The sequence below is a fragment of the Oncorhynchus keta genome, chromosome 23, assembly GCF_023373465.1.
Source record: "Oncorhynchus keta strain PuntledgeMale-10-30-2019 chromosome 23, Oket_V2, whole genome shotgun sequence".
Taxonomy (NCBI): domain Eukaryota; kingdom Metazoa; phylum Chordata; class Actinopteri; order Salmoniformes; family Salmonidae; genus Oncorhynchus; species Oncorhynchus keta.
Window position 1 is genome coordinate 4,623,410 of NC_068443.1, and position 70,995 is coordinate 4,694,404.

The following is a 70,995-nucleotide window of genomic DNA, read 5'->3' on the forward strand; positions in this document are numbered from 1 at the left end:
GGGATGGGGGCGCTGGAGATGTGGATGGGGAGCTGGAGATGTGGATGGGGGCTGGAGATGTGGATGGGGGAGCTGGAGATGGATGGGGGAGCTGGAGATGTGGATGGGGAGCTGGAGATGTGGATGGGGGAGCTGGAGATGTGGATGGGGGAGCTGGAGATGTGGATGGGGGCGCTGGAGATGTGGATGGGGGAGCTGGAGATGTGGATGGGGGAGCTGGAGATGTGGATGGGGGAGCTGGAGATGTGGATGGGGCGCTGGAGATGTGGATGGGGGAGCTGGAGATGTGGATGGGGGAGCTGGAGATGTGGATGGGGGAGCTGGAGATGGGGAGCTGGAGATGTGGATGGGGAGCTGGAGAAGTGGATGGGGGCACTGGAGACGTGGATGGGGAGCTGGAGATGTGGATGGAGGGGCTGGAGATGGGATGGGGGAACTGGAGACGCGATGGGGAGCTGAGATGTGGATGGGGAGCTGGAGATGTGGATGGGGCGCTGGAGATGTGGATGGGGCGATGGAGATGGGATGGGGGAACTGGAGATGGGATGGGGAGCTGGAGATGTGGATGGGGGGCTGGAGATGGGATGGGGAACTGGAGATGTGGATGGGGAGCTGGAGATGTGGATGGGGCGATGGAGATGGGATGGGGGAACTGGAGATGGGATGGGGGAGCTGGAGATGTGGATGGGGGGCTGGAGATGGGATGGGGAACTGGAGACGTGGATGGGGGAGCTGGAGATGTGGATGGGGAGCTGAGATGTGGATGGGGCGCTGGAGATGTGGATGGGGGCGCTGGAGATGTGGATGGGGGCGCTGGAGATGTGGATGGGGGAGCTGGAGATGTGGATGGGGGAGCTGGAGATGTGGATGAGGTAGATGGAGATGATGGATGGGGGAGCTGGAGATGGGGCGCTGGAGATGTGGATGGGGAAACTGGAGACGTGGATGGGGAGCTGGAGATGTGGATGGGGAGCTGGAGATGGGATGGGGAGCTGGAGATGTGGATGGGGGAACTGGAGACGTGATGGGGGAGCTGGAGATGTGGATGGGGGAGCTGGAGATGGGGCGCTGGAGATGTGGATGGGGAAACTGGAGACGCGATGGGGAGCTGGAGATGTGGATGGGGAGCTGGAGATGGGATGGGGAGCTGGAGATGTGGATGGGGAACTGGAGACGTGGATGGGGAGCTGGAGATGTGATGGGGGAGCTGGAGATGTGGATGGAGGAGCTGGAGACGTGATGGAGGAGCTGGAGATGTGGATGGGGGAGCTGGAGATGTGGATGGGGGAGCTGGAGATGTGGATGGGGGAGCTGGAGACGTGGATGGAGGAGCTGGAGATGTGGATGGGGGAGCTGGAGATGTGGATGGGGGAGCTGGAGATGTGGATGGGGGAGCTGGAGATGTGGATGGGGGAGCTGGTGATGTGGATGGGGGAGCTGGTGATGTGTAAGTTGTTTAGGATTGTTCTATGACCCTCCGTCATGGAGATGGTATCAAACCACAGCTGCTGAGCTGTTCTTCAAACTCCATTTTGATCCATACAGTCGATGGCAGAGATACAGGAAGTACACCAAAGCAGCGGATCGTTTAATCTGTAACCTTTGAAGTTAGTCTTGTAGGATGTAGGCTGTTTAGGGCTGAAGATGTATGGAAATTACATGGAGGAGATTCTTGTGATGCTGAAAACTAAAATAAATATATTGTGTTGTTGCATTCGGGACTCCCGGGTGGCGCAGCAGAGTAAGGCACTGCATCTCAGTGTTTGAGGTGTCACTACTGACCCTGGTTCAATTCCTGGTTGTATCACAACTTGCTGTGATTGGGAGTCCCATAGGGCGGCTCACAATTGGCCCAGCGTCGTTCGGGGTAGGCCGTTGTTGTAAATAATAATTTGTTCTTATCTGACTTGCCTGGTTAAATAAATAAAACATTGCTGATATTGTTTTTATTCCCATGCACCACTTTTAAGGAACCTGTATGTTTTAGTTCAGTCCCAAGGACCTCACCTACAGGAGAGTTTATTTATTGTTAATTCCCCTGCGTTTACAAATAGCCTTGACCTCTACAGCAGCTGTTACATCTGGGATGACTGAAGACCTGATGAAAATAGCCTCTACTTAATAATTTAGCTATTTATCCCATGAACCGGTCCATGTGGTAAGGGAATTGCATTTAACTTTAACTACACAATCATCTCAATATTTTACTCAATTTGTTTGATCGGAATCGGGTTTATGTTCATTAGGTACATCCCAGTAAAACATGAAATAAAAAAGACGAGTAAGTGTTATTAAGGGAACAGGGTTGACCGTAACATTTGAGGTTTTAATCTTAAAACGTCCGTAAATCCCCTTCTGACAGGGGGAATGGAAGCTTGTTGTGTACAGCAGGGAATTGAATGCAGTGGCTTGTATTCATGGATGCTAAAAAAAATGTACAATTCGAAAAACATTCAAAATAATGTATTTTTCATCTCTGTGTTTCATAAATTTCCTTCAATTCGCAAGGGGCTGAATGTATCTCACCGGAGAAGGCATTTCGAGCTAAGAAAAAAATGCCCCTCTGTCTCAGTATGTGTAGCCTAACTATCTGATGTGGTCTGGTCAAAAAGAGTATGACATTGTTGCCGCTGTTGCACTGAACGCAAGGGAAGCCAGCGAGCATTTGGCCTCCTTTGATATAAAATAATAGCCAATCAACGTTGAGCTAAACTGAGTGAGCTCAGCTATGAATGGTCCTGGCACACCCAAAAAGCAATTGTCAAGAGAAGCCGGTTTGGATTTGACTTCAAACCAATCACATTACCAGCATCCAGAAATGTAATTGACAGAAAAACATTTAATTGTTACATCTCGTTGTGTTGTTGTCCTCTGGTGGCTAAAATTGTCACTTTCCTAAATTAGCCATGGTTGGAGATGGGGATTTGGACTTGTGGTTTTACTTAATTCTCCGTGCTGGCCAATGATTATAATGGCAATTCTGATCCAAACATTAATTCATACATTGTGCTCCTCCTTGTGAAATTGTTAGGTAAGATTACTCGTTGGTTATTACTGCATTGTCGGAACTAGAAGCACAAGCATTTCGCTACCCTCGCATTAACATCTGCTAACCATGTGTATGTGACAAATCAAATTTGATTTGATTTGACCTAAGAGGATGGATGTTCAAAATTTAGCTAAATGTAGAAGGCTAATGTTAACTAGCTAATGTTGCCCATGAAGGAATGTTAGCCTAGTGAGCAAGCTTTTTAGCCAGGTAGCCTAGGACAACAAAAACTAGAAGTGTGTACTGTATGACAGAGTCATAGACTGTTTAGGCAACATGAAAGAGGAGGATGTCTGTGTGTTGCTGGCGTTTCTCTACAAGAAGGGTGAGTTCAGGTTTTTTTCTACTTGCAAGCACACACATGCACGCACGCACACACACAGACACACACACACACACACACAGAAATATTCACGAAGGACAGTCACATCATATTTAGTTCACGTTGATAGGACTAAATAGTTTTCGGTATATTTTAGTCGTCACTGTATTAGACGAAGCATTAGGTGATTAGATGTTGAAATGGTGCTGGAATAGTGGAGGCAGCTACTGTTTTCTTTGCAGCTTGCGGTAAATCTCTGTGGTTCTAAATCAATAGTTTCATTATCCAAAAATGACGTAAACATTAACTTGCTTGACCATAGTGTAGATCACGTAACTGTTTGTTACATGTAAAATGATTTGTGGATTTCACCTGACAGATGATGCTCTCCGGTTTTGTGATGAAACAAAGGTATTGTAGGTGCCAGGCACACTGGTTTGGGTCTTTGAGCGGGGTATGGTAGTAGGTGCCAGGCACACTGGTTTGGGTCTTTGAGCGGGGTATGGTAGTAGGTGCCAGGCACACTGGTTTGGGTCTTTGAGCGGGGTATGGTAGTAGGTGCCAGGCACACTGGTTTGGGTCTTTGAACGGGGTATGGTAGTAGGTGCTAGGCACACTGGTTTGGGTCTTTGAACGGGGTTTGGTAGTAGGTGCTAGGCACACTGGTTTGGGTGTACATGGACACCTTGTAGAGTCCATGCCCTGAAGAATTGAGGGTTAAAGAGGGTGCAATGCAATAATAGGAAGGTGTTCCTAATGTTTTGTACACTCAAGAGTTCTTGAGTTCAAATCAAATTTTATTTGTCACATGCGCTGAATACAACAGGTGTAGACCTAAAAGTGAAATGCTTACTTACTACAGGCCCTTAACCAACAATGCAGTTTCAAGAAAATAGCTTTAAAAAAAGTAAGAGATAAGAATAACAAATAATTAGAGAGCAGTAGTAAATAACAATAGGGACCACGGGGACTATGGTGGTCTGCTTGAAACATGTTGGTATTACAGACTCAAACAGGGCGAGGTTGAAAATCAAGTGAAGACACCTGCCATTTGGTCAACGCGTGCTCAGAGTACACGTCCTGGTAATCCGTCTGGCCCTGCGGCCTTGTGAATGTTGACCTGTTTAAAGGTCTTACTCACATCGGCTGCGGAGAGAATGATCACACAGTCATCCGGAACAGCTGATGCTCTCATGCATGTTTCAGTGTTACTTGCGTCAAAGCGAGGATAGAAATGATTTAGCTCATCTAGTAGGCTCGTGTCACTGGGCAGCTCTTGGCTGTGCTTCCCTTTGTAGTCTGTAATGGTTTGCAAGCCCTGCCACATCCGACGAGCGGTGGAGCCGGTGTAGTACGATGTAGTACGATGTAGTACGATGTGGTACGATCTTAGCCCTGTATTGATGCTTTGACTGTTTGATGGTTCGTCGGAGGGCATAGCGGGATTTCTTATTAGCTTCCGGGTTAGAGTCCCTCTCCTTGAAAGCGGCAGATCTACCCTTTAGCTCAGTGCGAATGTTGCCAGTAATCCATGGCTTCTGGTTGGAGTATGTACTGAACATACAGTCCTGTAGTTTAGCATCTGCTTCATCTGACCACTTTTTTATAGACGGAGTCACTTGTGCTTCCTGCTTTAATTTTTGCTTGTAAGCAGGAATCAGGAGGGTAGAATTATGGTCACCAAATGGAGGGCGAGGGAGAGCTTTGTACCCGTCTCTGTGTGTGGAGTAAATGTGGTCTAGAATGTTTTCTCCCCTCTGTTTGCACATTTAACATGCTGATAGAAATGAGGTAAAACTGATTTATGTTTCCCTGCATTAAAGTCCCCTGTCACTAGGAGCGTCGCCTCTGGATGAGCATTTTCCTGTTTGCATATGGCGGAATACAGCTCATTGAGTACGGTTTTAGTGCCAGTATCAGTCTGCTGTGGTCTGTAGACAGCTACGAAAAATACAGGCGAAAAATCTCTAGGTAGATAGTTTGGTCTACAGCTTATCATGAGATACTCTACCTCAGGCGAGCAAAGCCTAGAGACTTCCTTAGATATCTTGCACCAGATGTTGTTTACATATATGCATAGGCGCCCGCCCGTGTCTTTCCAGAGGCTGCTGTTCTCTCCTGCCGATAGCGCTGTATAACAGCTGTATGTTCTTTATGTCGTTGTTCTGCCACAACTCAAATTCTTATTCACAATGACTGCCTAGGAACAGTGGGTTAACTGCCTAGGAACAGTGGGTTAACTGCCTTGTTCAAAACAACATATTTCTACCAGCTCAGGGATTTGATCTTGCAAGTTTTCAGTAACTGGCCCAATGCTCTAACCACTAGGCTACCTGCCACCCCAAGACCCAGGAGAAGGGAGGAAAGTGTAATCACAAGGCTGATACTCGGACTAACGAGGCTCAACAGCACTTTGAATATACAGTAGTAGGAAAAACATCAAAATGGGAAGTGTGCATTAATGTAGTCATAAAAAACCCCACAAAAAAACAGAAGATAAGGGGGTTAAAAAAAAATGTTTTAAATGGGGTCGTGGTGAAAAAAGTAACGCTTCCTATACTTTCATTCTTTGAAATCGCACAAGTTTGGTAAACTGTTGGGCACTGTTTTAAAACATGCATATTGAGTATTAAACATTTTCTCTACTCTACATTTTCTCTACTGGAAGTGTGATCACTGCCAGGACGAGATACAAACTGTGGAACACATCCTATTTCAGTGTCAGCAGTATGGGAGGTTTAAGAAAGAATGGTATTGAGGAGCCAAGTTTAACTGAGTTGTTAATAAGTAAACCTTCAGGCGATTTAGTTTAAAACCGGTTTAATAAGGGTCTGGAGGAAGAACTGAGTTATCAATCTCATGGCCAGGAGGTGGCGGTATTGCACCATTAACGTTGGATGCCAACCGCGAATAAATCCCACAAAATAGGATGACCTGTACCAACGCAGACGCCGTAGTTGTACCAAAGATTTTTATAATTAATAAGATAGACCACAATAATATAAGATAGACCACAACCTTAATCATAGTGGGCAGAACAAGCAAGAAGTTGGGCAGAGCCAAGCACGATCTAGCGAGATCTTATTTGCGCGTTCTAGCATGTATTTGCATATTTCCCTTAGGGAACATATAGATTTTAGGTGGGGGAAGAGGTTTTAGATTTCAGTTTGGGGCTGGTAGCCTCGTGGTTAGAGAGTTGGAACAGTAACCAAAAGGTTGCTGGATCAAACCCCCAAAGTAGAAATCTGTTCTTCCCCAGAATAAGGCAGTTAACTCACTGTTCCCCGGTAGGCTGTCATTGTAAATAAGAATTTGTTCTTAACTGACTTGCCTGGTTAAAATAAAAACAAGAACTGTATTAAGATCAAATGTTTCATTAAATTAGAAAATGAGCAGAATGTCGTTCGGCCACTGGGATTCCTCTCGTCACCATATTTGGTGGTGAGTGAAAATGCCAACCGGATGCTTCAGATTTATACATCCGGTGCAACATCTGACTCATTGTTCTATCTGTGGTCGTTACTAACTGACGAAAGGTTGTTGAAATTTTGCTAGTAACGTTAACTAGCTACCTAGTTATCAGACAAACACAATGTCTAGCAGAGGAGGAAAACAGAAGAAAGGTCATGTCACCAGTGAACAGGAGGAAGAGGAGCAGCCGCTTCAAGCTGTGCTAGTCGCCGATAGCTTCAACCGGAGGTTTTTCCCCATCTCCAAAGACCAACCCAGGGTATGCGATGGTGCCATGGCTTAATAGTGCATGCTAGCGCTCGAAAACTCTAGGTGGCAGATGGAACTGAGAGTCGTGATCTAGGGCTAAGTACATGCATGCTATTGTCAATGGATGACAGCGCTAGCATAGCATAGCTAGCTACAGTTCTTGCATGTAACCAACCTCGTGTTCTTGAAATGCAACATTTCATAACAGCTATGGTCAATATGTTTTCCTCCTAACTAGTTAGTAATATTCGTGGTATAAAATCTGTAGGAGCCACATGTCAACAGATCTCGTCTGTAGTTTAGCCAGGTAGCGAACCAGCAATTGTATCACTGTTCCAGATGGCATGATATATAATCATCTCTTTTAAGTGGGACACCATCAGATCCATGTAGCTAGGCTAATCGTGACAAAAGCACAATAACAACAACAATGTTAATTTATTAATCCTGCTAGTAAACGGACATTGGTAATAAAACATGTTTTTTTAATTAACTTGTCCAACAAGCGTTCTCTACCATTAACCTTGTTCTGAACACCCCCAAAACAAAGGTAATGTGGTTTGGTAAGAAGAATGCCCCTCTTCCCACAGGTGTTATTACTACCTCTGAGGGTTTAGAGCTTGAGGTAGTCACCTCACACAAGTGCGGTGTACTGTCCTTCTCTCAGCACATATTAAATCTAGACTTGGGCTCCTCTTTCACCCCAGCTGCCAAACTAACCCTGATTCAGATGACCATCCATGCTAGATTACGGAGACATAGTTTATTGATTGGCAGGTAAGGGTGCTCTCGAGCGGCTAGATGTTCTTTACCATTCGGCCATCAGATTTGCCTCCAATGCTCCTGATAGGACACATCACTGCACTCTATACTCTTATGTAAACTGGTGATCTCTGTATAATCGTCGCAAGACCCACTGGTTGATGCTTATTTATAAAACCCTCGTAGACCTCACTCCCCCCTATCTGAGAGATCTACTGCAGCCCTCCTCCTCCACATACAACACCCGTTCTGCAAGTCACATTCTGTTAAAGGTCCCCAAAGCACACACATTCCTGAGTCGCTCATCTTTTCAGTTCGCTGCAGCTAGCGACTGGAACGAGCTGCAACAAATCCTCAAACTGGACAGTTTTATCTCAATCTCTTCATTCAAAGACTCAATCATGGACACTCTTACTGACAGTTGTGGCTACTTTGCGTGATGTATTGTTGTCTCTACCTTCTTGCCCTTTGTGCTGTTGACTGTGCCCAATAATGTTTGTACCATGTTTTGTGCTGCTACCATGTTGTTATGTTGTGTTGCTACCACGCTATGTTGTCATGTGTTGCTGCCTTGCTATGTTGTTTTTAGGTCTCTCTTTATGTAGTGTTGTCTCTCTTGTTATGATGTGTGTTTTGTCCTATATTTATATTGTATTCATTGTTTATTTTTAATCCCAGGCCCCCGTCCCCACAGGAGGCCTTTTGGTAGGCCGTCATTGTAAATAAGAATTTGTTTTTAACTGAATTTGTTCTTAGCCTAGTTACATAAAATAAAGTTGCCATCATTCTGGTCATCAGTCTAATCCAAAACCAAATATCACGTGAGTGCTAGCCAGAGTGCTAGCCAGAGTGCTAGCCAGAGTGCTAGCCAGAGTGCTAGCCAGAGTGCTTAGCCAGAGTGCTTAGCCAGAGTGCTTAGCCAGAGTGCTAGCCAGAGTGCTTAGCCAGAGTGCTTAGCCAGAGTGCTAGCCAGAGTGCTTAGCCAGAGTGCTTAGCCAGAGTGCTTAGCCAGAGTGCTAGCCAGAGTGCTTAGCCAGAGTGCCAGAGTGCTTAGCCAGAGTGCTAGCCAGAGTGCTAGCCAGAGTGCTAGCCAGAGTGCTAGCCAGAGTGCTTAGCCAGAGTGCTAGCCAGAGTGCTTAGCCAGAGTGCTAGCCAGAGTGCTTAGCCAGAGTGCTAGCCAGAGTGCTAGCCAGAGTGCTAGCCAGAGTGCTTAGCCAGAGTGCTTAGCCAGAGTGCTTGCCAGAGTGCTTAGCCAGAGTGCTTAGCCAGAGTGCTAGCCAGAGTGCTAGCCAGAGTGCTAGCCAGAGTGCTAGCCAGAGTGCTTAGCCAGAGTGCTTAGCCAGAGTGCTTAGCCAGAGTGCTTAGCCAGAGTGCTTAGCCAGAGTGCTAGCCAGAGTGCTAGCCAGAGTGCTAGCCAGAGTGCTTAGCCAGAGTGCTTAGCCAGAGTGCTTAGCCAGAGTGCTTAGCCAGAGTGCTTAGCCAGAGTGCTTAGCCAGAGTGCTTAGCCAGAGTGCTAGCCAGCGTCACTCAGAACTTCAGATTTCCAGACAACATCCTATGCTTTTATAAGTGAGACTCCAAACCTGATGGTCATTGTTGCACTCATCTCTGCACTCATCACATCATCTCTCTGCACTTATCACATAATCTCTGCACTCCTCACATCATCTCTGCACTCATCACATCATCTCTGCACTCATCACATCATCTCTCTGCACTTATCACATAATCTCTGCACTCCTCACATCATCTCTGCGCTCATCACACCATCTCTGCTGTGTTTTGTGCCATCCAGGCTCTCCTACCGTTGGGCAATGTGGCCATGATAGACTACACCCTGGAGTTCCTAACATCCACTGGTGTTCAGGAGACATTTGTCTTCTGCTGCTGGATGTCCAACAAGATCAAGGACCACCTGCTGTAAGAACACACACACACACTCTGACCAAGAAAAAGTAGTCATTGACACTATTTAGGGCCCAAACACAAACACAGGGTTTTCTCAATATAAATGTTCCCTCAATTCTTCCAACAGTAAGTCCAAGTGGTGTCGTCCCACCTCTCCAAACGTGGTTCACATCATCACCTCTGATCTGTACCGTTCCCTCGGCGACGTGCTGCGGGATGTGGACGCCAAGAATCTGGTGAGGAACGACTTCATCCTGGTCTACGGAGACGTGGTATCCAACATCGATGTCAGCCAGGCCCTACAGGAGCACCGGTCAGTCACCTTTGACCCTTGACCTTAGTAGACAACAGGGCTGGAGGAAAAGCCAGCATACCCAGCATCTCTCCAGGAGGAGGGTTTGGGTGGCCAAACCTCATCCTGAAGAGCTTCAGATACCTATGGAACACCGCTTGGGTCTTTAAATGTCAAAAAAGATACATGTGAAATAACACTATTTGACATGTCAAATGTGCTTGTTGACCAATCAGGACCTGAATATGACTGCACTTCACATAATAATTTAACGTGTTCCTACGTAGTTATTACACATTGATGACACCATCACTCGTATTTTAATATGTCACAACGATTCATTGATACGTATGCTATGATGCTGGTAAAGTTGTCTCACGCACCTACCTCCTTAAAAACATAACAAAACGACAATCTGTTTCAGTCGCTATAGTAGCTAACTATCTGGCTAGCTGTCATCATCTAAAATAACCCTGATTTATAGGACAGTTCTTATTTGATTTAATTGATCCCCAATCCTTAGGTAAAGCTGTACAGTGCAATATGAATGTCATAATATGAATGTCAATACACACTGGGGAGGTGATTTCACTCAGTCACAACGCTAATATTTGCGTAAACTCTTCAGTTGTGTTTTGTGGGTGTCACCGACTAGACTGATACCCCATTTCCATTGCTTCACATTCCAACCTTATCTAGTCTAAATATGGCATGTTTCCACCAATTGTAACCCTCTGCATCACTTTCAAAAGAGGGACTTTTATTTTGAAGGCAAACCTAAACCTAATCCTTATTGTGGCTAACTTCACAACCCGGTCCGGTCGAGACTCACTATCCAGATGAAGCTATCTTATAACATTAGCTTTGGGCAACAGACGGGGTAGCTGGCTAGCTTTTTATTTTAATGAACTGAATTTAAATTGGCGAACAACAAGTCAAATCCAATGTTATTTGTCACATACACACGGTTAGCAGATGTTAATGCGAGTGTAGCGAAATGCTTGTGCTTCTAGTTCCCACAATGCAGTAATAACCAACAAGTAATCTAGCTAACAATTCCAAAACTACTACCTTATAGACACAAGTGTAAGGGGATAAGAATATGTACATAAAGATAAATGAGTGAGTGATGGTACAGAGCGGCATAGGCAAGATACAGTAGATGGTATCGAGTACAGTATATAGATATGAGATGAGTATGTAAACAAAGTGGCATAGTTAAAGTGGCTAGTGATACATGTATTACATAAAGATGCAGTAGATGATATAGAGTACAGTATATACGTATACATATGAGATGAATAATGTAGGGTATGTAAACATTATATTAGGTAGCATTGTTTAAAGTGGCTAGTGATATATTTTACATAATTTCCCATCAATTCCCATTATTAAAGTGGCAACCTAGCTCATACTTACTCACAAGGATTCCTAAATCATTGCTGAGAATAATGAATGAATGAATAATGAAAATGACTGCAGTTTCTACTGGTCATAGTTTTCAGGCTGGTTGTATTGGTGCAAGCTAAGTACCAAGCTAAAGCTAGCTAGCTGCCCCAGCAGTGGCGTCGATCAAATGATGCTTTATTACCAATGCGGTATTGTAAACACATCGTTCGTGGACGGTGTTTGTTTGTTTGCCGACTTTTTTTGTGTGTGTGCAGCTTTGACAGCTTTCTCCTGATAATGGTGGCGCACGGATTGCACCTGCAAATTCAGAACACACAACCTACTATGATAAAACTGTGTTATTTGACGTCTCAAATTTAAAGCTAATTTAACGCGTGAAATAACATATTTTTCGACACGCAAAGACCCAAACGGCGTTCCATAGATACCGGGTTTTGCGCCAGCCCTGCTTTAATGTATCACATTTAATCCAGCTATTCAAGATTGTGATGAGCACTTGACTGGGAATCAGCTGTAGACTTAAGCAATAAGGACTGAGGGGGGGATGTGGTATATGGCCAATATACCACAGCTAAGGTTACCAATGTAATTAGAGCAGTAAAAATAAATGTTTTATCATACCCGTGGTATACAATCTGATATACTGCAGCTGTCAGCCAATCAGCATTCAGGGCTCTCAGTTTATAAAATGTAATACACCAATGGGGCAGCTCGGCCTATTTGTATACCTTTTTCATATTGTTCACGTATTAAACACTAGGATTTATGTTGTTCATGAAGGCACCGGCGTAAGGTGGACAAGAACATCTCTGTGATGACCATGGTGTTCAAAGAGTCATCTCCGGGCCACAAGTCTCGCTGCGAGGAGGATGACGTGATCGTTGCCATGGACAGCAAGAGCAAGCGGGTCCTCCACTACCAGAAGACACAGGGCCTTAAGAAGCTACAGTTCCCCATGGTAACGTAACAGTTCATCATGGGAACGTAACAGTTCTCCATGGTAACGTAACAGTTCATCATGGCAACGTAACAGTTCATCATGGGAACGTAACAGTTCTCTATGGGAACGTAACAGTTCTCTATGGGAACGTAACAGTTCTCCATGGGAACGTAACAGTTCATCATGGGAACGTAACAGTTCTCTATGGGAACGTAACAGTTCTCTATGGGAACGTAACAGTTCTCCATGGGAACGTAACAGTTCATCATGGGAACGTAACAGTTCATCATGGGAACGTAACAGTTCATCATGGGAACGTAACAGTTCATCATGGGAACGTAACAGTTCATCATGGGAACGTAACAGTTCATCATGGGAACGTAACAGTTCATCATGGGAACGTAACAGTTCTCCATGGGAACGTAACAGTTCTCCATGGGAACGTAACAGTTCTCTATGGGAACGTAACAGTTCTCCATGGGAACGTAACAGTTCTCCATGGTAACGTAACAGTTCTCCATGGTAACGTAACAGTTCATCATGGGAACGTAACAGTTCATCATGGGAACGTAACAGTTCTCTATGGGAACGTAACAGTTCTCTATGGGAACGTAACAGTTCTCCATGGGAACGTAACAGTTCATCATGGGAACGTAACAGTTCATCATGGGAACGTAACAGTTCATCATGGGAACGTAACAGTTCATCATGGGAACGTAACAGTTCATCATGGGAACGTAACAGTTCTCCATGGGAACGTAACAGTTCTCCATGGGAACGTAACAGTTCTCCATGGGAACGTAACAGTTCATCATGGGAACGTAACAGTTCTCCATGGGAACGTAACAGTTCTCCATGGGAACGTAACAGTTCTCCATGGGAACGTAACAGTTCTCCATGGTAACGTAACAGTTCTCCATGGGAACGTAACAGTTCATCATGGGAACGTAACAGTTCATCATGGGAACGTAACAGTTCATCATGGGAACGTAACAGTTCTCCATGGGAACGTAACAGTTCTCCATGGGAACGTAACAGTTCTCCATGGGAACGTAACAGTTCTCCATGGGAACGTAACAGTTCTCCATGGGAACGTAACAGTTCTCCATGGGAACGTAACAGTTCTCCATGGGAACGTAACAGTTCTCCGTGGTAACGTAACAGTTCTCCATGGGATCCCCCAAAAGGTAAATTTACTGCAAAGCAAGTAGTAGCGATAAAACACAAAGTTTATAAGCAAAGATAAACATTTAGATATTAAGTCCCAAATCTCTTTTCAGAATGTGTGGATGTTCAGGAGTGGTGGACTGACTATTGTATTTTGTCTTGCAGAACATTTTCCAACATGGAAGTGATGAGTTTGAAATCAGACATGATCTGCTGGACTGCCACATCAGTATCTGTTCCCCACAGGTAATCATCTACTGTCTGGGCAATTCCACGGTAAAGGATTTACGCAGAGACTCAGGCTTTTCACTTTAAAATGTATACCAAACAAAATCCATTGATCTCAAAGAGTAACAAACAATATTTCCACAAAGTTAGCATCTGCACAGTTTTTCCAGGACATGTGTATATATATATATATATATATATATTGTTTTGCTTCACTGTATAAATTGTTCAAAGTAATCATTGTGCATAGAGTTTTATTATATGTTCAACTTTTGAATTCAATGTTTTTTGTTTGGAATACATTCTAAAGTGAAACAAATCTGATTCTCGGCGTAATTCCTTTACTGTGGAATTGCCCGTCTTTAACCAGGAGGGGGACTGAGTGAGCTGCATGTCTGTTGTATGGAAGATTTTGTTTGGAATACATTCTAAAGTGAAACAAATCTGATTCTCGGCGTAATTCCTTTACTGTGGAATTGCCCGTCTTTAACCAGGAGGGGGACTGAGTGAGCTGCATGTCTGTTGTATGGAAGATTTTGTTTGGAATACATTCTAAAGTGAAACAAATCTGATTCTCGGCGTAATTCCTTTACTGTGGAATTGCCCGTCTTTAACCAGGAGGGGGACTGAGTGAGCTGCATGTCTGTTGTATGGAAGATTTTGTTTGGAATACATTCTAAAGTGAAACAAATCTGATTCTCGGCGTAATTCCTTTACTGTGGAATTGCCCGTCTTTAACCAGGAGGGGGACTGAGTGAGCTGCATGTCTGTTGTATGGAAGATTTTGTTTGGAATACATTCTAAAGTGAAAAAAATCTGATTCTCGGCGTAATTCCTTTACTGTGGAATTGCCCGTCTTTAACCAGGAGGGGGACTGAGTGAGCTGCATGTCTGTTGTATGGAAGATTTTGTTTGGAATACATTCTAAAGTGAAAAAAATCTGATTCTCGGCGTAATTCCTTTACTGTGGAATTGCCCGTCTTTAACCAGGAGGGGGACTGAGTGAGCTGCAAGTCTGTTGTATGGAAGACATGACTCAGGCTTTTTATTACAGGTTGCTGAACTCTTCACAGACAACTTTGACTACCAGACCAGGAATGACTTTGTCAGAGGGATTCTGGTCAATGAAGAGGTATGAGAAAACAAATTCAGTGATTATGGTCCTTCTGTAGCTCAGTTGGTAGAGCATGGCGCTTGTAACGCCAGGGTAGTGGGTTCGATTCCCGGGACCACCCATACGTAGAATGTATGCACACATGACTGTAAGTCGCTTTGGATAAAAGCGTCTGCTAAATGGCATATATTATTATTATATATTATGATACTGTATATAAAAATAAACTGTATGTTGTATTAAAACCAGAACATCCCAAGCAATAACCCCGACCAAAGCTTAAACACGTCCTTACCGAGAAAACAAGTCTACTATGTCCTCCCGCTCTAGATTCTGGGCAACCAGATCCACCTGTATGTAACACAGGATGGCTATGGAGCACGCGTGTCCAACCTGCAGATGTACGACTCCGTCTCCTCAGACATGGTACGTCGCTGGGTCTATCCCCTCACCCCCGAGGCGAACTTCACAGACCAGCAGGGGCAGGGGTGTACCCACTCTCGCCATAACGTCTATCGGGGCGCCGAGGTCAGCCTGGGGCACGGCAGCCAGATGGAGGAGAACGTTCTGATTGGTCGAGACACCAGCATCGGGGCCAACTGTCACATATCAAACAGTGTCATCGGCAACAACTGCACCATAGGTATTATACTGTTACTGTTTCTACAGGGTTCGTAAGGTCGTGGAAATCCTGGATAAGTAATGGCATTTTGAAATGGAGTTTTCCTGGCCTGGAAATGTTTTTGGGAAAATGTTAGTCTGAAAAGTCATAGTAGATATGATAGAGAAGACTGACCTCGATAGTCAATTCAAAACATATCTTGTACCCTCTAGTTAATTGTTGAGCTATTATTAGTGTGTATGAATGTTTTGGTCATGTCCCCAAAAAACCTTTCCACCGACACTCGCTAATAAGGCGATACAAAGTTGATTTACTTTTTTAAACAATTGATATGATTAATAAAAAAAAAAAATGGTTGTTGTTGACAAAACTAACGATTCACTTCGATATTGTATTAGGTTCAACAACGGTCAATCAAATCATGTGAATGAAAATAATAATTTGAAAACTGTAAACATGATTTTTAGGAAACAATATTACATGAAGCCTTTGGGATTATGTGGCTTGAACTTGTTTTGTAGATGCGGTACTGCCAGTTGATTTGATAGAATGTAGATACGGTACTGCCAGTTGATTTGATAGAATGTAGATACGGTACTGCCAGTTGATTTGATAGAATGTAGATACGGTACTGCCAGTTGATTTGATAGAATGTAGATAGGGTACTGCCAGTTGATTTGATAGAATGTAGATACGGTACTGCCAGTTGATTTGATAGAATGTAGATACGGTACTGCCAGTTGATTTGATAGAATGTAGATACGGTACTGCCAGTTGATTTGATAGAATGTAGATACGGTACTGCCAGTTGATTTGATAGAATGTAGATACGGTACTGCCAGTTGATTTGATAGAATGTAGATACGGTACTGCCAGTTGATTTGATAGAATGTAGATACGGTACTGCCAGTTGATTTGATAGAATGTAGATACCGTACTGCCAGTTGATTTGATAGAATGTAGATACGGTACTGCCAGTTGATTTGATAGAATGTAGATACGGTACTGCCAGTTGATTTGATAGAATGTAGATACGGTACTGCCAGTTGATTTGATAGAATGTAGATACCGTACTGCCAGTTGATTTGATAGAATGTAGATACGGTACTGCCAGTTGATTTGATAGAATGTAGATACCGTACTGCCAGTTGATTTGATAGAATGTAGATACGGTACTGCCAGTTGATTTGATAGAATGTAGATACGGTACTGCCAGTTGATTTGATAGAATGTAGATACGGTACTGCCAGTTGATTTGATAGAATGTAGATACGGTACTGCCAGTTGATTTGATAGAATGTAGATACGGTACTGCCAGTTGATTTGATAGAATGTAGATACGGTACTGCCAGTTGATTTGATAGAATGTAGATACGGTACTGCCAGTTGATTTGATAGAATGTAGATACGGTACTGCCAGTTGATTTGATAGAATGTAGATACGGTACTGCCAGTTGATTTGATAGAATGTAGATACGGTACTGCCAGTTGATTTGATAGAATGTAGATACGGTACTGCCAGTTGATTTGATAGAATGTAGATACGGTACTGCCAGTTGATTTGATATAATGTAGATACGGTACTGCCAGTTGATTTGATAGAATGTAGATACGGTACTGCCAGTTGATTTGATATAATGTAGATACGGTACTGCCAGTTGATTTGATAGAATGTAGATACGGTACTGCCAGTTGATTTGATAGAATGTAGATTATTATATTATTATTATTATTATTATACGGTACTGCCAGTTGATTTGATAGAATGTAGATACGGTACTGCCAGTTGATTTGATAGAATGTAGATACGGTACTGCCAGTTGATTTGATATAATGTAGATACGGTACTGCCAGTTGATTTGATATAATGTAGATACGGTACTGCCAGTTGATTTGATAGAATGTAGATACGGTACTGCCAGTTGATTTGATAGAATGTAGATACGGTACTGCCAGTTGATTTGATAGAATGTAGATACCGTACTGCCAGTTGATTTGATAGAATGTAGATACCGTACTGCCAGTTGATTTGATAGAATGTAGATACCGTACTGCCAGTTGATTTGATAGAATGTAGATACCGTACTGCCAGTTGATTTGATAGAATGTAGATACGGTACTGCCAGTTGATTTGATAGAATGTAGATACGGTACTGCCAGTTGATTTGATAGAATGTAGATACGGTACTGCCAGTTGATTTGATAGAATGTAGATACCGTACTGCCAGTTGATTTGATAGAATGTAGATACCGTACTGCCAGTTGATTTGATAGAATGTAGATACGGTACTGCCAGTTGATTTGATAGAATGTAGATACCGTACTGCCAGTTGATTTGATAGAATGTAGATACGGTACTGCCAGTTGATTTGATAGAATGTAGATACGGTACTGCCAGTTGATTTGATAGAATGTAGATACGGTACTGCCAGTTGATTTGATAGAATGTAGATACGGTACTGCCAGTTGATTTGATAGAATGTAGATACGGTACTGCCAGTTGATTTGATAGAATGTAGATACGGTACTGCCAGTTGATTTGATAGAATGTAGATACGGTACTGCCAGTTGATTTGATAGAATGTAGATACGGTACTGCCAGTTGATTTGATAGAATGTAGATACGGTACTGCCAGTTGATTTGATATAATGTAGATACGGTACTGCCAGTTGATTTGATAGAATGTAGATACGGTACTGCCAGTTGATTTGATAGAATGTAGATACGGTACTGCCAGTTGATTTGATAGAATGTAGATACGGTACTGCCAGTTGATTTGATAGAATGTAGATACCGTACTGCCAGTTGATTTGATAGAATGTAGATATGGTACTGCCAGTTGATTTGATAGAATGTAGATACCGTACTGCCAGTTGATTTGATAGAATGTAGATACGGTACTGCCAGTTGATTTGATAGAATGTAGATACGGTACTGCCAGTTGATTTGATAGAATGTAGATACGGTACTGCCAGTTGATTTGATAGAATGTAGATAAATAAACATTGAGTGAATCCAAGGTGCAGTTTTCCTTCAATCTGCTCTGCATTTACTAGCCTGCCAGGTTCTCCAAGATGCCAGTGATCCTGGAGAAGCTTGGCAGTCTGACGCCTCTCTCTGATCTCTCTCTGTAGGGGACAACGTGGTGTTAGACCGGGCCCACATGTGGAACAACGTACACATCTCCAGCAACGTAGAGATTCACCAGTCAGTGGTGTGTGATGGGGCTGTGGTCAAAGAGGCTGTACACCTCAACAAACAGTGTGTCCTCGCGTACAACGTAAGGCAACAAAGTGTTTACAACCAAATAACACTGTTTTAATGGAAACATGTTACCCTCTTCAATATGCATAATGGACTGTGTTTCTATAGTGCTTTTCAGTACCTCTCTAAGTACTTTACAATGTAGCTGCTAATGGAAATATTTATGTAAACATTAGCTACATATTGTAAATGTCAGCATGAAACATGTTACCCTCTTCAATATGCATAATGGACTGTGTTTCTATCGTGCTTTTCAGTACCTCTCTAAGTACTTTACAATGTAGCTGCTAATGGAAATATTTATGTAAACATGAGCTACATATTGTAAATGTCAGCATGAAACATGTTTACCTTTCACTCTTTCCTAATATCAAACATTTTATTAGCTACAGTAAGCTTATAAAACTAGTAATTTTTGAGTACTTTAGGAGTATTTTTCCATGTTGTCTGTTTCCCAGGTGGTGATTGGTCCGAACCTGTCCCTCCCAGAAGGGACTGTGGTGTCTATGCATCACCCTGAGGAAGAGGAGGAAGATGATGATGATGAATTCCTCAGTGATGACCAGGAAGTGGGACACAGCACAGACAAGACCAGGCAGAAAGGTGTGTATTAGACCCCCTCGCTACACAGCGGATTCAAATAACCAACTCCTCATCAAGCTCTGACTATTTGAGTCAGCTGTAGTGCTGGGGCAAAAACCAAAACAGACCCCCCAGGACTGAATTTAGCTAACTCGGCTCTATACCAGAGGTAGACCTGGGGTGCTGCAGGTCCTGCAGGATTTTGTTCTAACGAGGCACCACACCTGACCGACCATCTGAACTAATTGATCAGTTCAGTGATTGGCCTAAATTCAACACACCGGGTCTTCCAGGTTGGTTAAATCAAAAACATGAAGTGGCTCCAGGATCAGGGTGGCCAACCCCTTCTCTCTACGTTGTACACATTCTCAGTATTTATTACTGTTGTGGGTTTATTTATTACTGTCGTGGGTTTATATATTACTGTCGTGGGTTTATATATTACTGTCGTGGGTTTATTTATTACTGTCGTGGGTTTATTTATTACTGTCGTGGGTTTATTTATTACTGTCGTGGGTTTATTTATTACTGTCGTGGGTTTATTTATTACTGTCGTGGGTTTATTTATTACTGTCGTGGGTTTATTTATTACTGTCGTGGGTTTATTTATTACTGTCGTGGGTTTATTTATTACTGTCGTGGGTTTATTTATTACTGTCGTGGGTTTATTTATTACTGTCGTGGGTTTATTTATTACTGTCGTGGGTTTATATATTACTGTCGTGGGTTTATTTATTACTGTCGTGGGTTTATTTATTACTGTCGTGGGTTTATTTATTACTGTCGTGGGTTTATTTATTACTGTCGTGGGTTTATTTATTACTGTCGTGGGTTTATTTATTACTGTCGTGGGTTTATTTATTACTGTCGTGGGTTTATTTATTACTGTCGTGGGTTTATTTATTACTGTCGTGGGTTTATTTATTACTGTCGTGGGTTTATTTATTACTGTCGTGGGTTTATTTATTACTGTCGTGGGTTTATTTATTACCGTCGTGGGTTTATTTATTACCGTAGTGGGTTTATGTGATTCTTCAACCATTGATAATTCCACAAACAATGTTTTGAAATTAAATGTATCTTGATCTTGTTTCCCGAAGTTATATTGTTATTCAATGTTATGGAAATCACATGGCAAAGGTATCTGAGGACATATCTGTGATATTTATGTCAATGACAGTGAGCAAAACCTTGTTGTCTGTACTGTAACAGTATCCCCCGTTTCATCTGTCCAGCATTTAACCCAGCCGAGGTAGGACCTGAGGGCAAAGGTTATATCTGGAAGGCCAGTATGAACGACACTGAGGATGAAGAGCTGGCACAGTGTCTATGGGGTAGGCCACTTTCAAAACAAAACGTATGCAAAGTAGTCTGTTGAGGGCGAAGAGACTGGGTGAGGCCAGTTGTCCATGCCCTCAGTCACAAAATATATATCCTGTCTCTCTAGGCCTGGTGCTTAACCCTGATCCAGAGAGTGACAGTGAGAGTGAGGCCAGCGAGGAATCTCAGGATCGCAGTCGCAGTGTCTCACCAGAGATTGATGACGTCAATGGTGAGGGGATACCGATTGATTTATTAATCGATTTGTTGAATTGATGATACTAATCCAAAATGACATGCCATAGCAATAATGTGTTTGTGTAGCTTTCCAGTTGGAAGTGTTGGGGACACTACAGAGAGGTTTGGAGGAGAACATCGTCTGTGACAACCTGGTCCTCGAGATCAACTCTCTCAAGTGAGTAGTAGTCGGCTCCTGATTAGTGAGTAGTAGTCTGCTCCTGATTAGTGAGTAGTAGTCGGCTCCTGATTAGTGAGCAGCAGTCGGCTCCTGATTAGTGAGTAGTAGTCTGCTCCTGATTAGTGAGCAGTAGTCGGCTCCTGATTAGTGAGCAGCAGTCGGCTCCTGATTAGTGAGCAGCAGTCGGCTCCTGATTAGTGAGCAGTAGTCGGCTCCTGATTAGTGAGCAGCAGTCGGCTCCTGATTAGTGAGCAGCAGTCGGCTCCTGATTAGTGAGCAGTAGTCGGCTCCTGATTAGTGAGCAGTAGTCGGCTCCTGATTAGTGAGCAGTAGTCGGCTCCTGATTAGTGAGTAGTAGTCTGCTCCTGATTAGTGAGCAGTAGTCGGCTCCTGATTAGTGAGTAGTAGTCGGCTCCTGATTAGTGAGTAGTAGTCGGCTCCTGATTAGTGAGTAGTAGTCGGCTCCTGATTAGTGAGTAGTAGTCGGCTCCTGATTAGTGAGTAGTAGTCGGCTCCTGATTAGTGAGTAGTAGTCGGCTCCTGATTAGTGAGTAGTAGTCTGCTCCTGATTAGTGAGCAGTAGTCGGCTCCTGATTAGTGAGCAGTAGTCGGCTCCTGATTAGTGAGCAGTAGTCTGCTCCTGATTAGTGAGTAGTATTCGGCTCCTGATTAGTGAGCAGTAGTCGGCTCCTGATTAGTGAGCAGTAGTCGGCTCCTGATTAGTGAGCAGTAGTCTGCTCCTGATTAGTGAGTAGTATTCAGCTCCTGATTAGTGAGCAGTAGTCGGCTCCTGATTAGTGAGCAGTAGTCTGCTCCTGATTAGTGAGCAGTAGTCGGCTCTGATTAGTGAGCAGTAGTCTGCTCCTGATTAGTGAGTAGTAGTCTGCTCCTGATTAGTGAGTAGTAGTCGGCTCCTGATTAGTGAGTAGTAGTCGGCTCCTGATTAGTGAGCAGTAGTTGGCTCCTGATTAGTGAGCAGTAGTTGGCTCCTGATTAGTGAGCAGTAGTTGGCTCCTGATTAGTGAGCAGTAGTCGGCTCCTGATTAGTGAGTAGTAGTCGGCTCCTGATTAGTGAGCAGCAGTCGGCTCCTGATTAGTGGGCAGCAGTCGGCTCCTGATTAGTGGGCAGCAGTCGGCTCCTGTTCCTGTTTTTTTTTTTTTGAACTAGGCAAGTCAGTTAAGAACAAATTCGGATTGAAAATGACCACCTACCGGGAAACAGTGGGTTAACTGCCTTTTTCAGGGGTAGAATGACAGATTTTTACCTTGTCAGCTCGGGGATTCGATCTTGCAACCTTTCGGTTACTAGTCCAACGCTCTAACCACTAGGCTACCTGCCGCCTCTACACTCTAACCGCTAGGCTACCTGCCGCCTCTACACTCTAACCACTAGGCTACCTGCCGCCTCTACACTCTAACCGCTAGGCTACCTGCCACCCCACATAACCCTGATAAGTGTGTGTCATACTTTGCTCCTGATATGAGTAACTAGTACTCTGCTCCTGATAAGTGCCCTTCAGATAAGTGCAAACTCTGGTTGAAGTGCACTAGTTTTTCAGGCCCTTTTATAACAGATCCAGCTAAATGTTGTCCACGCTACCATCTTCAGAGTATAGATCTGGTACTTCCCCTCTCCCATCAGGTATGCCTATAACATCACTCTCAAGGAGGTAATGCAGATTCTGACCAGAGTTGTTCTGGAGTACCCCTTCCAACAGCAGGGGACGCAGCTCACCACCCTACAGTACACCGGTTCACTACTGCCTGTAAGTACTCACAACCACCACACCCCAATTGATTGTTCTACAACCAATAATATATATTTTTTATTTTTTTATTTATCCCTTCATTTTTACAGACAAATCACGTACAAAAATGACCAGCTCTTATCTCCACCCCCAAAAAAAACAGTTAGAGGGACAGAGAGAGCGAGATGGTTTAAAGAATAGCCTATTTTTCTCTTCTCCTCCCCCCCTGCCTCTCAGCTGCTGAAGACTTGGTCTCCGGTGTTTAAGAACTACATCAAGAGAGCTCAGGATCACCTGGACTGCCTGTCTGCTGTGGAGGAGCTATTCCTGGAGCAGGACACTCATCAGACTGCTATGGTCAAGGTGGGTTGTCTGTCTGGACTGTCTGTCTGGACTGTCTGTGTGGACTGTCTGTCTGGACTGTCTGTCTGGACTGTCTGTCTGGACTGTCTGTCTGGACTGTCTGTGTGGACTGTCTGTCTGGACTGTCTGTCTGGACTGTCTGTCTGGACTGTCTGTCTGGACTGTCTGTCTGGACTGTCTGTCTGGACTGCCTGTCTGGACTGTCTGTCTGTACTGTCTGTACTGTCTGTCTGTACTGTCTGTCTGTACTGTCTGTCTGGACTGTCTGTCTGGACTGTCTGTCTGGACTGTCTGTCTGTACTGTCTGTCTGGACTGTCTGTCTGTACTGTCTGTCTGGACTGCCTGTCTGGACTGTCTGTCTGGACTGTCTGTCTGGACTGCCTGTCTGGACTGCCTGTCTGGACTGCCTGTCTGGACTGCCTGTCTGGACTGTCTGTCTGGACTGTCTGTCTGTACTGTCTGTCTGTACTGTCTGTCTGGACTGTCTGTCTGGACTGCCTGTCTGGACTGTCTGTCTGGACTGTCTGTCTGTACTGTCTGTCTGGACTGTCTGTCTGTACTGTCTGTCTGGACTGCCTGTCTGGACTGCCTGTCTGTACTGTCTGTCTGTACTGTCTGTCTGTACTGTCTGTCTGTACTGTCTGTCTGGACTGTCTGTCTGGACTGCCTGTCTGGACTGCCTGTCTGGACTGTCTGTCTGGACTGCCTGTCTGGACTGTCTGTCTGGACTGTCTGTCTGGACTGTCTGTCTGGACTGCCTGTCTGGACTGTCTGTCTGGACTGTCTGTCTGGACTGCCTGTCTGGACTGCCTGTCTGGACTGTCTGTCTGGACTGTCTGTCTGGACTGTCTGTCTGGACTGTCTGTCTGGACTGCCTGTCTGGACTGCCTGTCTGGACTGTCTGTCTGGACTGTCTGTCTGGACTGCCTGTCTGGACTGCCTGTCTGGACTGTCTGTCTGGACTGTCTGTCTGGACTGTCTGTCTGGACTGTCTGTCTGGACTGTCTGTCTGTACTGCCTGTCTGGACTGTCTGTCTGGACTGTCTGTCTGGACTGTCTGTCTGGACTGTCTGTCTGGACTGCCTGTCTGGACTGCCTGTCTGGACTGTCTGTCTGGACTGTCTGTCTGGACTGTCTGTCTGGACTGTCTGTCTGGACTGCCTGTCTGGACTGTCTGTCTGGACTGTCTGTCTGGACTGCCTGTCTGGACTGTCTGTCTGGACTGTCTGTCTGGACTGTCTGTCTGGACTGTCTGTCTGGACTGCCTGTCTGGACTGCCTGTCTGGACTGCCTGTCTGGACTGTCTGTCTGGACTGCCTGTCTGTACTGTCTGTCTGGACTGTCTGTCTGTACTGTCTGTCTGTACTGTCTGTCTGTACTGTCTGTCTGGACTGCCTGTCTGGACTGTCTGTCTGGACTGTCTGTCTGGACTGTCTGTCTGGACTGTCTGTCTGTACTGCCTGTCTGGACTGTCTGTCTGGACTGTCTGTCTGGACTGTCTGTCTGGACTGCCTGTCTGGACTGTCTGTCTGGACTGTCTGTCTGGACTGCCTGTCTGGACTGTCTGTCTGGACTGTCTGTCTGGACTGTCTGTCTGGACTGTCTGTCTGTACTGCCTGTCTGTACTGTCTGTCTGGACTGCCTGTCTGGACTGTCTGTCTGGACTGTCTGTCTGGACTGCCTGTCTGGACTGCCTGTCTGGACTGTCTGTCTGGACTGCCTGTCTGTACTGTCTGTCTGGACTGTCTGTCTGTACTGTCTGTACTGTCTGTCTGTACTGTCTGTCTGGACTGCCTGTCTGGACTGTCTGTCTGGACTGTCTGTCTGGACTGTCTGTCTGGACTGTCTGTCTGTACTGCCTGTCTGGACTGTCTGTCTGGACTGTCTGTCTGGACTGTCTGTCTGGACTGCCTGTCTGGACTGTCTGTCTGGACTGTCTGTCTGGACTGCCTGTCTGGACTGTCTGTCTGGACTGTCTGTCTGGACTGTCTGTCTGGACTGTCTGTCTGTACTGCCTGTCTGTACTGTCTGTCTGGACTGCCTGTCTGGACTGTCTGTCTGGACTGTCTGTCTGGACTGCCTGTCTGGACTGCCTGTCTGGACTGTCTGTCTGGACTGCCTGTCTGTACTGTCTGTCTGGACTGTCTGTCTGTACTGTCTGTACTGTCTGTCTGTACTGTCTGTCTGGACTGCCTGTCTGGACTGTCTGTCTGGACTGTCTGTCTGGACTGCCTGTCTGGACTGTCTGTCTGGACTGTCTGTCTGGACTGTCTGTCTGGACTGCCTGTCTGGACTGTCTGTCTGGACTGTCTGTCTGGACTGCCTGTCTGTACTGCCTGTCTGGACTGTCTGTCTGGACTGCCTGTCTGGACTGTCTGTCTCGACTGCCTGTCTGTACTGCCTGTCTGTACTGTCTGTCTGGACTGTCTGTCTGTACTGCCTGTCTGGACTGTCTGTCTGGACTGTCTGTCTGGACTGCCTGTCTGGACTGTCTGTCTGGACTGTCTGTCTGGACTGCCTGTCTGGACTGTCTGTCTGGACTGTCTGTCTGTACTGTCTGTCTGACTGTCTGTCTGTACTGTCTGTCTGGACTGTCTGTCTGGACTGCCTGTCTGGACTGTCTGTCTGGACTGTCTGTCTGGACTGCCTGTCTGTACTGTCTGTCTGGACTGACTGTCTGCTGTGGAGGAGCTGTTCCTGGAGCAGGACACTCAGACGTCACTCGCTCTGAGACCTTGAAGTAGTAGTTCCCCCTTTGCTCTGCAAGGGCCGCGGCTTTTGTGGAGCGATGGGTAACAATGCCTCGAGGGTGTCTGTTGTTGATGTGTGCAGAGGGTCCCTGGTTCGCGCCCGGGTATGGGCGAGGGGATGGTCTAAAGTTATACTGTTACACAGGCAGACACTAGAATAACTTTCTGAGTGAGTGTGAGGGCTTTGCATATACGTAAAATAAAGTTAATAACCGCTTCCCCATCATTGTTTAAATAACAGTTATGTCCCAAAACAGTAGAAATCACTTTCGTTTGCCTTTCTGATTGTTCCTCAAAAAAAAAAAAAACATTTTCAGTTCTGTGCCCAAAAACCGGTTCCAACCCCCTGCTTCTTACTTCTTTTTATTTATTTATTTTACTTGTGATGTTGGACGTTAACGTGTCTGTTGTCGTTGTCTTCCCTGTAGGTGCTGATGAAAATGTACCAGCTGGAGATCCTAGAGGAGGAGGCCATCCTAAAATGGTTCTCTACCGGAGCCACCAATGACAAGAGCAGACAGCTACGCAAGAACCAGGGAGTGAGTACCACTTACAGAGCTTATACATAACAGCAAGAAAGGCACTGTGTGGGGAAAGGGATTGTTTTCCAGTTAGACGTACCTCAGTGTGTGGCACTGTACGTCCTGTACAGACCCCAGGCCTCAACACAGAGGTCTTCCTGTCTTCCTCAGCTCCAGAAGTTTATCCAGTGGTTGAAAGAAGCAGAGGACGAGTCTTCGGAGGAAGGAGAGTGAGGAGGATGATGAGTCTTCGGAGGAAGGAGAGTGAGGAGGATGATGAGTCTTCGGAGGAAGGAGAGTGAGGAGGATGATGAGTCTTCGGAGGAAGGAGAGTGCGGAAGAAGAGGAATAAAGACTGAAGACTTGAGAACCGTGTGAATAGAATTCCATGGTTTCCATGGCGGTTCACTTTAAATCTGCACTTAAAGGACCGGTTCCCCAGACAGACTAAGAGCCGGATTCAATCCGTATCGCTTGAAGATCCACATTAAAATTTAAAGGTAATTTCCGATTTGAGCCGACATTGCCTTTAATTTGAGCTATAACATAGATCTTCCGCGATACGAAGAGAATACAGCCCTGAACCCAGTCCTGGAGTAAAAATCTATTCTCCATTGAGGATGCTTTTTAATTCCAGGATTAGGCCAAATCTGTGTCTGGGGAAAGCCGTCCCAGAATGTCAAAGGTTATCAGTTTGGACACTGTGGCAGCTTCATATTGCTTCTCCAAAAGGAAACGACATGGTTGGTATTTAGTGTACAGCGCAAGCAGACACTTTGCTCACAATGTCACAAGAAGGAAAGCTGTGGTATGGTTTTAACACCCTAATAAAATAAAGATTTAAAAACACACTTTTTTAGTTTGTTGTAGTTTTTAATATACTCCCAACATAGACCATCACCCAATGAATAGAGAATGTCACAGATCTGCTTTAGTGTTCAGTATGAGACAGGTTTTTCCTGTCTCATGTCAGTTCAGAACTATTTACAAACTGATTTCCCTGGTAACCACAGTGGTTTAATGCTGTATAGAGGTAGTTGTGTTCTATACTAGCAAAGTCACCCGCTGATGTTAGTCACACATACGTCTATCACATAATTACAACCCCATCTCAAAGACATTACTTCAACTAAAACGCAGCAAGGAATGATTTTAAAACAAGTATGATTAAAACTAGATATTTGAAAAATGATCGATTCAGAACACATCGTTTTTTTTTTAAGAAAAAAGAAAAGAAAAGAAAATGGCCGACGTTCCAGTGTAAGTACTCTGTTGTTAATTCATCGACTTAAACACTGTCTCTTATGTGCCACTGATACCCCGTGGACGGGATTTGTCAAGACACGGTCTTGCAATAACTATGGTCCTCCATAATCCTATAAATTGAGTGGTTTAATAATATTCACCACAGACATTTACCATTCACCTAGGACATAATCTGTCATTAACAAAATATATTTGTATCTACAAAGAAATAGGATAAGTTTAAGCTATACTTCACCTTCTGATAGGCTGGGTTGAATTTTCAACATATTGCTTAAAACCTATCCAATAATTTTAGATGTGCAGGAGGGCTCGGTAGAAGGTAGTCGATTTGGGCATCATCACTACTAATCCCTTCTGTCCTTTTTCCCCATCGTACTATAAACCGCCCCGGCCAGCAGCGATGCTCCCGTAATCCCAAACAGCGCCGTCAGCCTCATCCACAGATTGGCCGTACCCTCATGTCTCTCTATAAACCCCTTGTAGTCCGTGGGGACCAGGATGTAGCGGCGGCCATCTTGTGGCGCCTGCAGCCTCATGGTCGTCCCTGTCCCTCCCTCCAGCACCACCTCCCCGAAACCTGTCATAGTGGTTCCAACACGGAGCAGCTCCTCCGTCTCCTTCTGCGCCATGGGCCGCTCGCCGCTGAGGCCCTCCAACAACACGTCCACCAGGCCCTCCTGGGCGTGTTTGACACTGCAGTGAACTCTCTCCAGGAACCAGCCGGAAGCCTCCAGAGGGGAATGGACCTTCACAGCGATGTCGGTGATGTAGGCGCCCGGTTCAACCAGACTGAAGGGGACGGCGTTGTTAGTCTCCTTCCTGTTGGTCGTTCTGGAGTTCCTGAGAAAAGAGTGGGGGGACATGGTGTTGACCTTAGTGTGTTGGATTGCATTACTTTTAGATGATTCTTAAAGAGCTACATGATTCCAAGTTCCACTTTGAGCTGGATCACATGGTATAGCCATGATACACTATATATTACACACTCATATGTGGACACCCCTTCAAATGAGTGGGATTCGGGCTATTTCAGACGCACCCGTTGCTGACAGATGTACAGAATCGAGCACACACCCATGCAATCTCCATAGACAAACATACTGAAGAGCTCAGTGACTGGAAATGTCTAGGAGCAACAATGGCTCAGCCACAAAGTGGTAGGCCACACAAGCTCACGGAGCGGGACATCTGAGTGTTGAAGCGTGTAAAAATCGTCTGTCCTCTGGAAGCAACGTCAGTACAATAACTGTTCGTTGGGAGCTTCATGAAATGGGTTTCTATTGGCTGAGCAGATCGCAATGCCAAGCGTCGGCTGGAGTGGTTTAAAGCTTGCTGCCATTAGACTGGAGCAGTGGAAGAGTGTTCTCTGGAGTGATGAATCACGCTTCACCATCTGGTAGTCCGGCCGGATGAATCTGGCAGATGCCAGGAGAATGCTTCCTGCCCCCATGCATAGTGCCAACTGTAAAGTTTGGTGTAGGAGGAATAATGGTCTGGTGATTCTGTGCTTCCAACTTTGTGGCAACAGTTTGGGGAAGGCCCTTTCCTGTTTCCGCATGACGATGCACCCGTGCACAAAGCTAGGTCCATACAGAAATGGTTTGTTGAGATTGGTGTGGAGGAGATTGACTGGCCTGCACAGAGCCCTGACCTCAACCCCATAGAACACCTATAGGATTAATTGGAACGCTGACTGCGAGCCAGGCCTAATCACCCAACCTCACTAACACTCGTGGCTGAATGGGAGGAAGTCCCCGCAACAATGTTCCAACATTTTTAAAAAACATTTTATTTAACTAGGCAAGTCAGTTAAGAACAAATTCTTATTTACAATGATAGACTAAGAACAGTGGGTTAACTGCCTTGTTTAGGGGCAGAACAACAGATTTTTGCCCTGTCAACTCAGGGATTCGATCTAGCATCCTGTCAGTTTCTGGCCCAACGCTCTAACCACTAGGCTACCAGCAGCCCCAACATCTAGTGGAAAACCTTCCCAGAAGAGTAGAGGCTGTTATAGCAGCAATGTTCCAACATCTAGTGGAAAACCTTCCCAGAAGAGTGGAGGCTGTTGTAGCAGCAATGTTCCAACATCTAGTGGAAAACCTTCCCAGAAGAGTAGAGGCTGTTATAGCAGCAATGTTCCAACATCTAGTGGAAAACCTTCCCAGAAGAGTGGAGGCTGTTATAGCAGCAATGTTCCAACATCTAGTGGAAAGCCTTCCCAGAAGAGTAGAGGCTGTTATAGCAGAAATGTTCCAACATCTAGTGGAAAGCCTTCCCAGAAGAGTGGAGGCTGTTATAGCAGCAATGTTCCAACATCTAGTGGAAAGCCTTCCCAGAAGAGTGGAGGCTGTTATAGCAGCAATGTTCCAACATCTAGTGGAAAGCCTTCCCAGAAGAGTGGAGGCTGTTATAGCAGCAATGTTCCAACATCTAGTGGAAAGCCTTCCCAGAAGAGTGGAGGCTGTTATAGCAGCAATGTTCCAACATCTAGTGGAAAGCCTTCCCAAAAGAGTAGAGGCTGTTACAGCAGCAACGGGGGGCACACCATATTAATGCCCATGATATTGAAATTAGATGTTGGATGAGCAGGTGTCCACATTTTTTGGTCGTGTAGTGCATGTTGCACATAACGCTGTATTATGGCTAATGTATAGGACTGTGTACTAACCATGTTCTAGTGATGTTGTTCCACACTTTCCAGTGTTCCTCTACAGCTATTTTCTGGATCACCCCAAAGCATCTTGGGACAAACTGACTGGTCAGAGTGTCGCCGTCCGCCTGGACCAAACCTGGAACAAGAACACTTCACTCGTCTGAAATATATACAGGTAATAAACACATGATTTTAATCTAATGCTGTTTAATCTGTTTCAGAGGGGGGTTATAACACTTACCTTCTACTGCGACGTACTGCAGTTTTCTGTGGGGCGATGCCTTGAGGATCCTTACCAAGTGTTGATCCGGGACGAATTTGGGTATTTCCTATTCGAGACAGAAATGAAACACAGAAACTGTACTGCATTTCTGCATTTGTGTGTGGGGTGTGTGTGTGTGTGGGGTTTGTGTGTGTGGTTTGTGTGTGTGGGGGTTTGTGTGTGTGTGTGTGGGGGGTTTGTGTGTGTGTGTGTGGGGTGTGGGGGGTTTGTGTGTGTGTGGGGGTTTGTGTGTGTGTGGGGGGGTGTTGTGTGTGTGTGGGGGTTTGTGTGTGTGGTGTGTGGGGGGTTGTGTGTGGGGTTTGTGTGTGGGGGGTTGTGTGTGTGTATGTGTGTGGGGGTTTGTGTGTGGGGTGTGTGTGTGTGTGTGTGTGTGTGGGGGGGTGTGTGGGGTTTGTGTGTGGGGGGTTTGTGTGTGTGTGTTGTGTGTGGGGTTTGTGTGTGTGTGTGTGGGGTTTGTGTGTGTGTGTGTGTGGGGTTTGTGTGTGTGTGTGTGGGGTTTGTGTGTGTGTGTACCTTCAGCTTGACCATTTCTTCTTTCTTCTCTTTGTATAAGTGGTAAAACAAGCCAGAGAAGGCAAAGCTGGAGCCCACACCGATCAGGACCAATGGGTTGAAGATGGGAAGGTCACTCATCCTGTCAATCTGTGATAGAAAATAAGATCAACATTTCAGCAGATTAAAGTCCTTATCCAGAACCAAATCTCGAGTGAGTGCTGGCCAACTTCTTGTGTCTGATTCACGAGGGGGGATCAGAATTGGGCCTTAGTGTGCAGTAGTACATTTCTACCCTGGGAAATGTTTTGAGTCATCACAGTGATTTACATTGTACACACACACTGGCTGTGTTGACAAAGGCAGGCCAATTCTAATAGTTTTGCCACTAATTGGTCTTTTGAACAATCGGATCAGATTTCACAGGAGGTTGATGATGCCTTAATTGTGGAGGACGGGCTCGTGGTAATGACTGGAGCGGAATCTGTGGAACGGCATCAAACACATGGTTCCCATTGTTTAATGCCATTCTGGCCATTATGATGAGTACAAGTCAAGCCCCTGATGACACACGCGTGTGGCTCAAGAGGACAGCCACATGACAAGATGAGTATAAGTCAAGCCCCTGATGACACACGCGTGTGGCTCAAGAGGACAGCCACATGACAAGATGAGTATACAGGGTTTGCTTTTGTTCATCCAGAAAGTTTTTGGCATAGGAGATTACAAGTGTTTCGCTACACCCGCAATAACATCTGCTAAATATGTGTATGTGACTAATAAAAAGATTGATTTGATTTAGATACACTACTAGGTTTCTTAGTGTGTGTCTAAACATGGGGAAGACCTGTTCCATGTATACTGAAAATACATTTCACGGAGGTTAGATGTAACACTGATTCTCTTACTTTCTTTTTGTCACAAACTGAAATTAGGCAAACTATTAGAATTTTAGCAACCAGGAAATGGGTGGAGCGATTTCTGCATAATTCACCTTTTAGCGTTGGTAATTCTTGACCAGAGACACTTAAATTCCCAGCTCCTGTTCATTACGCCAATTCTGTTGAAAAACGTACGGAAGCAAACGAAACGGGGAGGGACCCTACCTGAATTTGTCCAATAGAAACACTGGTTGTCGTTGCAAAACTCAACTGTTTGGCTAATGATTACACCAAATATTTGTATAACTAACTCTCATTGTTCTGTGATTAAACCCCCCGGTGACTGAAAAGTGCAAGGTAGCCTGGTTGTTTACCTTGTACGAAGAACAAGACGATATATATTGGTAATGTTGGATTTAGTCAAATGGCTTTGATATGAATGAATAAAACCCAGTACTCACCTATTCGAAAACATACAGTCAAACTGGGAACGAATAACCTGAAACAATTGGAAAACTAAAGTCAAGGCGCGTCATGCAGGTTTCACTTCCTTTAGTCTACGCGTTTGCTGACGTTGCACTTGCTGAGACAATGGTATGTTGGGCTTCGTACCCGCCCACTAGTAGTTTTATTAAATGAGTTAGAAGACGTGACCTCCGGGTGGCAGCAAAGCCATGGGTTTCGTTAGTCTTTAATTTCAATAAAGGGCTCTGGGTTTAGGACGCTTGTCCACTGAATAATTGAGGCACTTAGTTACATTTTCAACTGATGTATAATGTATGGCTCATTGCACCTGTCACATATTGAACAAAACATCGTTTCTTTTGTCTATTGTTTTTTTTTGTATGTGTGAAGGCTAACTGTCCAGTGTGACTCCCTCAGCCCAATGACTCATGGGTAATTCTCCACTGATTGTGTCAGTCAGCTTCCTCATCCTGTCTGTTTTATTATTTAACATTTTCTCAATTGGCTAAACTTTGCTATTACACACATACTGTCTTTTAAAATAATCTCTCACGCTCTCTTTTCTGCACCACATTTATCTGTGGAGTGAGTTTTTGAAACCTTTTCAAAAAACAAAACCTCAAGGCACTTCTTAGGTTGAGATATAATGCCTATGTCTCGTTGGAAGCTGTCCTGCCAAGACAATGTCACTAGCAGCCATCATCTCTTGTTTTCATTTGTACCCAAGACAGAATATCAAACAACAAAATGTCAGGGGGAAAAAACGGTGATAAACTTCACCCAACTTTCTGTTTGATTTTGTATTCTGATTAACTTTGTCTGATTCCCAGATTCTGTGTAACCTTTCTACAGTCACCTGAGAACAATCGTAACAATTGGGCTTATTAACTGTGGGTCCCCAGGACTGGAGTTAACAAACACTGCTAAACTGCTGCTAGACTGTAGTTCTGTCCAACAGTGGCTCTAAAAGATAGATCCGTGGGATGGCATGGGCTTATTGTGGCGTAATGCTCCACACGGAAACCAAGAAAGAGTTCATGGCTACCCAAAGTAATACACTACTTTTTGACCAATGAGACGTCTTCGTTCCTTGTGGAGTTTAAGGCCACAACATGGCCATTGGGTGCCAATTCGGGCCACACCCGTCTTGTAATGGTTAGAGGATGAAGCCTTGTGAGTTGAAAGACGCTGATCTTCTGTAGAGTTAAACAGGACAGGACCTGATTTGATGTGGATTGATATGCTCTAGTTCTCCTGCCTGGGCTCAGACGCAAATCCAGACGGCAGTGAAGACATGTGGCCTCGTGTTTCATGAATCATATACCACCGTATGTTCTTGTTGGCTGCTCGTAGACCCGTGAGTTTGGTGAAGCGAGACTAATTGCCCATCAACTCACCTGTTGTGGATAGTCAGAAACATGCACTTAGTCATTGTTTGAGCATTAATCTTTACATGCTGCCAAATAGTCTAGTTTATTCAGTTTGATATGCTTTGTTATGCTTTGTTTCATATTGATAGTCTAAGGTTCCATATAACTTTTTTTATTTTTTTTGTCCCAGTCTTACTTTTCAGCTCGGTATGACTCGGGTACAGATTCATTCAGTTTGAATCATCGTTGTGTCCTTGAAGTCTTGAGTTCTTGGTCATTGTGACTTGCACCATTCTGAGTACAGCGCTTTCTGATCTGAAAGATGACGCTGGGTCATGTAGCCTTGAGCTCAGAAGAAAAATATGGAAGAGAAGAAATTGGTATAAAAATGTATCGCTGACGCATTGCCATTCCTGAAACATTTCCTCACCTGATAACTCTGTATTACAGTCTTCTGAAATGGAAAATATAACTCTGTAATACAGTCTTCTGAAATGGAAAATATAACTCTGTAATACAGTCTTCTGAAATGGAAAATATAACTCTGTAATACAGTCTTCTGAAATGGAAAATATAACTCTGTAATACAGTCTTCTGAAATGGAAAATATAACTCTGTAATACAGTCTTCTGAAATGGAAAATATAACTCTGTAATACAGTCTTCTGAAATGGAAAATATAACTCTGTAATACAGTCTTCTGAAATGGAAAATATAACTCTGTAATACAGTCTTCTGAAATGGAAAATATAACTCTGTAATACAGTCTTCTGAAATGGAAAATATAACTCTGTAATACAGTCTTCTGAAATGGAAAATATAACTCTGTAATACAGTCTTCTGAAATGGAAAATATAACTCTGTAATACAGTCTTCTGAAATGGAAAATATAACTCTGTAATACAGTCTTCTGAAATGGAAAATATAACTCTGTAATACAGTCTTCTGAAATGGAAAATATAACTCTGTAATACAGTCTTCTGAAATGGAAAATATAACTCTGTAATACAGTCTTCTGAAATGGAAAATATAACTCTGTAATACAGTCTTCTGAAATGGAAAATATAACTCTGTAATACAGTCTTCTGAAATGGAAAATATAACTCTGTAATACAGTCTTCTGAAATGGAAAATATAACTCTGTAATACAGTCTTCTGAAATGGAAAATATAACGTGTTATACAAAACAGATACCTTAAGAATCCTGGAAGATTTTTACATGTTATCATCATACAAGCAAGCATATGACATCTTTGAATTAAGTGCAGACACAAAATACATATGAGATCTTCTCAACTTTGATTTTTTTTTTAACTCCTCTCTCTCTGTGCGTTCTCAACTGAAATCAGCAACCAAAAAAAACAACACTCAGTGTCTTTACAGGCTCCCCCTGACATCAGACTCACACGGTGTGAAACTAATGGGGAATTATGTATCATAAAATAAGCTTGTTCTAATCTCTGTCCTTTGCTCCGTTCATCTTTCCCTCGATCCTGACTAGTCTCCCAGTCCCTGCCGCTGAAAAAAAATCCTCCCAGCATGATGCTGCCACCACCATGGTTTACCGTTGGGATGGTATTGGCCAGGTGATGAGTGGTGCCTGGTTTCCTTGCCATGTTTCTCATGGTCTGAGAGTCCTTTAGGTCCCTTTTGGTAACTCCAAGTGGGCTGTCATGTGCCTTTTACTGAGGAGTGGCTTCTGTCTGGCCACTCTACCATAGAGGCCTGATTGGTGAAGTGCTGCAGAGATGGTTGTCCTTCTGGAAGGTTCTCCCATCTTCACAGAGGAACTCTGGAGCTCTGTCAGAGTGATTATCGGATTCTTTCTCATCTCCCTGACCAAGGCCCTTCTCCCTTGATTGCTCAGTTTGGCCGGGCGGCCAGTTCTAGGAAGAGTCTTGGTGGTTCCAAACCTCTTCAATTTAAGAATGATGGAGGCCATTGTGTTTTTGGGGACCTTCAATGCTGCAGACATTTTTTGGTACCCTTCCCCAGATCTGTGCCTCGACACAATCCTGTCTTGGAGCTCTACAGACAATTCTTTTGTACCTCATGGCATGGTTTTTGCTCTGACATGCACTGTCAACTGTGGGACCTTATATAGACAGGTGTGTACCTTTCCAGCTCATGTCCAATCAATTTACTTTACCACAGGTGGACTCCAATCAAGTTGTAGAAACATCTCAAGTTTGATCAATGGAAACAGGATGCATCTGATCTCAATTTTCAGTCTCATAGAAATGGTCTGAATACTTATGTAAATAATGTTTATTTTATTTTTTTATACATTTTAAAACATTTCTAGAAACCTATTTTTGCTTTGTCATTATGGGCTATTGTGATGTCATTATGGGCTATTGTGATGTCATTATGGGCTATTGTGATGTCATTATGGGCTATTGTGTGTAGATTGACCCCTTGGGTAAAAGTTGTTAGTTTAATCCAAAAACTCTAACGTAACAAAATGTGGAAAAAGCGAATGGGGTCTGAATACTTTCCGAATGCACTGTAGATCAGGTTTTAGGTTACCGTGTGTTTTAACATTGAAATGTTGTATCTACATAAACCAAATCACAACATTTTAACGTTAACTTCTCATAGAACAAACTAACAAACCAACAACATGTAGTCAGCAAACAGCAGGACTGGATATTTCCCAAATCAATTGTTTATTTCATATTTTTATGCAGCTGAAACATTTACATGAGAGAAATGTGAACACTATGGGGGATGTTGACCTTAGAATGTTTAAATGGGCAACTACATAATTATTTACATGAGTCAACTGAGCAGTAGATTTCCACCAATGGAAGTTTAAAAGATAATTAACAAACGTGTAATAATTAAAACAAAAACTAAATCGTACCCAGTTCAGAACTATTGTATTTTTGAGTGAACGGTTGGAGATGACAGTCTTATGGAAGTCCTTTGTTTGAAGCTTGTTGCACTGAGACAATCAGAAAACACAAAACAAAAACTAATTAGGACACTGAAAATATTAGATTTTTGGCATCTTCAAAAGGTAGATATTGAATTATGCCTAATATGGCAATTCAATATTATTTTTCAACTTGTAACCCATCACCTTGGGTTGAGCACTCGAACAAGCTGCTGGGTAAAGTAGACTATATTGCTGACTTAAAGCAACCCAGTGTGTTTGGTTGTAACATAAACCCAGCACATTGGGTTGTTGGACTGACCCAGCACATTGGGTTGTTGGACTGATCCAGCACATTGGGTTGTTGGACTGAACCAGCACAGTGGGTTGTTGGACTGACCCAGCACAGTGGGTTGTTGGACTGACCCAGCACAGTGGGTTGTTGGACTGACCCAGCACATTGGGTTGTTGGACTGACCCAGCACAGTGGGTTGTTGGACTGACCCAGCACAGTGGGTTGTTGGACTGACCCAGCACAGTGGGTTGTTGGACTGACCCAGCACAGTGGGTTGTTGGACTGACCCAGCACAGTGGGTTGTTGGACTGAACCAGCACATTGGGTTGTTGGACTGACCCAGCACATTGGGTTGTTGGACTGACCCAGCACAGTGGGTTGTTGGACTGACCCAGCACAGTGGGTTGTTGGACTGACCCAGCACAGTGGGTTGTTGGACTGACCCAGCACATTGGGTTGTTGGACTGACCCAGCACAGTGGGTTGTTGGACTGAACCAGCACAGTGGGTTGTTGGACTGAACCAGCACATTGGGTTGTTGGACAGAACCAGCACATTGGGTTGTTGGACTGACCCAGCACAGTGGGTTGTTGGACAGAACCAGCACATTGGGTTGTTGGACTGACCCAGCACATTGGGTTGTTGGACTGACCCAGCACAGTGGGTTGTTGGACTGAACCAGCACAGTGGGTTGTTGGACTGAACCAGCACATTGGGTTGTTGGACAGAACCAGCACATTGGGTTGTTGGACTGACCCAGCACAGTGGGTTGTTGGACAGAACCAGCACAGTGGGTTGTTGGACTGAACCAGCACAGTGGGTTGTTGGACTGAACCAGCACAGTGGGTTGTTGGACAGAACCAGCACATTGGGTTGTTGGACAGAACCAGCACATTGGGTTGTTGGACTGAACCAGCACAGTGGGTTGTTGGACTGAACCAGCACATTGGGTTGTTGGACAGAACCAGCACATTGGGTTGTTGGACTGAACCAGCACAGTGGGTTGTTGGACTGACCCAGCACAGTGGGTTGTTGGACTGACCCAGCACAGTGGGTTGTTGGACTGACCCAGCACAGTGGGTTGTTGGACTGACCCAGCACAGTGGGTTGTTGGACTGACCCAGCACAGTGGGTTGTTGGACTGACCCAGCACAGTGGGTTGTTGGACTGACCCAGCACAGTGGGTTGTTGGACTGACCCAGCACAGTGGGTTGTTGGACTGACCCAGCACAGTGGGTTGTTGGACTGACCCAGCACAGTGGGTTGTGGACTGATTTAGCTGATATATGTTTGCCTTCTGTACCATCTCACCCCCTCCTTTTCCTAAACACAATCAACATACAATATTGAATGTCATAATTCATTTGTTTTGCCTGCATTTCAGAACATACATCACAGCACATCAAAGAATTGTCCACAATGCACAAGAATGTATAATATTCAGAATAGCAATGATTTTAAAATTGATTTCTATTATTTCATGAACAGTCCAAACCATTAGCCTAATGTGCACACTGAGATGGCAATCTGTCCAAAAACAAAGCTTGCGTGTATGTGACACAGTCTGTCTTAAGTGGTAATCACACAGATCTGAGTTATCAGACAGTGTCAGAGCTAATTAATAGATTAGCACATTCAGTGACACACTTCAGGTATCTTAGGTGACCGTACACACACGTCACTCTACTAAGGACATGGACAGATGACGGTCATTACTTCATAATAACTGTATTTCCATCATAAAGCACTTTTCACAATCCCCAAAATATAACATTTTGTATTTCAAATATAATCATAATTATATGAAGATGTACGTGCAACTTCAGTCCAGTTTCAAAAACATTTCATTTTATAGTAATCAAGAATATTTGGGGCGGCAGGGTATTCTAGTGGTTAGAGCGTTGGACTAGTAACCGGAAGGTTGAAAGTTCAAATCCCCGAGCTGACAAGGTACAAATCTGACCCTGAACAGGCAGTTAACCCACTGTTCCCAGGCCGTCATTGAAAATAAGAATTTGTTCTTAACGGACTTGCCTAGTTAAATAAAGGTAAAATAAAATAAAATTTGAAGATGTGGAACAAAGGCAAGCAAGCAAAAAAAAATGCATTAAAACAAACAAAGTCAATTTAACAGAGCTATTAACAGTGCCTTAAGAGCATTGCTATAAGAAGGGGAAAAGGAAAGATGGAAACCTAAGTCAGTTGCACAACAACATTCAGCCGAAATGTGTCTTCCACATTTAACCCCTCTCTGAATCAGAGAGATTCATGGCTCATCCATCCATTGATCTATTCATTCACAGGAACACAAACGCATGTTTTCCTCCAGTCACTTCTGACACTACATACAGGAAGGAGTAGATACTAATATCAGTATTTATCAGTGGGGAAAAATACATGCTCGTAACAGTCTCACTGCGGGGGATTCTGTACCTGACAGCTGATACACTGTGGTCTGTAATAATTCCCATGCTGGGGCACAGTGGGGAAAGTTGATATCAAACACATCATAGGACATGAAGCACACGTCCAGTTCCCCAAGAAGTATACGTTCCTCCCAATGCCTTCACACTAATGACTGTAAAAACCTGTGAGCAGTCCCCAAGAGCCAACACAAACTGGTAAGGTCTGGTCACTTCCTTCCGCCTCCGTCTGGTGCAGGTCCCAACCGGTTAGATATAAATCATCATCCTTATTTAATATGAGGACTTGTGCAAAGGATGGAGGTACACTGAATGCCATCGCTCATAATTTATTTTGTATACCATATATCCTTTTATAAATATAAAACATCCAATCCCAGTTTCATGCCTACATCTTCCATTCATTTGGAGCTGAGGCTCATAGGTTCATTTACACAACAATGTCTTGGAGTGTGCAGTTATGCATAACAGATATTTGCATGCTGTTCCTTTCATTCAATGTTTGCAAATGCTATCATCTAATTTCCCCATCAATATTCCTATGCCCTCCCCATGCCTATCCACTATTTAAACCTACGGGCTGCAAGTCAATTAATTACTTTCTGGGTCTCTTCGATCCTGGGTCGGAATCGTCTTCCTGACAATATTTGTAGAATGGTGTTGGGAGGACCACTGGCAGAATCTTAAAGTGGTGTCACCTTGTATATCTGGAGAGGAGAATGTTTAGTGAATAACTTGATTGTTTCAGGATAAAAAGATATTCGTATCTGAGACGCCACCAGAAGGGTAATTTCAAACCTGCAAAGCAAAGTGTTTCTGTCCTTGAAGTCCGTGATCCAATTTCCCCTGAGAACTCTGGGTTTTAAATTGAGCAGAGGCCCTGAGCAATCTGTAGTGAAGCAGACAAACAATTACTTTTCCATTCCAGTTAATCATTAGCCTGGATTACGCCTAACTCTGGAAGTCCTCGCTGACCTCAGTATGGAATGGCTCTGATGTTTGTCGGCACAGTGCGTTGGTAATGAAGGAGGCTGTGCTCTTACCGGTTGGCTCTCCTCTGTGTCTTTCTCACTCAAACACCCACAGCCACACTCAGCCCTTGAGCCCCCCTTCTGTTAAAATGGTTGGATTTTCAAATTCAAACAATGAGAGGTCTGAACTGAGGGGGGGGGAATTACATTTGGGATAACCAATCAAACCCTGTCGCACAATTTGAGCAAATATTGCATTAACAAACAGCCTCCTTTGCAGAACGGTGTGTTCACAGCTCTCCCTGCGCTGTGAGTCACTTGGGTCGCATCAGCCAAGCTAGTTAATCATAGTAAACAGAATCAAATTCAAGTCTAATGTTTATGTTAAAAAAAAAATGAACACACCTGGACATACTCTCTATGTCTTCGACGCCTGGGGAGCAGTTATTGTTGGGGGTTAACTGCAGAAGGGCAAAAGGCAGATTTTTCCACCTTGCTGGCTCGGAGATTAGAACCAGCAACCTTGCTGTTACTGGCCCAACGCTCTCAACCACTAGGCTTAACTGCTAGAGGGAAACCTACATTTCTAAATGACATACGTTGAGCAGGGAAGGGTTGATAAGGCAGGTCAAATGGTTGAACAAAGACAAGAGAGTGAGGAGAGAGAGATTGAATAGGGGCGGAGCTTCCCGGTTAGAAAGGCGGGCTGATAAACAACGGGTTATTGGTTCCAACCCCTAGCTGCCCTGGAGAGGAAATATACAGGGAGTGATCCAGCTGCCAGAGTGTCACCAGCGACAATATCTCTGTATACTGCTGTTGTGCCCTTGAGCAACGCACTTTACACCTAAGTGCCCATGAGCTCCTCCTAGCCTGTGTCAGGTTTGTCACTGTGACAGAATATCTGTGCAAATGACCAATAAAACCAGGTATGGTGAAATGAAGGCCAGACTGTCTACGGTAGTTGTAAAGTATAGAGTCCCAAAGTGGCTGCATGGGTTCTAAGAGTCTCTGGGGAAGATAAGTCTTTAAGGTTCCCATTCAGGTTGTACTATTGGTTATCGACGACAACGTGGAAGATGTAGATTCTGTTTTACACAGGGTCAATGAAAATCAACCACTTGGATTGAGCAATATAAATCACATCATATAAACAGTAACACTGTAAACTAGTATAAGCCTGCTTATTTACTCTAAAGCTGTTCATTATTGCTCATAAAATAATGTTGATAACAAGAAGTATCACACCAAGGCTTGATTATATTGACACTCTGAACCTCTTTCTTCTGTGCTTGGAGTCTTTGGCAGTGACATTGTGTTTGGTGTGAATCCACGGTACCCTGATGCACATCAACCAATATAAACAACCTACATTCAAAGATGATCTGGCTATTTGAATGATTGTTAAAACTTTTTCATATTTGACTGGCTCTTAGGCTCCTTCAGCATATTTCCAGTGATTTCAGTAAAACTGGATTTGATTGTCGGATTTACCTTTCTTAGTTGGAGCTAGACTGGAACAGAAAAGAGTGTGAGTGTGAGTGTGCGTGTGCGTGTGTGTGCGCATAAGTGCATTGGAGGTACATTGTTTGATTGAGAGAACAGGAGGGTAGGGGAGAGAGTGAGGAAAGAGGACAGGCGGGTAGGGGAGAGAGGGGAGAAAGGAGGGTAGGGGATAGAGGATAGAGTGAGGAGAGAGGGGAGAAAGGAGGGTAGGGGATAGAGGAGAGAGTGAGGAGAGAGGGGAGAAAGGAGGGTAGGGGAGAGAGTGAGGAGAGAGGGGAGAAAGGAGGGTAGGGGAGAGAGTGAGGAGAGAGGGGAGAAAGGAGGGTAGGGGAGAGAGTGAGGAGAGAGGGGAGAAAGGAGGGTAGGGGAGAGAGTGAGGAGAGAGGGGAGAAAGGAGGGTAGGGGAGAGAGTGAGGAGAGAGGGGAGAAAGGAGGGTAGGGGATAGAGTGAGGAGAGAGGGGAGAAAGGAGGGTAAGGGAGAGAGTGAGGAGAAAGGAGGGTAGGGGATAGAATGAGGAGAGAGGGGAGAAAGGAGGGTAGGGGAGAGAGTGAGGAGAGAGGGGAGAAAGGAGGGTAGGGGAGAGAGTGAGGAGAGAGGGGAGAAAGGAGGGTAGGGGAGAGAGTGAGGAGAGAGGGGAGAAAGGAGGGTAGGGGAGAGAGTGAGGAGAGAGGGGAGAAAGGATGTAGGGGGGAGAGAGGGGAGAAAGGAGGGTAGGGGAGAGAGGACAGGCGGGTAGGGGATAGAGTGTGGGGAGAAAGGAGGGTAGGGGAGAGAGTGAGGGGAGAAAGGAGGGTAGGGGATAGAGTGAGGAGAGAGGGGAGAAAGGAGGGTAGGGGATAGAGTGAGGAGAGAGGGGAGAAAGCAGGGTAGGGGAGAGAGTGAGGGGAGAAAGGAAGGTAGGGGGAGAGAGGGGAGAAAGGAGGGTAGGGGAGAGAGTGAGGAGAGAGGGGAGAAAGGAAGGTAGGGGGAGAGTGAGGAGAGAGGGGAGAATGGAGGGTAGGGGAGAGAGTGAGGAGAGGGGGAGAAAGGAGGGTAGGGGAGAGAGTGAGGAGAGAGGGGAGAAAGGAGGGTAGGGGGAGAGTGAGGAGAGAGGGGAGAAAGCAGGGTAGGGGAGAGAGTGAGGAGAGAGGGGAGAAAGGAAGGTAGGGGGAGAGAGGGGAGAAAGGAGGGTAGGGGAGAGAGTGAGGAGAGAGGGGAGAAAGGAAGGTAGGGGGAGAGAGGGGAGAAAGGAGGGTAGGGGAGAGAGTGAGGAGAGAGGGGAGAAAGCAGGGTAGGGGAGAGAGTGAGGAGAGAGGGGAGAAAGGAAGGTAGGGGGAGAGAGGGAGAAAGGAGGGTAGGGGAGAGAGTGAGGAGAGAGGGGAGAAAGGAAGGTAGGGGGAGAGAGGGGAGAATGGAGGGTAGGGGAGAGAGTGAGGAGAGGGGGAGAAAGGAGGGTAGGGGAGAGAGTGAGGAGAGAGGGGAGAAAGAAGGGTAGGGGAGAGAGTGAGGAGAGAGGGGAGAAAGGAGGGTAGGGGATAGAGTGAGGAGAGAGGGGAGAAAGGAGGGTAGGGGAGAGAGTGAGGAGAGAGGGGAGAAAGGAGGGTAGGGGGGAGAGAGGGGAGAAAGGAGGGTAGGGGAGAGAGGACAGGCGGGTAGGGGATAGAGTGTGGGGAGAAAGGAGGGTAGGGGAGAGAGTGAGGAAAGAGGGGAGAAAGGAGGGTAGGGGAGAGAGTGAGGAGAGAGGGGAGAAAGGAGGGAGAGAGTGAGGAGAGAGGGGAGAAAGGATGTAGGGGGGAGAGAGGACAGGCGGGTAGGGGAGAGAGTGTGGGGAGAAAGGAGGGTAGGGGAGAGAGTGAGGAGAGAGGGGAGAAAGCAGGAGAAGGAAGAGAGGGATGGGGCTGTGCACTGGGGGGGAAGTATGGCTCTTAGTGAGCAAGCCAGCTGCCAAACAAGTCCTTTGATAATTACTTTTAGAAGTCTTAGGATGCTCCAAGATTCTTTAAAACATTAATGGATACTAGAATTCTCCTGCTTTTCAGGGGGTTAGTAAAAATGAAACACGGGCAACAAAATCATAATTTGACATCTTGTTTTCGTACTTGTTCTAATAAAGACAACAGTTGAATCAGAAGTTCATGTGTTGTATAACTTCATATTTTAAATGGAGACATCCCAATGTTTTCAAGGCTCTTTATCCAGCCACATTGACGGCTTCTATAATTTGAAATTCAGTCAGTGAAAGTCTGCGTCTCGTTTCATTAAACAGATGAAACATGTGAGATTGTATCTAAACTTCCACCTTTATCCTGTAATATAATATATTTTTCATTAGAAAATCAAATGATGTTTATCATCCATAACCCATTGAAGTCCAAATACTTTTTTTATTTTTTTACTGTGGATCAGAGCCCTACTTGTTTTGAACCCCACCTGTTTAGTATTATTATTTATTTATTTCGCTGCCTGTTTTGCATGTCGTTTTGGCATTAATACATATCAGTTCAAACAAAAAAAAGTTAATAAAGTTGCATACAAACTTGATCTCTTTTTTTGCTTTTCTGAGTAAGGCTCAGTAGCTCCAAAATGCAGGTGATTCAGCCAAGCTCAGCGCTTTCTGTTGAGGAGAGGCAGATAGCAGAACGTACAACGCATAGGGGTCGGTCATTTTCTCTAGTTGCTCCGTGGATGGCTCAGTGTTCTGTCATTCATGGGGACATTGCGTCACTGCAAAATCTACAGGTAGAGCTAGAAAGTTCAAGCCCCTTGGTTGTTGCCATAGTTACATTAGAAGTGCCCTTCCCAGAATGCTCAAGGACATTGGCCACAGATAAAATAACGTCAAATCACGTTATATCTACCATAGCTTTGATTGGACTGATCATGTCAACATCACACTTTCAAAAGCAAACTTGCGAGCAAACTAGTCATCATCATGAATCACGTTTGACAATCTACTGGCAAATCCTTTTCAAACCTGTAGCTCAGTTGGTAGAGCATGGCGCTTGTAACGCCAGGGTAGTGGGTTCGATTCCCAGGACCACCCATACGTAGAATGTATGCACACATGACTGTAAGTCGCTTTGGATAAAAGCGTCTGCTAAATGGCATATATTATTATTATATTATATATATTATATGAAGAGAAATTATAGATAAAACGTATCGGTGCTCATTGGCCATTGGACCTAAGTTGGAAATCGCAAATTTAACAATGAGTGGTTTGGAAGGAGTTAGTGACTAACTGCAAGTGTTGCAAAGCAATCACGATTTTGCTTCCCCTGCCTGATGGAGAGGGTGTGTGGTCCAAACCTGGGTTTAAGGGTCTCATTTCCAAGCTTAAAAGGATCAACATTAACATGCAACACCATGGCCAGAAAAGGTTTAGTACATTGGCCATACTATCAATCCAGCATGACTTTTGCCGCATTCAAAACAACTGGAAACTCGGAACTGGGAAATCTCAGACCTCCCTGTTCAAGTGAGCACAGCACAACAAGGTGAGTCGAAAAATGTATTGTATGCTGCTGCATAAATGATGTAATATGCCAGGGAGATATGTATGTATACTGTAGCTAAGAAAGTAATACTAAGTGTATGATGTGTAGTAAGCTGTTAGTAGCCTATGTGCCCACAATAATAATTTGGTCCCTTTCCCCCCTCATAACTTAGCCTACTGTTCTGACTTGTAGCTATAACCTGTTTTTTTTAGATAAATGTCATCATTGAATATTGTAAGAGCTTTCATTGTCTGCTTATATGCCCCCTTTATTTATCCAACGGTTCTGACTTGGTGTACAGGGAGAACACTGTAAGAACCACCCACGATCTGAAATCTGTTTCAGTATATTTCAAAAGTGCTGAACAAATACCTGTAGTTATACTGACAACGTCTGTCTAAACTCTCTCATTAATGCCTTAATCAAAATTACGGATTGCCTTTTGTCCGCTCATCGTTCCCTTGGGCCATAGTTTGTACATCTCACTTGTCAGTGGAAACCACATTTGTTTAAGTCAGTCAGCCATATCAGCAATGTTTTTTTAAGGGCATTTAATGAGGCTGAATGAACTGTTTTACTGCTAAACAAGGTTCCGCTGATAGCCAGGTGTAGCGGTAGTAAGGATTCACTCCATGGTGCTGAAAATAAAGCTCTGCTGTTGAGACAGCTTTATGTAGGACTTAACAGTTTGTGGGACTGTGGCTACTTTGAAGAATCTCAAATATAAAATACATTTGGATTTGTTTAACATTATTTGGAAAGGCACACACCTGTCTATATAAGGTCCCACAGTTGACAGTGCATGGTCAGAGCAAAAAAACAAGCTATGAGCTCAGAGGAATTGTCCATAGAGCTCAGAGACAGGATTTTGTCAAGGCACAGATCGGGGGAAGGGTACCAAATGATTTCTGTAGCATTGAAGGGCCCCAAGAACACAGTGGCACCCATAATTCTTAAATGGAAGAAGTTTGTAACCAAAAAAGACTCTTCCTAGAGCTGGCCTCCCGGCCAAACTGAGCAATTGGGGGAGAAGGGCCTTGGTCTGGGAGGTGACCAAGAGCCCAATGCTCACTCTGACAGAGCTCTAGAGTTCCTCTGTGGAGATGGGAGAACCTTCCAGAAGGACATCTCTGCAGCACTCCACCAATCAGGCCTTTATGGTAGAGTAGCCAGTCGGAAGCCACTCCTCAGTAGAAGGTACATGACAGCCCACTTGGAGTTTGTCAAAATGCATTTAAAGACTCTCAGACCATGGGAAACAAGATTATTTGGTCTGATGAAACCAAGATTGATCTCTTTGGCCTAAATGTCAAGCATCACATTTGAAGGAAACCTGGCACCATCCCTACGGTGAAGCATGGTGGTGGCAGCAGCATACTGCGAGGAAGTTTTTCAGTGGCAGGGACTGGGAGACTAGTCAGGATTGAGGCAAAGATGAACGAAGCAAAGTACAGAGATATCCATGATGAAATCCTGCTTGAGAGCGCTCAGGACCTCACTGGAGTGAAGGTTTACCTTTCAACAGGACAACGACCCTAAGCACACAGCCAAGACAATGCAGGAGTGGCTTTGGGACATGTTTCTGAATGACCTTGAGTGGACCAGCCAGAGTTTGGACTTAAACCCGATCAAACATCTCTGGAGATGACGCTCCCCATCCAACCTGACAGAACTTGAGAGGATCTGCAGAGAAGAATGGTAGAAACTCCTCAAATATACGTAGGTGTGCCGATCTTGTAGCCTCATAACCAAGAAGACTTGAGGTTGTAATTGCTACCAAAGGTTATCAACAGAGTACTGAGTAAAGGGTCTGAATACTTATGTTCTTGAGGCATCACTACAGACACCCTGGTTTGAATCCTAGGAAACGTTGGTTTGAATCCTAGGAAACGTTGTAGATCCTTAACGGTAGTAGGTTTGGGCCAGTTAAGCACGACTGTGACTTTGCCTTCATCCATGTTGACCCTTCCTGGTGTCAACACGAACCCTAGGAAGGTTACTGTAGGAATGTAAAAGGCGCTCCTCTCAGCCTTGACATGAAGATGGTAGTCCTGTAGCCATTGGAGGACCTGTTTCATAAGCTGTACGTGTTCTCCAATAGAGGGAGAGTAGATCAATATATCGTCAATGTACATAATGAGGAACTGGTTGATCATGTCCTGGAAAACTTCATTCAATAAGGACTGGAAGAACCCGGTATTCATTGTGACCCCTAACGGTGATGAACGTCGTCTTCCACGCATCCCCACTTCGGATACGGAACCAGTTGTAAGCACTACGTAGGTCCAGTTTGGAGTAGATGGTAGCCTGTCCAACGTGTTCTAGTGCGGCCGGAATCAGAGGAAGAGGGAAGTGATTCTTGATGGTAAGGCCATTGAGGGGTCGGTAATCTATGCAGGGATGGAGACTTACCATCCTTTTTTTTCCACAAAAAAGAAACTGGATGCAGCCGGAGACGTGGCTGGACGGATGAATCCCATGTCGAGGGCCTCTTTTATATATGTAGGTGTCCATTCTCTTGGATGGACAAGGAGGTCGATCGCGCCGTCCTCCGGGCGATGAGGGGGCAGAATGGACGCCTTTTTCTTGCTGAAGACACTCAGGAACTGGGCTTATACAGGCGGGATGTGGGTTGGAATGGCCGACTCGGATCCTTCTACAGTGGTGGCTCGACAGGTTAGACTGAAGCAGTTCTTAAAACAGGCGGGAGACAATGACCGCAGTTCCCCTTACCGCCAGGAGATGGCAGGGTCGTGAAGGATTAGCCAGGGGGGACCGAGGATTAGGGGTTCTTTAGGCGAAGACGACACCATTAACTGAATGACCTCAGAGTGAAGGAGGCCAATCTGAAAGGTGATACTTTCGTCATGCGAGTCAAAAGACCAGATCTGAGAGGTTGTCCGTCCAGCGCATTAATCCTAAAGGTGAGGATTAAGAGGGATTAGTTTTACTCTTAACTGTTGTGGCAATTGTTCGTAAATGAAATTACCTGCAGCCCTCCGAGTCCACTAGTCCCTCCACAAACTGAGTGACCCTATTAGCAGAAAGAAGAGCTAGCTGCCTTTTGGTAATATTCAAAAAGGCACAGGTTTTCACGTAACCTCCGGCGTCTCTCGGCAGGCATGAGAGGGGCGTGGCCGAGTTGCATGGGTTCGGGGCTATTGGACCGTGGTGGACGAGAGAAGGGCGTGGAAGACCCGCAGGCCATGGGCGACTGTATTGGTTTAGGGGCATAATCAGTGGTGGAGCGACGGCCCTGTCGCAGCTCACATAACAGGTCCCCGATGTGACGACCTGAAGCTGAATGGTGGAACACCTCCTTGAAGAGGTGGAAACGTGATTCAGAGGACAGATCAGATCTTTGAGCGGCTCACAGGGCTGTGACCCAATCCAGAGGTTTGCCTGCGAGTAGGGAGGTGACGAAGTCCACCCTGTCAGTTGTCAGAGGTGGAGTCAGCGGGGTGATGGTCTATGTACAGGTTACACTGCATGAGAAATCCTTGACATTTCCCCGGGGAGCCGTCATATTTATTATAAATGGAAGCAGGAATGGACTGGCGAAGTAGGCCGCAGAGTTCTTCGATCCGTTCCTCTTGTCGGGCTAGACGTAGTTGCACCTCCGCTGAATTCATCTGTCATTATAGGTGAGGTATTCTGTAATGAACACGATGGGAGAAAGAGAGTTGGTGCAGGTGTTTATTGTAAAGGACCACAGGAGGAGGCAGGTATCTGGGTCCAGGGGCAGGCAGAAGGTCATACACAGGAGGAGGCAGGTAGCTGGGTCCAGGGGCAGGCAGAAGGTCATACACAGGAGGAGGCAGGTAGCTGGGTCCAGGGGCAGGCAGAAGGTCATAGACAGGAGGAGGCAGGTAGCTGGGTCCAGGGGCAGGCAGAAGGTCATACACAGGAGGAGGCAGGTATCTGGGTCCAGGGGCAGGCAGAAGGTCATACACAGGAGGAGGCAGGTATCTGGGTCCAGGGGCAGGCAGAAGGTCATACACAGGAGGAGGCAGGTAGCTGGGTCCAGGGGCAGGCAGAAGGTCATACACAGGAGGAGGCAGGTATCTGGGTCCAGGGGCAGGCAGAAGGTCATACACAGGAGGAGGCAGGTATCTGGGTCCAGGGGCAGGCAGAAGGTCATACACAGGAGGAGGCAGGTAGCTGGGTCCAGGGGCAGGCAGAAGGTCATACACAGGAGGAGGCAGGTATCTGGGTCCAGGGGCAGGCAGAAGGTCATACACAGGAGGAGGCAGGTATCTGGGTCCAGGGGCAGGCAGAAGGTCATACACAGGAGGAGGCAGGTATCTGGGTCCAGGGGCAGACAGGGGTCCAAAAAGGCTAAAGTACAGGCAGGGAAAGGCTTGTAACGTAGTCTGGGAGATCAGGCAATAGGTAGATAACAGTAATCCGATAGGCTAAAGTACAGACAGGGAAAGGCTTGTAACGTAGTCTGGGAGATCAGGCAATAGGTAGATAACAGTAATCCGATAGGCTAAAGTACAGACAGGGAAAGGCTTGTAACGTAGTCTGGGAGATCAGGCAATAGGTAGATAACAGTAATCCGATAGGCTAAAGTACAGACAGGGAAAGGCTTGTAACGTAGTCTGGGAGATCAGGCAATAGGTAGATAACAGTAATCCGATAGGCTAAAGTACAGGCAGGGAAAAGCTTGTAACGTAGTCTGGGATCTACGTGTTTGAGAGTGTGAGTTGTATGTAGACGTTACACCATTAGAGTTCTTGGGAACAGGAATGATAGTGGTCATTTTTAAATATTTTTTAAATATTGAAATATGCCTGCCAGTTGTTTTGTGCTTGCTCTGAGAACACACCCTGGAATATCGTCGGGCCCCGTGACCTTGCGGGTGCATGAAATTAGTTCATCTGGTAGACGCATCGTTGGGCAGATCACAGCTGGGTCTTTATTTGTCATCCGTTATGGACTGTAGCCCCTGCCACATGCGACAGGCAGCGGAGCTTGTGTTTTATGTCTCCACCTTATTCCTGTATTGACCTTTTGCTCGTCTGATGACTCTGCTCGTCTTGTACTTGTTCCTGTCTTTAGCCGTAGCCTCAGGGTTGTTCACGGTAGCTCTGTGTGCAGTAGCCCTGTCCTTTAGTTCAGCTCCACCCTCTGTGTTAATCCAGGGCTTTTGATTGGGCAGCAAACGTACACTGTGAGGACAACGTCACTGATGCATTTCCTAAAGAACCCGGTGCCTGAGGTGGTTAGCTTGTCGATGGGGTGGTACAGGCTATACACAACGTATACAGCAGGATGTGGACACCCCTTCATATTAAGTATGTAGCTACACTACATATATAAAAGTGGATTTGGTTATTTCAGCCACAACCGTTGCTGACAGATAAAAATCGAGCAATCTTAACGGCTACAGAATACAATGACATTCGAGACGATTCTGTGCTTCCAACTTTGTGGCAACAGTTTGGGTGAGGCCCTTTCCTGTTTTCAGCATGACAATACCCCCATGCACAAAGCGAGTTCTATACAGAAATGGTTTGTCGAGATCGGTGTGGAAGAACATGACTGGCCTGCACAGAGCCCTGACCTCAACCCCAAATCCAATTAAATAACATTTTATTGGGCACAAACACAAAGTTAACAGATGTTAATGCGAGTGTAGCGAAATGCTTGTACTTCTGGTTCCGACCATGCCGTAATATCTAACATGTAATCTAACAATTTCACAACAACTACCTTTTACACACAAGTGTAAAGGAATGAATAAGAATATGTACATAAAAATATATGGATGAGCGATGGCCGAACGGCATAGGCAAGTTGCAGTAGATGGTATAGAGTACAGTATATACCCCTGTACATATGAGATGAGTAATGTAGGGTATGTAAACATTATATAAGTGGCTCGAGATTTGAGTAAGTGTGTTGGCAGCAGCCATTCAATGTTAGTGATGGCATTTGTCATGACGTTAGCCTGGGGGATAGGTTTATGACAGTCATAAATACCTCGTTCCCCCTTTTTCCTCTCTACCCTACTGAGGTTACATTATTTTTTTTAAAACTTGGTTAACATAGAGATTCTGGGAACATCAGTAGGTGGGGGGAAATGAACTATGTTCTGGTAATCCGACCAATTGAACATATGCAGTGGTACTTAATGAATATGATGTCAGTTCGGTTGTCATCTGAGACATTCTCATCAATGATAAGATGACATAAACTCTACAGTGGAAAGTCTACACATCAGAGTTATCGGATTCACATGGAATTGTTGTTCAATTTAAATGTTTGAATATGAAATTATTCGTGATGGGATGAAATGTGATTTTAGCTTCTAAAATGTGAGATGTGGGTTTTCATAAATTAGGGCTGCTCACTCAGTGGACCGCCCCCGTGAAGAGACAGAGGTTGTAAATTATGAAACACACCCCTTTTATCCCTTCCTATATAAAGCCTTGACGACAACATAACTTCCTGTTCCAAGGAATGTAGGACGACGGTCCGATGTCAGAATGGTTCAGATAATAACTACAGAACAAAGCCAACATCAGCGTGAGCTTTGGTTGCGAATGGTATGAACTTTGAACTCTTATTCACTACAGAAGTGATACCTCCTAGCCGTTGAGTTAGCGACCGCAGCTGCAAACGCAGGCCAGGAAGGAACAGACAGAGTATCCCGTTTATCACACAACGACGTTACTACAATGTATCCAATTGACCACCAGAGACATTCTTCAAGGACAAAGAACTCAGTTTGGCAACACGGCCTTCCATCTACCACCAACCCACTGAAGCGAGGCTCAGAATAAATATTTATTGCATTTTCCTTTTCCAAATGGGCGGTAATTTAAAATGCATAAGATACTGTATTTACGATAGCACAGCTTTTTCCTTTTGTTCTCAGTCTCCAGCTCTTTCACTCAACCCAGACCCTTCTCCTGACAAGCTGTCATATCTATTCCGCCCGCCAGGCGTAATTTACAACGTAATTTGTCATCAATTATGATTAATTGATTGATTCTGTGTAATTAGTATTTAGTAAATAAATAAATGTAAAAAAAAAAAAAAAGTTTAATTTTTCCCCTGTTTTTTCCCCAATTTCGTGGGATCCAATTGTTTTAGTAGCTACTATCTTGTCTCATCGGTACAACTCCCGTACGAGCTCGGGAGAGACGAAGGTTGAAAGTCATGCGTCCTCCGATATACAACCCAATCAAGCTTCTTAACACAGCATCCATCCCGGAAGCCAGCCGCACAAATGTGTCGGAGGAAACACCGTGCTAGCGCGCACTGCGCCCGGCCCGCCACAGGAGTTGCTGGTGCACGATGAGACAAGGATATCCCTACCGGCCAACCCCTCCCGACGCTAGGCCAATTGTGCGTTGCCCCACAGACCTCTCTGTCGCGGAAAGAGCCTGGGCGCGAACCCAGAGTCTCTGGTGGCACAGCTGGCGCTGATTAACCACTGCGCCACCCGGGAGGCCCCCGTAAATAAATAATTAAACCCAATTTTGTATTGCTGATTCAACTTGTTAGCCAGGGTTCGTGCAGATAAAAGGATTTACAACTTTCAGATGAGACTGAATTCAGGTGACAATTGATATGCACGGCTATTGATGTAAAATATTACTAGGTCTTTAAGAGTTTATTCGGAAGATAACAGCTCTATAAATATTATTTTGTGGTGCCCGACTCTCTAGTTATTTACATTTACATGATTAGCTCAATCAGGTGATATTAATTATGGATAAATTATTTTATAGAATAGCATGTCATATCACTTAATCTGGCATAGCCAAAGACACGACACTGTTTAACAGTCGGATGGTCTCGAGATAGAAGCTGTTTTTCAGTCTCTCGGTCCCAGCTTTGATGCACCTGTACTGACCTCATCTTCTGAATTATAGCGAGGTGAACAGGCAGTGGCTCAGGTGGTTGTTGTCCTTGATCTTTATGGCCTTCCTGTGACATCGGGTGCTATAGGTGTCCTGGAGGGCAGGTAGTTTGTCCCTGGTGATGCATTGTGCAGACCTCACTACCCCCTAGAGAGCCTTACAGTTGTGGGCGGAGCAGTTGCCGTACCAGGCGGTGATACAGCCTGACACGATGCTCTCGATTGTGCATCTGTAGAAGTTTGTGAGTGTTTTAGGTGACAAGCCAAATTTCTTCAGCCTCCTGAGGTTGAAGAGACGCTGTTGCGCCTTCTTCACCACGCTGTCTGTGTGGGTGGACCATTTCAGTTTGTCCGTGATGTGTACGCCGAGGAACTTAACTTTACACCTTCTCCACTACTGTCCCGTCGATGTGGATAGGGTGGTGCTCCCTCTGCTGTTTCCTGAAGTCCACGATCATCTCCTTTGTTTTGGTTGACATTGAACGTGAGGTTATTTTCCCGACACCACACTCCCCATCGAACACCTGTGGGATGATTCCCCTCAGCAATGTTCCAACATCTAGTGGAAAGCCTTCCCAGAAGAGTGGAGGCTGTTATAACAACAATGTTCCAACATCTAGTGGAAAGCATTCCCCAGAAGAGTGGAGGCTGTTATAGCAGCAATTTTCCAACATCTAGTGAAAAGCCTTCCCAGAAGAGTGGAGGCTGTTATAGCAGCAATGTTCCAACATCTAGTGGAAAGGCTTCCCAGAAGAGTGGAGGCTGTTATAGCAGCAATGTTCCAACATCTAGTGGAAAGGCTTCCCAGAAGAGTGGAGGCTATTATAGCAGCATTGTTCCAACATCTAGTGGAAAGGCTTCCCAGAAGAGTGGAGGCCATTATAGCAGCAATGTTCCAACATCTAGTGGAAAGGCTTCCCAGAAGAGTGGAGGCTGTTATAACAACAAAGGGGTAACCATATTAATTATGAATTATTATCCATATTAATGTTCAACAAGCAAGTGTCCACATACTTCACATATATATTCATTATATATTATTTATTATTATTATTTATTATTATTTATATTCATTAACACTGGTATGGCAGAAGCACACTTTTGAGATCCGCCATAATGTTGACACTCCGCTGTCTTTGCAATGATGCATTTATTAAATTACCTAAATATGAGCTCTTGTGTAGCATTCCATGAATTGGATATGCTATGGATATAGTTCATTAACCTTTAATAGTGTGTTTGGGACTTGTTATCACGTTCATTAAACGCTTATAGATGTATAATGACGTTACCCATTTGGTAAATATAGGATGTATTTGGAGTGACCCAATGTTCTATAATTCCCAATATTACTGAAATGGACGCCTCTTGATCTTGGGAGTCAATTTAGATGTTGGATGATAGGTTTGTACACTGGATCTCATGTTACTGCTAATGAAAACAAATGACTTTCTTCTCAACAGTTTTGTAGGTCATGGTGCTGTTGTAATGGTTGTTTTGATGGAATGTTCCTATCATAGACAGTTAGGGGACGTTACCTGGGTTTTTGAGGCCATGTTTTTTATTTTCTTCCAGAGGCAGACCGGAGCATTTATAGCCTAAGTTACACATTGCACCCTATTACTGGGCAAAAGTAGTGCACTATATAGGGAATAGGGTGCCAATTGGGACTCTGGTTACTTGATCACTTACTATCTCAAGGTCAAAAGCGTGTCATTGGTTCGGTCTGTGATTAACTCAGGGAGGTGATGATGAGAGAAGATTGATCCTAGTTGTGGCTTTAGTATCGCTGCTCTATCATCATAGGCTAGTCCAAGAACACTTTCCTGTTTGAGAGATGGACAGGCAGGAAGTGAAATACTCCTTAGTGCTAAGGCAGCGCTTCCTGACCCTTTTCCGTTCTGGGAAACACCAAATTACTATCTAAAGCTCTTGAGGACTTCCATCAGAATATTTTTAAACCATCAAATATCGTGACGATCAAATTTATCACTGAATGCAACCGATTAAAGGCCTATAATTATTATTACTATTATTATTATAAACAATTTGCATTGTGAAAATCCCCCCCCCCTCCCCCCCAAAAACACTGGTTGAAAACTATGCTACTGCTGTTGAATAAAATGTGACTCATATTTTCTTCCTGCCTGGCATCCACACTAAATCCATGCTCTGTTTCACTATTGTTCTAGAAAGTTACCGTGTGGATTTTTTGTCTAGTTTTGTTCAGTTAATAACCAGGTTAACTTTTGTCAGCTTTGACAGTTCAAATGTACACTATTGTAGAAGGTGTACAATATATATACAAGGATGTGTAAATACTACGGACAACAATAGGTCTCCTGACACAGGTTGAGGAGCCACTATGTCTATCACAAATATAATTGATATATGAAGATAAGTCATCTATTTGTCATCGTGTTCCCTGGTTGTAAACGTGAGGACTAGAGAACAGAGATTGTTTCCGACAGAAGAAAACACAAAGGGTTTCATTTGCTTCTGTCTTTACTAGAACATCATTTAAACTGAATCCAAAAGCACAATTGCACAATATTTACAAAACACTTGCTTACACCACACTTTTTTCGTGTTGTTCGGAATGTTCCAAAGCATTCCATAGAATGTCAAACGTAGTTATTCTTGTAGATATCCTATCAAATGAGTGAGAATATCGATACAGTGTGTTTAAAATAATACAACTGAAAAACGTAACACAAAAACAAACTTAAAAAGAATTACATAATACATGATATGCATTGAATTCCAGTCAACACCTGAGAACTGTAAATAACCACAATAAAACACATGATAAAACACGTACTTCATTCCTACTGTATATGCAGCTTCGCCCATAGCTGGAACAATGGTATGACATTTTTAGTGAGAGGTACAGTCACGTATTCACATGTACAATGAAATACAACAAGGTAAACAACATAGATTTCTGAAAGGTTTTAGAAACCAAGTGGGAAACAATTCAGTACCATTGAAATGAGATATCTTACCTCGTAGATGTCGCAACAGGTTAGGAGCTATGGGAGGAAACTTTTAAACATTTTACGCCCCCCATCACTACTTCACCATATGGCTAAACACCATGGCTAACCGCCTGGTCTTCCCACTTATGATCTTTAGTGGATAAGTTTACGTTTTTAATGAAAAACACATACAGGTGCATCTGTAGTAAAACTCAAAACGATTGGCTATTTTTTTTTAAAGGGGGGGGGGGGGGTTGAGGGGAATGTAAGAGCAAGACTGAAAAATACCTGACTGTCTGCACACCAAACTATGCACTAAGAGACTCTGCCTTACAATGGAAACATCTTGCCGCTTCAATCTTCTTTTCTTGGAATGTAATCCAGCTATGTTTCAACCCAACATAATTCTGGTACATAAAAGTGTCTTCGTCAATGGTTGATCATGGACAGCTGGATACTAGATAGATAAGGGACGAGACCAGATGCTTCCAATATAGACTAGACCACGTGGATAACGTTTCACTTTGAGATCCTTCCAATGTAGATGCTGCCACGTCGACAACGTGTAAACTCTAAAGTTGAGTAACGTGAACTGGCCAGCACAGCACAGCACAGCCAATCACTCTTGCTCCTAACCTGTTACCTAGTCCAAGCTCCCAGCCTGTTACCTAGTCCTAGCCTGTTACCTAGACTTAGCCTGTTACCTAGACTTAGCCTATGCCTGTTACCTAGTCCCAGCCTGTTACCTAGACTGAGCCTATGCCTGTTACCGAGTCCTGGCCTGTTACCTAGTCCAAGCTCCTAGCCTGTTACCTAGATCCTAACCTGTTACATAGTCCTAGCCTGTTACATAATCCCAGCTTGTTACATAGTCCCAGCTCCTGGCCTGTTACCTAGTCCTAGCTCCTAGACCCTTACCAAGTCCTAGACTGTTACCTAGTGCTAGCTCTTAGCTTGTTAACTAGTCCTAGCCTTTTACTTACTCCTAGCTCCTAGACTCTTGCCAAGGCCTAGCCTGTTACCTAGTCCTAGCTCCTAGCCCGTAACCTACCTAGCCGTTTACCTAGTCTTAGCCACTTACTTAGTCCTAGCTCCTAGCCTGTTACCTCATCCTAGCTCTTAGCCTGTTATCTAGCCCTAGCTCCTAGCCTGTTACCTAGTCCAGCCTGTTACCAAGTCCTAGCTCCTAGCCTTTTACCTAGCTCTTAGCCTGTTATCTGTAGCCCTGGCTCATAGCCTGTTATCCAGCTCCTAGCCTGTTACCTAGTCCTAGTCTGTTACCAAATCCTGTGACTGAGCTCCGAGCCTGTTACCTAGTCCTATCGCCTGTTATCTAGCTCCTAGCCTGTTACCTAGCTTCTAGCCTGTTAACTAGTCCTAGCTCCTAGCCTGTTACCTAGTCCAAGCTCCTAGTCTGTTACCTAGTCCTTGCCTTTTACCTAGTCCTACCCTGTTACCTAAATCTAGGTCGTAGACTGTTACCTAGCTCCTAGTCTGTTACCTAGTCCTAGCTCCTAGCCTGTTTCCCAGTGCTAGCTCCTAGTCTGTTATCTAGCTCCTATCCTGTTACCTTGCTCCTAGCCTGTTAACTAGTCTTAACTCCTAGCCTGTTACCTAGTCCTTGCTCCTAGTCTGTTACCTATTCCTAGCTCCTAGTCTGTTACCTAGTTCTAGCTCCTAGTCTGTTACCTAGTCTTAGCTCCTAGTCTGTTACCTAGTCTTAGCTCCTAACCTGTTACCTAGTCTTAGCTCCTGGCCTGTTACCCAGTCCTAGCTCCTAGCCTGTTACCCAGCTCCTAGCCTAATACCTAGTCATAGCTCATAACCGGTTGCTCTTCTGTTAGCCAACTTCTCTGTTCATGTTCATTTGTTGTCATGTCAAACATGTATGACAAAGAAGTTGGCTAAAGCACATACAGTATGTTACAGATCTGGGATCAGGCTTCTGTAGCTAGCTTATGAGACCAATGTAAAGTTACGATTATCTCAAGTCACACAGCAGGGTTGGGGTCAATTCCATTTCTAATTCAGGAAGTACACTGACATTTCAATTCTCCTGAATGGTTTTCCATGATTAAAATTTGGAATTTGGTTTTACTTTCTGAATCGACTAGAATTAAAATGGAATTGACTTCAACCCTGCCACACGGACTAACACAACACTCAATACACACACAGATATATCCAATGGTGATTTGAACTGGAAGGTTTTTTGGATTTAACATAGTGTAGACCAGGGATTAGGTGACTAGATTTGGCCACGGGCTGATTTTCGTCACTGCGGCCGGTTGGAGGAACGGAACATTGTTATGAAGCTTTAGATCACTTTATTCGTCAATTGGTCAGACAACGTCTAACCGAAATGTAACTTCCGCTTTTAACCCAACCCCTCCGAAAGACACACATACATACGTACATACATACAGTATACAGGTTTTGGAGGTGTCGAGGCTGCCACACTGAGTGCCTGGGGAGCTGTTGTTGTGGGGGGTTAAGTGTGTTGATACCAGAAACCCCCCCGGTTGCCAGCTCACTTTTTGCCAGATTTTTCCCGTCAGACCCGGGATTCGAATTGGCAAACCTCCGGTTGCTGGCTCACTTCTCTCTAACCGCTAGGCCACCTGCTGCCCCATGTAAAAATGTGTACACTGCAACCACAACTAAGAGCCCAAAAAGACATTTAGAAAATAACAATCATTTCATACCTTGATTATTTTGAGACACGATGTCTGTCTTTTTTTTTTTTTTGTATGAATACTTGGGAACTGATTTTCCTAAATTAAACAAAAAACAAGCTAAATAAATTGTGTTAAATTGGTCCGCGGCTTTCCTGATCTAAGCCTATCATTGCTGTTGTTGTGTGTGGTTGGCTGGTGGTCTCTACTGTGCTGACTGAATACTAAACAGCGCTTCAGTACAGCTCATCACTGTTGCCTCCTTCTCTGCCCTCTGTTACCACCCAGAGCTGGGCTCAGATAGCAGAGAAGTGTTCCTGGCAGTCGGAAGCTCGACGTGTGGTGGGGCTACACCTGGTCAACATGGTGATCTGGGTGCTGAAGTTGTTACCATTGCTACCCAGATACTGGGGCTGCTGGTATTTGGTGTCTCCTTTACCCAGAAACCTTTGCATGTGCCATCGCCGCCACTTACGCTTCACCTCCCCCTGCACCTGGTGGGGATAGAGGGAGGAGAGGAGGGAGAGAGCACGTGAGAGGGAGGAAGAGAGGAACATAAACACAAGGGGAGAGATTGAGACCCCTCAATAGGACACCGCAAGAGGGATAAGTCAGAAAATATATAGACACAGAAAGAGAGAGAGTCTTCATCTACAAGGTGTATCTCTTTCTGTGTCTAACATATAGACACAGTGAGACTCGGTGTGAGAAAAATTTAAAGTTTACAGTATTGGATCCAAAAATGTATTCCAAATTTAGCCTAACATTGTCAGCTCATCTTAGGAACCATTTTGTGTCTGTGGAGCGGCGTGTGTATGCTTTTACCTCTCCATTTAGGAAACAATACAGGACTGCAACCCCAAACCCCTGAGAGAGACAGAGACAGAAAGACAGAGAGACAGAAAGACAGAGAGACAGAAAGACAGAGAGACAGACAGACAGAGAGAGAGAGACAGACAGAGAGACAGAAAGACAGAGAGACAGAGAGACAGACAGAGAGACACAGAGAGAGAGAGAGAGACAGAGACAGAGACAGAGACAGAGACAGAGACAGAGAGACAGAAAGACAGAGACAGAGAGAGAGACACAGACAGACAGACAGACAGACAGACAGACAGACAGACAGACAGACAGACAGACAGACAGACAGAGAGACACAGAGAGAGAGAGACAGACACAGAGAGAGAGAGACAGACAGACAGACAGACAGACAGACACAGACAGACAGACAGACAGACAGACAGAGAGAGCGAGTCAGAGAGAGCGAGTCAGAGAGAGCGAGTCAGAGAGAGAGAGAGAGGAGACAACAATCGATCATTAGGATTCCTGATGATGAGTGTTCTGTTTCATAGAAAGGCCTTTGCCCCAGAGAGACTCAGCCAGAGCAGTTGTGGAAGACTGAAAAATGATCCCAAAGATTATGACCAAATTCAGCATGAGGTAGGGTCATTAATTCTGGGCCTGATAGAATTTTGTGCAGAGAGGACATGAGAGGTTTTTCCCGAGGGAAAATACGAGTTTAAAGCAGATATAAATTAAGACTGCTATCATAACAACTAGATCATTGCTCTCACAAATGACCTGGGTGTTTGGAAAGAAAATATAAAGTCAGAATGACTTGTGAGAGAGCTTCTTGAGAGTTTAAGGGTCGAGGGTTTACATACTTGAGTTGTACATTACGCTATATAATCCGTCTATATATTCAGTTCTATTTAGTGCACATATCTAAACGGTTAGATGGATGAAAATGTATCTTTCTGTGCCATATGATTCAAGTGTTTACTTCATATTCCCCAATAGCCAGGAAAAGCTCCTGCAGCAGTTTCCCTGTGGTATTCTGTATCTCTTTCTCTTTCACCGCAAATGGCCCGTTTGGCTCAGCCTCAACCTCAACTCATAACACAGAACGTAAATCTCATGGGAGTCAGATGGGGACAGGGAGGATATCAAACCTCATTATTACAAATCCTATGACTGTATTACACTGTTTTTTTTTTGTTTGTTTTTTACACTTGGAGAATGCAGAGAACATAGACATATTGCATTCTTTACATCCGGAACAGTTAACATACTAGACTGACTGGGACTCATTACAGAATATTGTTAATATCCTTACAACGCGTTCAGAAAGTATTCATTCCCTATGAATGAATACACCCCGAATTCAAAATCGATTTAAATAAATAAAACATCTCACTCCATCTACACACAATAACCTATAATTACAAACGTAAAACATGTTTTTAGGTTTGCTTGCAAATTTATTGAACATAAAATGACAGAAAAATCAAATTTACTTAAGTATTCACACCACTAAGTCAATACTTTATAGCAGCACCTTTGGCAACAATTACAGCTATAATTACACCCGAGTCTTTCTGGTGAGGTTTATAAAAGCTTTCCACACCTGAATTGTGCAACATATGCCCACTTTTCTTTTCAAAATTCTTCAAGCTCCAATTGGTTGATGATCATAGCTAGAAACACATTTTCAGGTCTTGCCATAGATTTTCAAGCATATTTAAGTCAAAACTGTAGCTTGGTCACTCAGGAACATTCACAGTCTTCTTGGTAAGCAACTCCAGTGTAGATATGGCCTTGTGTTTTATGTTATTTTCCTGCTTAAAGGTGAATTCATCTCCTAGTGTCTGGTGGAAAGCAGACTGAGCCAGGTTGTCCTCTAGGATTTTGCCTGTGCTTAGCTCCATTCTGTTAATTTTTTATCCTGAAAAACTCCCCAGTCCTTAACAATTACAAGCATACCCCTAACATGATGCAGCCACCATAATGCTTGAAAATATGGAGAGTGGTACACAGTAATGTGCTGTATTTGATTTGCCCCGAAGATAACACTTTGTATTCAGCACAACAAGTGAATTGCTTTGCCCCATTTGTTTCAGTATTACTTTAGTGTCTTCTTGTAGGCTGTCATTGTAAATAAGAATTTGTTCTTAATTTAAGGATTGGACCCTTTTCCCCCAAAAAAATCTTCGCCTAAAATGACATACCAACATCTAATTGCCTGTGGCTCAGGACCTGAAGCAAGGATATGCATATTCTTGATATAATTAGAAAGGAAACACTTTGAAGATTGTGGAAATGTGATATTAATGTAGGAGAATATAGCACATTAGATCTGATAAAAGAAAACGTTTTTATTTTTTATATTTGTATCATCTTTGAAATGCAAGAGAAAGGCTACAATGTATTATTCCTCCCGTAGAGGTTAACTGACTTGCCTAGTTAAACTAGTTAACTAGTTAAATAAAGGTTCAATAAAAGTGTTGTGGAGTAAAACTACAATGTTGTTAATCCATCCTCAGTTGTCTCCTATCACAGCCATTCAACTCTGTAACTGTTTTAAAGTCACCATTGGCCTCATGGTGAAATCCTTGAGCGGATTCCTTCCCCCCTGGCAACGGAGTTAGGAAGGATGCCTTTATCTTTGAAGTGTGTGTGTATTGAGACACCATCCAAAGTGTAATTAATAACTTCACCATGCTCACAGGGCTTTCAATGTTTTTTACCCATCTACCAATAGGTGCCCTTCTTTGCGAGGCATTGGAAAACCTCCCTGGTCTTTGTGGTTGAATCTGTGTTAGAAATGCACTGTTCGACTGAGGGACCATACAGATAACTGTATGCACACTACAGTTAAAAAGTTTGGAGTCACTAAGAAATGTCCTTGTTTTTGGTGGAAAAACACGTTTTTTTGTCCATTAAAATAACATAACATTTAACAGAAATACAGTGTAGACATTGTTATTGTTGTAAACGAACATTGTAGCAGAAAACGGCAGATTTGTTATGGAATATCTACATAGACGTACAGAGGCCCATTATCAGCAACCATCACTCCTGTGTTCCAATGACACGTTGTGTTGGCTAATCCAAGTTTATAATTTTAAAAATGGCTAATTGATCATTAGAAAACCCTTCTGCAATTATGTTAGCGCAGCTGAAAACTGTTGTGCTGATTTAAAGAAGCAATAAAACTGGCCTTCTTTAGACTTGTTGAGTATCTGGAGCATCAGCATTTGTGGGTTCGATTACAGGTTCAAAATGGCCAGAAACAAAAAAACTTTTTCAGTCTATTCTTGTTCGGAGAAATTAAGGCTATTCCATGTGAGAAATTGCCAAGAAACTGAAGATCTCGTACAATGCTATGTTCTACTCCCTTCACTCCCTTCACAGAACAGCACAAACTGTCTCTAACCAGAATAGAAAGAGGAGTGGGAGGCCCCAGTGCACAACTGAGCAAGAGTGTCTAGTTTGAGAAACAGACGCCTCACAAGTCCTCAACTGGCAGCTTCATTAAATAGTATCCGCAAAACACCAGTCTCAACGTCAACAGAGGCAACTCCGGGATGCTGGCTTCTAGGCAGAGGTGCAAATAAAAAGCCATATCTCAGACTGGACAATCATCAATCAATCAATCAAATGTATTTATAAAGCCCTTCTTACATCAGCTGATCAGTCACAAAGTGCTGTACAGAATTTAAGAGCTGGAGTTACTATACAATTTTTTATTTATTTAACTAGGCAAGTCAGTTAAGAACAAATTCGTATTTTCAATGACGGCCTGGGAACAGTGGGGTAACTGCCTGTTCAGGGGCAGAACGACAGCTCGGGGATTGGGGGGGGTCAACACTCAATCTCTATCTGTGTTTTGCCTGTCTGACCCGCCATTTTGTTCGCTCCTGTCTTTTTTTCCCTTCCTGTGAGATCCTTCAACCTCTCTTTTTTTTGACTCTCTAAATCCTTTAAGTCTGCTGTTTTTGTTGAAGGTAGGCTGCTCTGTGGTGTGGGTCAGCATGCCTGCGCTGCCTGTAGAGTCTTTGCTTGTCAGCAGCACCTCATTTCGCCATATCTATCAAAAATAAAGTCATGTTATGTGATTAGTCCACTAAATAACTATATAACTTTCCTTTGTATTATGACATTTAAAGAGGGAGAAAAATATATTTTTAAAACTCAAAATGTCACTAAACCATGACTCCTGACCCGAGGGACAAGCCAATTTCATGGTACTGACCGTGCTCTACAATATATATATATATAAAAAAAATTGTCTTACATATGTTTATTAATAATAAAATAATAATAAAACACTTCAATTAAAACAATAAAACTATATTTTTTGTTTCATTAACTCACACTTTTAATTGTTTTTCCTGGTGAATAGGACAGGACAGGAAAGCCACCCTTTTCGTAGAATGACCCATGTGTTCCATAATTCAATACAAGATAGTTATACAGTCGTGCCCAAAAGTTGAGAATGACACAAATATTCATTTTCACAAAGTCTGCTGCCTCACTGTCTTTAGATATTTTTTGTATAATTACAAGCATTTCATAAGTGTCAAAGGCTTTTATTGACAATTACATGAAGTTGATGCAGAGTGTCAATATTTGCAGTGTTGGCCCTTCTTTTTCATGACGTCTGCAATCTGCCTTGGCATCAATTAACTTCTGGGCCACATCCTGACTGATGGCATGCTGTCAATTAACTTCTGGGCCACATCCTGACTGATGGCATGCTGTCAATTAACTTCTGGGCCACATCCTGACTGATGGCATGCTGTCAATTAACTTCTGGGCCACATCCTGACTGATGGCATGCTGTCAATTAACTTCTGGGCCACATCCTGACTGATGGCATGCTGTCAATTAACTTCTGGGCCACATCCTGACTGATGGCAGCCCATTTTTGCATAATCAATGCTTGGAGTTGTCAGAATTTGTGAGTTTTTGTTTGTCCACCCGCCTCTTGAGAATTGACCACAAGATCTCAATGGGATTAAGGTCTGGGATGTTTCCTGGCCATGGACCCAAAATATAATTGTTTTGTTCCCCGAGCCACTTTGTTAGCACTTTTGCCTTATGGCAAGGTGCTCTATCATGCTGGAAAAGACATTGTTCGTCACCAAACTGTTCCTGGATGGTTGGGAGAAGTTGCTCTCAGAGGATGTGTTGGCACCATTCTTTATTCATGGCTGTGTTTCTTAGGCAAAATTGTGAGTGAGCCCCACTCCTTTGGCTGAGAAGCAACACCACACATGAATGGTCTCAAGATGCTTTACTGTTGGCATGACACAGGACTGATGGTAGCGCTCACCTTGTCTTCTCCGGACAAGCTTTTTTACGGATGCTCCAAACAATCGGAAAGGGGATTCATCAGAGAAAATGACTTTACCCCAGTCCTCAGCAGTCCAATCCCTGCACAATATCAGTCTGTCCCTGATGTTTTTCCTGGAGAGAAGTGGCTTCTTTTCTTTTCTCCCCAATTTCTTACCACAGCGCGCATCCATCCCGGAAGCCAGCCGCACCAATGTGTTGGAGGAAACAGCGTGCACCTGGCGACCTGGTTACCGTGCACTGCGCCCAGCCCGCCACAGGAGTCGCTAGTGCGCGATGAGACAAGGATATCCCTACCGGCCAAACCCTCCCTAACCCGGACGACGCCAGGCCAATTGGGCGTCGCCACATGGACCTCCTGGTCACGGCCGGCTGCGTCAGAGCCTCGGCTCAAACCCAGAGTCTCTGGTGGCACAACTACCACTGCGATGCAGTGCCCTAGACCAATGCGCCACCCGAGAGGGCCCTTTACTGCCCTTCTTGACACCAGGCCATCCTCCAAAGGTCTTCGCCTCACTGTACATGCAGATGCACTCACACCTGCCTGCTGCCATTCCTCAGCAAGCTCTGTACTGGTGGTGCCCCGATCCCAAGTCTAAATCAACTTTAGGAGACAGTCCTGGGGCTTGCTGGACTTTCTTGGGCGCCCTGAAGTGCCCTGAAGCGTCAACACTCACCTGTGTTAACGAGAGAATCACTGACATGATGTCAGCTGGTCCTTTTGTTGCAGGGCTGAAATGCATGGCAAAGAGGGACTTTGCAATTAATTGCAATTCATCTGATCACTCTTCATAACATTCTAGAGTATATGCAAATTGCCATTATACAAACTGAGGCAGCAGACTTGGAAAATGAATATTTGTGTAATTCTCAACACTTTTGGCCTGACTGTACAGTAAGTCACCATATACTAAGGCCTACATGCTATATTATTGCATGGAGGCCTTAGGAAAGAACTATCTGGAAGGATCCTAGAACCAGGTCAAATACCTTCCTACCTGGATGGATCCTAGAATCAGGTTAATGACCTTCCTACCTGGATGGATCCTAGAATCAGGTTAATGACCTTCCTACCTGGATGGATCCTAGAATCAGGTTAATGACCTTCCTACCTGGAAGGATCCTACAATCAGGTCAAATACCTTCCTACCTGGAAGGATCCTACAATCAGGTCAAATACCTTCCTAACTGGATGGATCCTAGAATCAGGTTAATGACCTTCCTACCTGGAAGGATCCTACAATCAGGTCAAATACCTTCCTACCTGGAAGGATCCTACAATCAGGTCAAATACCTTCCTAACTGGATGGATCCTAGAATCAGGTTAATGACCTTCCTACCTGGAAGGATCCTACAATCAGGTCAAATACCTTCCTACCTGGAAGGATCCTACAATCAGGTCAAATACCTTCCTAACTGGATGGATCCTAGAATCAGGTTAATGACCTTCCTACCTGGAAGGATCCTACAATCAGGTCAAATACCTTCCTACCTGGAAGGATCCTACAATCAGGTCAAATACCTTCCTAACTGGATGGATCCTAGAATCAGGTCAATGACCTTCCTACCTGGAAGGATCCTACAATCAGGTCAAATACCTTCCTAACTGGATGGATCCTAGAATCAGGTTAATAACCTTCCTACCTGGAAGGATCCTACAATCAGGTCAAATACCTTCCTAACTGGATGGATCCTAGAATCAGGTCAATGACCTTCCTACGTGGAAGGATCCTACAATCAGGTCAAATACCTTCCTAACTGGATGGATCCTACAATCAGGTCAAATACCTTCCTAACTGGATGGATCCTAGAATCAGGTCAAATACCTTCCTACCTGGAAGGATCCTACAATCAGGTCAAATACCTTCCTACCTGTAAGGATCCTACAATCAGGTCAAATACCTTCCTAACTGGATGGATCCCAGAATCAGGTCAATGACCTTCCTACCTGGAAGGATCCTAGAATCAGGTCAATGACCTTCCTACCTGGAAGGATCCTAGAATCAGGTCAATGACCTTCCTACCTGGAAGGATCCTAGAATCAGGTCAATGACCTTCCTACCTGGAAGGATCCTAGAATCAGGTCAATGACCTTCCTACCTGGAAGGATCCTAGAATCAGGTCCAATGACCTTCCTACCTGGAAGGATCCTAGAATCAGGTCCAATGACCTTCCTACCTGGAAGGATCCTAGAATCAGGTCAATGACCTTCCTACCTGGAAGGATCCTAGAATCAGGTCAATGACCATCCTGATCCGCGTGTTGATGTCTTCAGGGATGAAGGCAAAGATGATGTAGTTGATTCCGAACAGAGGTATCAACAGTAGTGTGGATTTAGCCAACCTCCTGTGGATCAGAACAACAGACAGAATGAGGGTTGATTCTTTTTTTTGGGGGGGGGCAGTATATCTTTGAATATGTTTTTACTTTGTGTGATCATCTGGAATGTTGTATTCTAAATGGTGAGCTAGACAGACAAAAACATACCAATATTATCGATATTTCTTGACTGTGGATTTGGCTAGAGAACATTTCAGATGGTTCACATTTCCAAATATCTACCAATAATCAAAAGGACAGAGGTGAAGCTAACCATCTTCTGTAGATTTGGGGGGTATTTTACAGCAATATCTCAGAGCTGGGTGTCTTTGCAGGATGTCTTTCCTGAAGAACAATATTACAAATGGTAGGCTAAAATGTTGTACAACCTGATATGAAAGTTGTGACCACTGCCCTCAGAAAAGGTGCGTCGACCAACATTTTATAGAATTTCAAAATTGTTTAGCTGGTCCGCACTGAAAAAAAGACCTCCTACACCTGTCTTTAAACCAAAGAGCAAGTTTATTCCCCCCACTTTTAATCCGTCTATCATTTAAAAAAAAATGTATTTAACTGGGCAAGTCAGTTAAGAACAAATTATTATTTACAATGACGGCCTACACTGGCCAAACCCGGATGACGCTGGGCCAAATTGTGCGCCGCCCTAAGGGACTCCCAATTACAGCCGGTTGTGATACAGCCTGGATCAATACTTATCGTAAACTTGTAGAAAGCAAAATGTATCAAACTTTACAACAGAACAATCATAAGAGATATAGAATTAACAACCGTTCTTCCTCAGAGAAATTAGCATTAGAGCAACTGACAAATGATAAGAGCCTTACAAAACAAACTCTGATTAGGGGGATGGTATGGGTTAGTATTGTAGTACAGGACACATGCAAGTATGTTGAGAAAATGTAAGAAATGCTTGCCGATCAGAAGTACTATAAACGCCTTCTGCTTAACCACACAGCTAATCACAAAACGGAATTAGATTCCTTATTAAAACTTGGTCTACAGAGCAACTGGCTTTTAGAAAAATAATTCAAATTCCTTATTATGTATTTTTCCCTGTAACTCCCGTTATATAAAGACTTAATAAGGTCCATAAGTGTCATACAAATATTCCTAATGAGACCAATTGTTTCTGGTTTGGTTGTTAAGGTGAAAATGTATCGAAATTTGTAGTCTACCATATTCAACCTTGAGGGACCTGACTTTTTTCCTACATCATAGATACTACAGGTTGCTTGTTGCTTGTTGAAAATCCACTCATTGATGAAGGAGAATGGTTTGTTACACTTCATGTTGCTGCACTTTATACAAATATAGCGAATCAAGCTGGCCTCGAGGCATTATCGTATTTTCAACAGGTGCAAATCACAAAAAAAACACCGACCAATTACATGGTAGATTTGTAAAAAATTGTTCTGTCCAAAAATGATTTTCTGTTTGACAAATGAATACTTCTTACAGATGCATGGAACAGGTACATCATTGGCACCAAATGACTGATATTAACTCTAGATTCCAATCCATCTCCTTCTCAATGGACAAGGGTACTGAAACTATTCATTTTTTGATTTAACTTGGCAAGTCAGTTAAGAACAAACTCTTATTTTCAATGACGGCCTGGAAACAGTGGGTTAACTGCCTGTTCAGGGGCAGAATGACAGCTTTGTACCTTGTTAGCTCTGGGATTTGAACTTGCAACCATTTCAGTTACTAGTCCAATGCTCTAACCACTAGGCTACCCTGCCGCCCCATTTTGTTGAAGTACAAGTGTATAAATCATCTGGGAAGCTATATGGCTACCAGTGTTTGAATTTGTATTTAGCAGCAGCTACTCTTCAAAATTAAGGCAGTTTATACAATTTAAAAAACATTACAATACATACACAGATTTCACAACACACTGTGTGCCATCAGGCCCCTACTAAACCACCACCACATATCTACAGTACTAAATGTGTGTGTGTGTGTGTGTGTGTGTGTGTGTGTGTGTGTGTGTGTGTGTGTGTGTGTGTGTGTGTGTGTGTGTGTGTGTGTGTGTGTGTGTGTGTGTGTGTGTGTGTGTGTGTGTGTGTGTGTGTGTGTGTGTATATGCATGTGTCTGTACCAATGTTTGTTGCTTCACAGTCCCCGCTGTTCCATAAGGTGTTTTTTTTTATCCATTTTTAAAATATAATTTTACTGCTTGCGTCAGTTGCTTGACGTGGAATAGTTCCATGTAGTCATGGCTATATTTAATACTGTGTGCCTCCAATAGTCTGTTCTGGACTTGGGGACTGTGAAGAGACCTCTGGTGGCATGTCTTGTGGGGTATGTATGGGTGTCTGAGCTGTGTGCCAGTAGTTTAGACAGACTGCTTGATGCATTCAACATGTCAATCAATACCTCTCATAAATACAAGTAGTGATGAAGTCAATCTCTCCTCCACTTTCAGCCAGGAGAGATTGACATGCATATTATTAATATTAGCTCTCTGTGTACATCCAAGGGCCTGTTTTGTGGCACCTGACCACACGACGGAACAGTGGTCAAGGTGCGACAAAACTAGGGCCTGTACGACCTGCCTTGTTGATAGTGTTGTTAAGAAGGTAGAAACTAGGGCCTGTACGACCTGCCTTGTTGATAGTGTTGTTAAGAAGGTAGAAACTAGGGCCTGTACGACCTGCCTTGTTGATAGTGTTGTTAAGAAGGTAGAAACTAGGGCCTGTACGACCTGCCTTGTTGATAGTGTTGTTAAGAAGGTAGAAACTAGGGCCTGTACGACCTGCCTTGTTGATAGTGTTGTTAAGAAGGTAGAAACTAGGGCCTGTACGACCTGCCTTGTTGATAGTGTTGTTAAGAAGGTAGAAACTAGGGCCTGTACGACCTGCCTTGTTGATAGTGTTGTTAAGAAGGTAGAAACTGGGGCCTGTAGGACCTGCCTTGTTGATAGTGTTGTTAAGAAGGCAGAAACTAGGGCCTGTACGACCTGCCTTGTTGATAGTGTTGTTAAGAAGGTAGAAACTAGGGCCTGTAGGACCTGCCTGGTTGATAGTGTTGTTAAGAAGGTAGAAACTAGGGCCTGTACGACCTGCCTTGTTGATAGTGTTGTTAAGAAGGTAGAAGCTAGGGCCTGTACGACCTGCCTTGTTGATAGTGTTGTTAAGAAGGCAGAAACTAGGGCCTGTACGACCTGCCTTGTTGATAGTGTTGTTAAGAAGGTAGAAACTAGGGCCTGTACGACCTGCCTTGTTGATAGTGTTGTTAAGAAGGTAGAAACTAGGGCCTGTAGGACCTGCCTTGTTGATAGTGTTGTTAAGAAGGTAGAAACTAGGGCCTGTACGACCTGCCTTGTTGATAGTGTTGTTAAGAAGGTAGAAACTAGGGCCTGTACGACCTGCCTTGTTGATAGTGTTGTTAAGAAGGTAGAAACTAGGGCCTGTACGACCTGCCTTGTTGATAGTGTTGTTAAGAAGGTAGAAACTAGGGCCTGTAGGACCTGCCTTGTTGATAGTGTTGTTAAGAAGGCAGAAACTAGGGCCTGTACGACC

General features: G+C 44.2%; 4 protein-coding genes across 7 annotated transcripts in view; 1 reads left to right on the plus strand and 3 right to left on the minus strand.

The window, feature by feature from the left end:
- The first annotated feature begins 6,849 nt into the window (after positions 1 to 6,849).
- eif2b5 (eukaryotic translation initiation factor 2B, subunit 5 epsilon) lies at positions 6,850 to 27,353 on the plus strand. 2 transcript variants are annotated; one of them, XM_052475991.1, is made up of 17 exons: positions 6,850 to 7,101; positions 9,649 to 9,773; positions 9,889 to 10,074; positions 12,244 to 12,421; positions 13,736 to 13,816; positions 14,853 to 14,930; positions 15,243 to 15,555; positions 18,670 to 18,815; positions 19,258 to 19,402; positions 20,617 to 20,715; positions 20,829 to 20,933; positions 21,026 to 21,116; positions 22,762 to 22,885; positions 23,105 to 23,230; positions 26,410 to 26,520; positions 26,674 to 26,712; positions 26,747 to 27,353. In XM_052475991.1, the coding sequence occupies exons 1-17, from the start codon at positions 6,964 to 6,966 to the stop codon at positions 26,768 to 26,770; spliced, it is 2,109 nt and encodes a 702-aa protein (XP_052331951.1). In that variant the 5' UTR covers positions 6,850 to 6,963; the 3' UTR covers positions 26,771 to 27,353. The 2 variants fall into 2 exon arrangements, with proteins under 2 accessions (XP_052331951.1, XP_052331950.1); XM_052475990.1 differs by having other exon boundaries at positions 6,851 to 7,101; positions 26,674 to 27,353.
- Positions 27,354 to 27,727: 374 nt separating this feature from the next.
- Positions 27,728 to 32,695, minus strand: LOC118374476 (mitochondrial ubiquitin ligase activator of nfkb 1-A). Of its 2 annotated transcripts, none has more exons than XM_052475992.1 (5): positions 32,542 to 32,695; positions 31,221 to 31,349; positions 30,666 to 30,753; positions 30,440 to 30,560; positions 27,728 to 28,608 (listed from the first exon to the last, which is right to left on the minus strand). In XM_052475992.1, exons 2-5 carry the CDS (start codon positions 31,338 to 31,340, stop codon positions 28,113 to 28,115), a joined length of 825 nt encoding a protein of 274 aa, XP_052331952.1. In that variant the 5' UTR covers positions 31,341 to 31,349; positions 32,542 to 32,695; the 3' UTR covers positions 27,728 to 28,112. The 2 variants fall into 2 exon arrangements, with proteins under 2 accessions (XP_052331952.1, XP_052331953.1); XM_052475993.1 differs by lacking the exon at positions 32,542 to 32,695 and adding an exon at positions 32,194 to 32,326.
- A 4,123-nt stretch (positions 32,696 to 36,818) lies between these two features.
- LOC127911098 (uncharacterized) lies at positions 36,819 to 40,600 on the minus strand. Its single transcript, XM_052477370.1, has 2 exons — positions 40,308 to 40,600; positions 36,819 to 40,216 (listed from the first exon to the last, which is right to left on the minus strand). The coding sequence occupies exon 2, from the start codon at positions 38,031 to 38,033 to the stop codon at positions 37,053 to 37,055; it is 981 nt and encodes a 326-aa protein (XP_052333330.1). The 5' UTR covers positions 38,034 to 40,216; positions 40,308 to 40,600; the 3' UTR covers positions 36,819 to 37,052.
- Positions 40,601 to 55,812: 15,212 nt separating this feature from the next.
- Positions 55,813 to 70,995, minus strand: part of vipr1a (vasoactive intestinal peptide receptor 1a) — a 137,250-nt gene continuing 122,067 nt past the window's right edge. Inside the window, exons 11-13 of one of the 2 annotated variants that reach the window (XM_052475994.1) lie at positions 67,348 to 67,477; positions 59,819 to 59,860; positions 55,813 to 59,487 (exon numbers count right to left, since the gene is read on the minus strand). In XM_052475994.1, the coding sequence (XP_052331954.1) occupies positions 59,290 to 59,487; positions 59,819 to 59,860; positions 67,348 to 67,477 (370 nt within the window). In that variant the 3' untranslated portion in view covers positions 55,813 to 59,289. Of the gene's footprint in view, positions 59,488 to 59,818; positions 59,861 to 60,215; positions 63,864 to 67,347; positions 67,478 to 70,995 lie in introns of those variants that run through there. The other variant, XM_052475995.1, reaches the window with a different exon arrangement.

Bases quoted from the DNA above. Each gene is read 5' to 3' on its own strand.
- eif2b5 (XM_052475991.1), top strand. From the start codon at position 6,964: ATGTCTAGCAGAGGAGGAAAACAGAAGAAAGGTCATGTCACCAGTGAA. The intron at 18,816-19,257 runs GTAAGGCAACAA...TCTGTTTCCCAG, and splicing joins AGTGTGTCCTCGCGTACAAC to GTGGTGATTGGTCCGAACCT. The intron at 19,403-20,616 runs GTGTGTATTAGA...TCATCTGTCCAG, and splicing joins AGACAAGACCAGGCAGAAAG to CATTTAACCCAGCCGAGGTA.
- LOC118374476 (XM_052475992.1), bottom strand. From the start codon at position 31,340: ATGAGTGACCTTCCCATCTTCAACCCATTGGTCCTGATCGGTGTGGGC. The intron at 30,754-31,220 runs GTACACACACAC...TGTCTCGAATAG, and splicing joins AAGAAATGGTCAAGCTGAAG to GAAATACCCAAATTCGTCCC. The intron at 28,609-30,439 runs GTTAGTACACAG...CTCTTTTCTCAG, and splicing joins AACAACATCACTAGAACATG to GAACTCCAGAACGACCAACA.
- LOC127911098 (XM_052477370.1), bottom strand. From the start codon at position 38,033: ATGTGCTGGTTCAGTCCAACAACCCACTGTGCTGGTTCAGTCCAACAA.